At 33.9% G+C, this 72089-nt stretch overlaps 2 protein-coding genes and 2 pseudogenes across 5 annotated transcripts; 2 read left to right on the forward strand and 2 right to left on the reverse strand.

Moving 5' to 3' along the window:
- Nucleotides 1–8191: 8191 nt before the first annotated feature.
- On the reverse strand, nt 8192–18451 carry LOC148573470 (uncharacterized). Its single transcript, XM_088505785.1, has 2 exons — nt 17371–18451; nt 8192–8439 (listed from the first exon to the last, which is right to left on the reverse strand). Exons 1-2 carry the CDS (start codon nt 18449–18451, stop codon nt 8192–8194), a joined length of 1329 nt encoding a protein of 442 aa, XP_088361911.1.
- Nucleotides 18452–42396: 23945 nt separating this feature from the next.
- Nucleotides 42397–46783, forward strand: LOC107625190 (uncharacterized). Of its 3 annotated transcripts, XM_088506289.1 has the most exons (4): nt 42440–42708; nt 42977–43053; nt 45238–45701; nt 46492–46783. In XM_088506289.1, the coding sequence occupies exons 3-4, from the start codon at nt 45345–45347 to the stop codon at nt 46519–46521; spliced, it is 387 nt and encodes a 128-aa protein (XP_088362415.1). In that variant the 5' UTR covers nt 42440–42708; nt 42977–43053; nt 45238–45344; the 3' UTR covers nt 46522–46783. The 3 variants fall into 3 exon arrangements, with proteins under 3 accessions (XP_016183247.1, XP_088362415.1, XP_020971384.1); XM_016327761.3 differs by lacking the exon at nt 42977–43053 and having other exon boundaries at nt 42397–42708; XM_021115725.2 differs by lacking the exon at nt 42440–42708 and having other exon boundaries at nt 42995–43046.
- Nucleotides 46784–46852: 69 nt separating this feature from the next.
- On the forward strand, nt 46853–48727 carry LOC148573471 (copper transport protein ATX1 pseudogene; annotated as a pseudogene). The gene is made up of 3 exons (XR_015905363.1): nt 46853–46948; nt 47317–47392; nt 48427–48727. The product of XR_015905363.1 is annotated as a copper transport protein ATX1 pseudogene (transcript).
- A 10224-nt stretch (nt 48728–58951) lies between these two features.
- Nucleotides 58952–64203, reverse strand: LOC148573472 (uncharacterized; annotated as a pseudogene).
- Nucleotides 64204–72089: the final 7886 nt, after the last annotated feature.

Raw genomic sequence — 72089 nt, forward strand, 5'->3', positions numbered from 1 at the left:
TGTGGCGTGAAGGTGTCAAGTGAAAAGCTTGAGACTGAGCAATTAAAGTCGTGGTCCAAAGCAAAAAGAGTGTGCTTAAGAGCTCTGGACACCTCTAATTGGGGACTTTAGCAAAGCTGAGTCACAATCTGAAAAGGTTCACCCAGTTATGTGTCTGTGGCATTTATGTATCCGGTGGTAATACTGGAAAACAAAATGCTTAGGGTCACGGCCAAGACTCATAAAGTAACTGTGTTCAAGAATCAACATACTGTACTAGGAGAATCAATAACACTATCTGAATTCTGAGTTCCTATAAATGCCAATCATTCTGAACTTCAAAGGATAAAGTGAGATGTCAAAATTGTTCAGAAGCAAAAAGCTAATAGCTTCGTTCATCTAATTGAGACTGATCTTCATAGATGTTTTCAAAATTTATTGTATATTCTCTTCTGTTTATCCTATTTTGTTTTTAGTTGCTTGGGGATAAGCAACAATTTAAGTTTGGTGTTGTGATGAGCGGATAATTTATACGCTTTTTGGCATTGTTTTTAGTATGTTTTAGTTAATTTTTATTATGTTTTAATTAGTTTTTATTCAAAAATCACATTTCTGGACTTTACTGTGAGTTTGTGTATTTTTCTGTGATTTCAGGTATTTTCTGGCTGAAATTGAGGGACCTGAGCAAAAATCTGATTCAGAGGCTGAAAAAGGACTGCAGATGCTGTTGGATTCTGACCTCCCTGCACTCGAAGTGGATTTTCTGGAGCTACAGAAGCCCAATTGGCACGCTCTAAATTGCGTTGAAAAGTAGACATCCTGGGCTTTTCAGCAATATATAATAGTCCATACTTTTCCCGAGATTTGTTGGCTCAAACTAGCGTTTCAAGTCAGCATAAAAATTATAGCGTAAAACGCCCAAACTGGCACCAGAATTGGAGTTAAACGCCCAAACTGGCACCAAAGCTGGCGTTTAACTCCAGGAACAGCCCAAGCACGAAAATGCTTCAATGCTCAGCCCAAGCACACACCAAGTAGATCCCGGAAGTGGATTTCTACATCATTTACTCATTTCTGTAAACCTTAGGCTACTAGTTCTCTATAAATAGGACCTTTTACTATTGTATTTTCATCTTTGATTAGTCTTGTGCTATCTTAGACCTTTATGGGGGCTGGCCATTCGGCCATGCCTAGACCTTCATTACTTTTGTATTTTCAACGATGGAGTTTCTACACCTCATAGATTAAGGTGTGGAGCTCTGCTGTTCTTCATGAATCAATGCAAAGTACTATTGTTTTTCTATTCAATTCACGCTTATTCTTGTTCTAAGATATTCACTCGTACTTTAACCTGATGGATGTGATGATCCATGACATTCATCATCATCCTCCCCTATGAACGCGTGCCTGACAACCACCTCCGTTCTATTTGCGAAAGCTTGAGTATGTATCTCTTAGCCTCCTGATTCATGACGCATGGTTGCCTCTCCTGACAATAGAGCCCTCCATTCCGTGTGATTAGAGTCTTCGTGGTATAGGCTAGAATCAATTGGCAACATTCTTGAGATCCAGAAAGTCTAAACCTTGTCTGTGGTATTCTGGGTAGGATCTGGGATGGGATAACTATGACGAGCTTCAAACTCGCGAGTGTTGGGCGTAGTGACAGACACAAAAGGATCAATGGATCCTATTCCGACATGAGTGAGAACCGACAGATGATTAGCCGTGCGGTGACAGCGCATTTTGGACCATTTTCACTGAGAGGACGGACGGTAGCCATTGACAACGGTGATCCCCCAACATAAGCTTGCCATGGAAAAGAGTATGAATGATTGGATGAAGGCAGGAGGAAAGCAGAGGTTCAGAAGGAACAAAGCATCTCCATACGCTTATCTGAAATTCTACCAATGAATTACATAAGTATTTCTATCTTGTTTTATGTTTTAATTATCTTTTAATTATCAATTCTCCATAACCATTTGAATCCGCCTGACTGAGATTTACAAGATGACCATAGCTTGCTTCAAGCCGACAATCTCCATGGGATCGTCCCTTACTCACGTAAGGTATTACTTGGACGACCCAGAGCACTTGCTGGTCAGCTGCATGGAGTTGTGTGAAAGGTGTGCGATCACGATTTCGTGTACCACCCATACTGTTAATTTGGGAAAAGCACCAATGGGAACTCTCGCTTTTGACTGTGTCACCAAAGCAAGACTCTCCGCTCATTGGTGTGGAGGAACCGGTAGAGACGGTTGCTCGCTAGCCTGATATGCGCCATTGATGGATGACATAGTGGAGTGGCTATGATCAGCATCATTGGTATCAAGAGCTAGGTCTCAAGAATCATGCTTCACAGCTTGGAGGAAAGGTCCAATGACAAATAACATGGGTGCAACCACTGTGGCCTACACTCTAACAGAGGGTCAGTCAAATAACAGGCCTCCCTTATTCAATGAGAAGAACTATGCTTATTGGAAAGAAAAGATGCAGATCTTCATTCAATCAATTGACTCCAAAGGAGGAAGCCGAATGGAATGATGACGACAAAAAGAAGGTGGAGTTGAATGCTAAAGTAATAAACTTGCTACACTGTGCTATCAGCTTTGAGGAATACCGAAAGGTGTCTAGATGCAAGATGGCAGAAGAAATCTGGGAAAAACTCCAAGTTATACACGAGGGCATCAAACAAGTCAAGGAAACAAGGATTGATATGTTGTGAAAAGAGTATGAGATATTCACCATGAAGGATGGGGAAAGCATTGATGAGATGTTTGAGAGATTTTCAATCATCATCAATAGCCTTGATGCTATGGGCTTGACACACACTGAACAAACTCTAGTGAGAAAAGTCCTTAGAAGCCTTACAAAATAGTAGGAAACAAAAGCTACTATCCTAGCCGAGAGTAACAACCCGAGTCCACTAACGTATGATGAGTTGAGAGGGAAACTCTTAGCATATGAAGCCACGCACACTAGCCAAGACACAAAGAAAAAAGGAGTGGCCCTAAAATCAAAAGTTGAGTCTAGGGAGAGTGATTCAAGTGACAATTTTTTAGATGACGAACTTGTCTTTTTTGCTAGGAGATTAAGAAGGCTAATGAGGAGCAAAGGGAAGTACAAATGATCAAGTTCAAAGGAGCAAAAGAAGGATCTTATCAAGGTCACTTGCCATCACTGCAATGAGGTAGGATACTTTAAGTTTAACTGTCCAAAACTCAAGAAAGAGGACAAGGCTAAGAAAGAAAAGAAGAAAGTGCTCATGGCTTCTTGGGAGGATCTAGAGAATGATTCAGATGAGGAAGATGACTCTGAATATGAAGCTCAAGTCTGTTTCATGGCTGGTGATGATCAATTAGAAGAGGTAAATTACTATGACTTACCTCTTGAAGAATTACATGTTATTGTGATGATCTCCCTTACCATTCCAAAAAATTGCTGAAGAAATATAACAAATGCAAATCTGAAAATGAAGTTTTGAAAGCTGAAAATGAGTTTTTAAAAGAAAAAGTAAAGGAGACCAAATGTGCTTTTGATCTTGTTGAAGAAAATAGATTTTTAAAATCTGAAATTGAAAAATTCAAAGGAAAGCACACGGACGCTTCACAAGAATTGATTGCGAAAAATGAAAGATTAAATGAAATGATTAAAGGGTTGAATAATGATTTAGCAAAATTTGCACACAGTTCCAGCAACTTGGACAAATTACTTGCTAATCAAAGACCATTATTTGAAAAATCTGGTTTGGGTTATGTGATAAAGGATGATGCAGTTTTTGAAAAACCATTCACTAAAACCGAAGCATCAAACTCAAAGACAAAACCTTCATTTGAAATTTCTGGTTTGAGTTATTCAATTAAAACTCATGCTAGTTTTGAAAAATTATTTTTTGATAAAAATGCATCATCTTCAAAGACCAAACCATTGTCAAAAAATTTTGGTCATGATTTTTTCACTAACAATGAGGTTTGTTTTGAAAAACCACACTTTAACAAGAGTGCCTCATATTCAAGAACCAAATCTGTTTCAAATAATTCTGGTTTGGGATATGTTGCAAAAACAGGTGCAGTTGCTAAAAATCAATTTTATAAAAGAAAGGCACCTTACTCAACAACCAGAAAATTTCAAACCTTTAATCATTTTTAGCACCAAACATTAAATCAATTTCAACATCATAATATTGATAACTTTCAGTATCATGCAATCAAAAATCATTGTTCTAATTGCAATAAAAATGGTCATTCTTCCCCTTAATGTTTTATTGACAAAAGAATTGTGGAAAATAAAACATACAAGGTTGTTTGTGATTTTAATAAACTTGGACAACCAAGATGGATTAACTTCAAATAATCCAAACTAGTTTGGATACCTAAGGCCACTTAAAAATGATTGCAGATTTGCCTAGCGTCCAAGAGGAAGAAAGATCTATGGTACTTGGACAGCGGATGTTCTAGGCATATGACAAGGAAGTCTACCTTCTTTGTTAGTCTCAACAACTATGCTAGTGGCTTTGTGACTTTTGGGGATGACGGTAAAAGAAAAATAATTGCAATTGGAAAAGTGGGTAAAAATCTTTCTACCTTCATTGATAATGTTTTCTTAGTTGATGGACTAAAACACAATCTTTTGAGCATAAATCAACTCAGTGATCTTGGTTATTTAGTTATTTTCAAAAAATTAGAATGTCAAGTTGTGTGTGAAAAATCAAATGAAGTGTTGTTTGTAGCTAAACAGTGTGATAATGTGTATGGACTCACTCTTGATGAATTAAAGAGTCAAAATGTAGCTTGCTTTCACTTAAAAGATTCTGAAAAGTGGCTATGGCACAAAAGATTGGGCCATGCTAGCATGTTTCAGATTAACAAGCTTGTTAAAAGGGATTTAGTGAAAGGTCTTCATAAAATCAGATTTGACAAAAACATCACTTGTGATGCATGTCAAATGGAAAAACAAACAAAGAGCTCTTTTAAACCAAAGGAATACATTTCTACTAAAAGGCCCCTTGAATTGCTACATATTGATCTCTTTAGTCCAACAAGAACTCAAAGTTTGGGTGGCAAACATTATAGTTTAGTGATTGTGGATGACTATACAAGATTTGGTTGGGTTCTTTTTCTAGCACATAAAAATGATACATTCAGCCTGTGAAGTATTTTGTAAAAGAATTCAAAATGAAAAGGATTTAAAAATTGTCTCTATTAGAAGCAAGGTTCTGAAAACCGAACCAGTCATTGAAGCGCTCTAGCCACTGGTTCAATAATTTATTGGTTCAACTGATTCGAGCATAGTTTTTTATTCCAAGAATTAATTAACAACAGCAAGGTTCATAACAACAAAGTGCATTTATGATTTATATCTCTATCTCTATGCATAAGAGTCTAATCTGAATAATAAATTGATAATGCATTGAATGGTTAGCAACAATATAGTATAATACACATTATTACTTAACATATCTACCTACATAGAGTTATTTATATGTTATCGATATTGAAAATAATATGTCATATTGCACAAACATTTGACTAGCTAGGCCTTGGGCATGTAGAAAAAGATAACATAAATCTAAAGAAGCAATTCATCACCGAAGGCATTAAAAAATTGGTGAGCTTCTGATCTGGGAGGGAATACAGTGTGAATATGTAATAATAGCATAAACTAATAGATTTGCCCAAGTGGCTTAAGTAGTCAGGCAGTAACAACAGCAATTATTCACAGATTAATTAATAATTATTCAACCCTCACAGATTACTCAACAATACTTATTCAACCATTATTGTTATAAAAAAATAAAAAGTACCTAGAAGCTAGAAGTATAGAACAGAACAGAACAGAGCAGAGCAGATCCAGGGAGAGTGGCGCTGGCCAGTGGAACAGAGATGGCGTCGGCCACGGTGGAACTGAGTTCGCGACGGAGACAGGAGGCGATCTCGACGATTGTGCTTCACTGCAACCCACAACAAAGTTCAGCCAATAACAGCAGCAAAATTCAACCAATAACAACAGCAAAATTCACAGATTAATTAACAATTATTTAACCCATAACAAGTTTACAAATTTTTCAACAATAATTAATTAATTATTCAACAATTAAGAAAATCCTAGAAGCTAGAAGCATAAAAGTATAAAATAGAGGGGGAATCGGCGAACAAAACTGACCGGTGCAACCGAGCTAATGCTGGCGACGGTGGAATAGAGGTGCGCGATGGAGACAGGAGGCGAGTCCGGTGATGCTGCTTCCAGAGCTGAAACAGTGACGATGGTGGAGAGCTGCACGATTGCGACTATAATCTTCGAGGCTCCAACTGGCGACAGCGGCGGGAGCAGTTCAGCGGCTAGATGGAAGTGACAGAGACAGCTCGCTGGCGTTGAGAGGAAGGACGAGTGATGAGTCCATATTTGACGATATGTTTTGGCTTGAATTGGATTGATTTCATCACATAAACTCACACTTATTCACCAAAATAGCATACTTTTGTGTTTGATCCCTAAATTGAACCTAAATGTGGAAACATGCGTTTTTGTGTTTAAATTGAGCAATTTATTCTCACTTTTATTCCATTCGATGCCATGATATATTTGTTGAGTGATTTCAAGTCCTAGAGGTAAGAATGGTTTGGTAGAAGTGGAAGAAAGCATGCAAAAAAGGAGAAAAGCATTTCAGCCTGTGCCCACGCACACTTTCTGTGCCTACGCACAAGGGTCAAAATCAGCACCTGTGCCCACGCATAGCCCTGTGACCACGCACAAGTACAGAAATCAGCAAGTGTACCCATGCACAACTTATGCGTACGCACAAGTCCCTCCGTGTGCCTTCATTAAAAAGTTACGTGGCTCGCAAATTTGGGGCTTTCCTGGCCCAATTTTTGGAGTTTCTAAAGCCAAATTGAGTGCTATATGAAGGGGGTGAACATCACATATCAAGAGGAGCTCACTTAGATAGTTTTTAGAACCTAATTTAGGAGTAGGAGTAGTGTAGGGTAGAATGCTCTCTTAGGATTTTTAATTAGGGTTCATTGTAGCATTTTATAGCAAGCTTTGATCTTGGATTTTGCTTTTTTAATTGTAACTACTCTCAATTTCCTCTTTAATTACATCATCTTTATTTTCAATTTCTCTTTGGTTCAATTACTTTGTTTATATATGCAATTTTGGTATCTTGAAGTTTTGATTGATGAATTTCATGTTTTATGCTTTTTATATGCTTGATTGCTTGTTTATAGTTGGTTTTGTGAATATTTTGGTCATAGCTTTTATTTTTCTTTGCATTTACCTATGTTTTGGTTTTATGCCCACCAAGTGTTTGTGAAAATGTCACTTAGTAATTTTGAGTAGATTTTCACACCTTGGCTTGGGATTTGAGTTCCTAGGATACTAGAGTCATAATGTCTGACATTTAGTGGTAATTCTTGGGTAGTTAGTTAACTCTTGTTTCCATTGACGCTAACTTTTTACTAACTAGTTTGGTAAGTTAGCTAGGACTTATGGATTAAGGTCAATTATGCTTGCTTGACCTACTCCTCGATGTTAGGGGTTAACTAAGCGAGATTGACTCATCATAGTTGCCATAGTTGTGGTTATGGCGATGATAGGATTCCTTGAACTCTCATTCCCAAGTCAAGGCTCTTTTATGCATTTTAGCATTTTCAATAAGTTTTTATCCCATCTTCCCTTTTAAGTGCTTTAACTCCAATTTTGATCATTTCTTAGTTCTTTCATCTCTTAGTTCTTTTAATCTTTTGTTCTTTGATTGCACAAAACACCTTTTTTGCTCACAACCGAGAGTGTAACACTTTAATTGCATTCCTAGGGAGAACAACCCGAGGTTTCATTACTGTCGGTTTAGATTTAAATTTAGAAAAACTAAAATTTGATGTTGAGAGTTAGTTGTTGATTTGGCTATACTTGCAACGAAGAGATTCTTATTTGAGATATTCCAAATCAACACTAATTCCAAATCATCAAGTTTTTGGCACAGTTACTGGGGATGCAATTTGTGTTATATCTTAGGTTGTTGTGAATATGTTAATACTGTAAATAGCTTACTTTTTGGTTGTTTGGTTATTTTTATTAATACTTAGGTGTTTGTTTTTCTTGTTTGTTGATGTCTTTTGATTTTATTTTCTACTTTCTTTATGAGATATCACCCTTGTTGCTTGGAGCTTGGTTGTGACTATTTTGTAGGGTATGATGAATTCAAATTGAGATTGTATCAAGGAGTGGGAGAATCGATGGAGGGAGGAGCAATCTCTCCCATACTACAACGAGCCAAATCCTCCCCCAAACCCTCCCTAATGTGCATACCAAATCCAAATATATGAAAGATACCCCATGCACAACCCCCAACCACCAAACCTTCAAGCACCACACCATCCACCTCCATGGAATCAAGATGTCTATACATCTTGCTATCAACCATATGAACCATCACCCCCTTACACACCACCTCAACACCCTCACCTACATAACACACCCTCCAACTACACAATCTTTCTCCCAACCTTTGAACCTTCTCTTCCACCTAATTGTGAAGTTCTCCAACCCTTACCCCAAGAACAACAAGACCTTCAAGCATTCTTCCAAGAGTAAGAAGGGTTCCATAGGAAGCAAGGGGATTCATGGCTACCATAGCCGAAGTGGTGAACCGCTTAGCCTTACTACACTCAAGCAATCAAGATATCCCCCTTAAGAAAGGTGGAAGATCAACTAAGGAGTGTAGTGAGAAGGAGAACGTGGAGTCTCAAGGAGAAGAAGAGGAGTTAAGGCTTGAGTCACAAGAGGAGGAAGGTAAAACAATTGAGCAACAAGAGGAGGGAGGTAAAATAATTGAATCACAAGAGGTAAATGAAGAATTGAGGGAGTTTGATCAAGAAGTGGATTCCATCATCAATGATTTTTTGTCCACCTTGGTCAACCCCCTCAATAATCTTGAAGAACCTTCCCCTTTTGAGTTTGAGAGATATATGGGTGGTGAGGAAGAGGAAAACATCCAAGAAGTGGGAGCTTTCATGTAAGAGCTTACAAGAGTGACACCAATCCAAGGGCAATGTGAGTGGGTGACAATATCCTCCATGAGCTTCATAGGTCCACATCAAATTGCTATCTTGGAAACGGATCATCAACTTAAGATCCTTCTTAGGGTGTTCAACAATGAAGAAATGGGTGTTGGTTGCCAAAGGAGTTCAAAGTATAAGTGGTGCAAGGTCCAATTTGGAGGAGTCCAACATTCAAGTGGGTGCTTCAAAAGTGCTTGGGGAGGTTGTTCATCCAAGGGCACAAGTGAAAATCAACAAGAGGATGATAGAGAAACCAAAGTGTGGGATCTGGGCATACAACTCTACAACCAACAATTTTGGATCCCAATTTCTTGCTTGAGGTTACTTGAGAGCTTAATGTACTTTATTTGGGATCCCGGAGGATTTTCGAAGAGCAAACATGGGTGGTGACTCAAGGATGAGTGGAAGCATAACCCACCATGACACAAGCTTCACTCAAATGTCTAACTTAAGGACTTTAAACCAAAGTGCTAGGTAGGAGACACCCTACCATGGTAATATCCTTCCAACCTTTCTCTTCTTTTAGCTTTTACTTATTGAATTTTGTCTCTTTTGTTAGCTTAGTTTGATAGAATTCTAGGTTTAATTTAGTTGCATTTTGGTTTTTATTAGGTAATCTTAGTGGAATAATGTGCTTTTGGGGTTTTAAAATGATTTGGGGCTTGAAAAAAACTGTTTTGGAAGTCATGTTGGTGCCTTAGAGGCAAATTTTGCAGAAACAGGGCAGTGTGCCCACGCACAACCTGTGTCCATGCACACTTTATCCATATTTTGACATCTGTGCTCATGCACAGACCTGTGCGTACGCACTGGTCACAGAACCCCTTCTGTTGGGAGCATTTACACAAGCTGTGCGCGCGGACCCCCAAATTTTTTGCCCTTGTGTGTACACACAGAACTTGTGCGTACGCACACATGTCTTTTTACCCTTTTTCAAAAAAAAAAAATTCTTCTATGCGTGCGCACAACACTATGCGCACGCACACATTTTGAGACCCTCTCTGCCAGGAGTGCTCGCACACCCGATGCATATGAACGCTCCAATTTTTTTCAAGTCTGCGTACGCATAGGTCGCGATCTGGGCGTCAATCAGAAAGAGTTCCCTATTTTGTCCCTCTCTCTCTCTTTCTCTCTCTCTCTCTCTCTCTCTCTCTCTCTTTCTCTCTCTCTCTCTCTCTCTCCCTCTCTCTCTCTCTCTCTTCTCTTTTCTTCTTCTTCTCCTTCTTTTTCCTTCTTTCATTTTCTTCTCTCTTTCTTCTCTTCTCCGGAAAAGCTCTGCCGCCGTGAGCCTCACAAGGGCTAACACAAGTGCCACTGTTACCTATCTTTTTCTTTTCCATCCTTCAACTTTTCAATTTTCTTGTTTTAATATTCCATGCTTAGTTTATTTGCTTGTTTAATTTTTGTTTTCTTTATTTAACATTGGTAATGTAGGTTAAGTTTTGTTTAATTGTTTGTTTGTTGCATTGCAAGTGTTCAATCTTTGATTCATGGGTTGTTGATGTTTGAATTTTGGCTTGAACTTGTTGAATATGTGCACCGCATACCATGTGTTTGCTTAAATGCCTGAATGAACTTTTTGTTTAATGCATATGTTGTCGCGACCATGTGGGTTAAACTATATCCTTGTTTGGCATTCTAATCAAGAATTGTGCACCTTTGAATGGTTATGATGTTATTTTGGATTGGGATTTCAATAATGTACTTGTTTCTTACTTTGAGTTGCTAGCACCAATTTGATATGAAAATTGACATTTAATTTCTTATTTGGTGCAATTTTGAACAAGTGTATGTTGAATTTAGTGAATAGAATTGAATTGCTTGTTCATCATGGTTATTAAGTCAATATAATCACATAACAAGGTATTTGTTATTTGTTAATGCTTTGCATTTTTTTAGTTGACTTGACTTGATTCTTATCAAGACTTGTTACTTTTTGTAACAAGCACCTTATACATGTGATTATTTCCTTATTCCTAAGGATGAATAAGTAGTTTATTTTCATTAGTGAATTGGTTATTATTTGTTGTGCTATTTTACATTAATTTTGAGCTTTCACTTGCACACCTTCAATATCCAATATTTTCTACATTCAATTCACTCTTCTTGTAATTGCCTAAGCTTGCTTGTCCCTGATTGATGCTCATCTCTTAGTTGCAACTTAGGCCATTTAATTGATGAACTCATGCTTACTTTTTGACGGTGTGGATGCCGTTTTAACCGGCCGTTGTGTGTTCTAACCACGAGCATAATTGGAATACACACATGGCTCATCTTTTTATCAAACCACACCACTATACAAACCTCCTCAATTAAATGCTTGTTTGTTTTCTTTTTGCTCCAAGCATACAATATATTTGCTCCCTCCTTTACCTTTTTGTGCTAATTGCCCTATGATTCCTTATTATACTTTATTCATTCTTTTTGAGGATGAGACATAAAGGCAAGGAGTCGGGAGAGGAGGAGGATGCCGAAGAGGGAGATGCCAAGAATGCATTGAGCTTAGCAAGTTTACTACAACCCGAGCCCCCGCATCCGCCAGCTGAAGGTGGAGGAACTTAGAGACATTCTCCCCGAATTGTCTTCATGCACGGAGGACCGTGCAATCGCTTAAGTGTGGGGGAGGATTCACTATTTTTGGGACATAAACTTTCTTTTCCGAACACTTTGCACTTTCATTTTTGTTTTCTTTTATTATGTTTCTTGTAAATATTTGGAGTGTTTTTTTTATTATTGCATTTTATTTTCTTTTAGTACATATATCTTAGACTATTCATAGTTTATATCTATTGCATTTTGCATCTTTTGCATGGTATATATTTTATAGATAGAATTTGTGATTGGATGATGTGAATAGCATAGTCCCTAGTTTAATTTTGTCCTAATTGTTCATGTTAGTTTTTGGTTGTTGAAAATTAGGAATAGAGCTAGAAAAATTTTGGTGAAAAAACAACAAAAATTTTCAAGAATTTTATTTTAGGGCGTTCTATTGAATTGATTTGGAAAATTATTTTTAAACTTACTTGAATAATTTTTATAGAACATAGAAGAGTGATAGAACAAAATACCTTGTGAGTTTTTGAGCTTATATTGAGTGGTTACACATTATAACCACAAATTTTGTTCATTGTGTGCTATGCTCCTTCTATGATTGTAATCTTGGTTTTGCTTGATTCTTTATTTTCAATATTTGATGTTTAAATGCATTGAGCATGATTGAGGCCATCTTTGTATTTAAGCTCACTTACCCATATGGACCTAACCCTTATATCTACCTTTGTAAGCCAATTTTGAGCTTTTTAATCCCCTTTGTTCTAATTATAACCACATCAAAATCTTAAGCAAAAAGCCATGAGTTACCTTGAATAGAATCTTTGATTAGCTTAGGTTGAGAAGTGTGTTGCATTTAAGTGTGGGGAAAATTTTGGAAAGCATTGGTAGAGACATAAAAGTTTGTTTTGGGTATTTTATTGAAAAACTTTGGAAAATGGGTGCACATTCATGTATCAATTTACTTTAACCATATGCATTTGTCTTAGAAAAATAAAAGAAGAAAAAGAATTTGAAAAAAAAAAGAAGAAGAAATGAAATGAAGAAAAAAAAATAATAATAGGGGACAAAGGTTGCCCCAAAGAAAAGAAAAAAAATGAATAAGAAATGCATATGTGTTTTGAGTAGAAACTAAGGCATGAATGTGTAAGAAAAGAAGTAATGGGTGATTAGAATGCATTTTTGTGGTTTGATTGATGTCAGTTGAGTTGGATACTTAAACTACAAGGATTCAATCTTTTAGTCTACTTAGCCATATATTCATCTTACCCTTACCCCAACCCCATTACAACCTTCTAAAGACCTCATGATACTTGCATTCATGCATCACATGTTTGTTGATTGTTAGATGAAAAGCAAATCCTTGAAAGCATGATTAGAGGAGACTTGAGTGAATTGACCCTAAACACTGAGCATTAAGAGTGTATACACATCCGGTGAGGGTTCGATTACTCAATTCTATATTTCCACCTCTCTTATCATGTATTTTTGCAAGTTGCTTCATTTTGAAACTTGAATCAATTCTTTAGATTTTGATTGCATTGAACTACTTTTTTGTTTAGCCCTATATGTCTATACTCTTGCTTAGGAATTTGATTGTTTGTTTTCACCAAATTCATAGTACACTATAGATAGATAGATATATATATATATAGTATATACATACTTGCATGCATATAGATAGTTGCACTCAATAAGTTGTTTCCCTGTGATCATTCTCCTTATTTGGTTTAGCATGAGGACATGCTATTGTTTAAGTTTGGGAGAATTGATGAGTCCATATTTGATGATATGTTTTGGCTTGAATTGGATGGATTTCATCACATAAACTCACACTTATTCACCAAAATAGCATACTTTTGTGTTTGATCCCTAAATTGAACCTAAATGTGGAAACATGCATTTTTGTGCTTAAATTGAGCAATTTATTCCCACTTTTATTCCATTCGATGTCGTGATATATTTGTTGAGAGATTTTAGGTCCTAGAGGCAAGAATGGTTTGGTAGAAGTGGAAGAAAGCATGCAAAAAGGGAGAAAACATGAAGAAAACAAAGGAGAAAAGCATTTTAGCCTATGCCCACGCACACCTTCTGTGCCTACGCACAAGGGTCAGAATCAGCACCTGTGCCCACGCACAAGTACAAAAATCAGCAAGTGTGCGTATGCACAAGTCCCTACGTGTGACTTCATTAAAAAGTCACGTGGCTCGCGAATTCGGGGCTTTCCTGGCACAAATTTTGGAGTTGCTGAAGCCAAATTAAATGCTATATGAAGGGGTGAACATCACATATCAAGAGGAGCTCACTTAGATAGTTTTTAGAACCTAATTTAGGAGTAAGAGTAGTGTAGGGTAGAATACTCTCTTAGGATTTTTAATTAGGGTTCATTGTAGCATTTTATAGCAAGTTTTTATGTTGGATTTTGCTTCTTTAATTGTAAGTACTCTCAATTTTCTCTTTAATTACATCATCTTTATTTTCAATTTCTCTTTGGTTCAAGTACTTTGTTTATATATGCAATTTTGGTATCTTGAAGTTTTGATTGATGAATTTCATGTTTTATGCTTTTTATATGCTTAATTGCTTGTTTATAGTTGGTTTTGTGAATATTTTGGTCATAGCTTTTATATTTCTTTGCATTTACCTATGTGATGTAGGCGGAAATTGGCGAGTTAAGAATGATTATAAAATATGCGTTGCAAGTATAGTTCTCAACCAACCCAAAATCCGCTTATCAATTTAGAAGGGTGTCACAGAAATTAAAATTAAAATACTGGAAGTATGGATCCCAGGTCGTCTCCCAACGAGTTGCAAAAAAGTGTGCTATTTTATTAATCAGATATTTTCAAAAAGGTTTGAGCTGAATGGTAGAGAATTAAATTAGAGAATTTATATAAATTTAAATAAAAGCCTTGACTGGGAGTTGATTAGCTGGAAGCCCTATTCTTGTTGGAGTACTCTCAAGATTAATTGACAATTGAGGGTATTTATGTTTAGTTGTCCCTTACTAGGTAAGGGAAAGTCAAACGAGTTGGAATGCTGTTTCTATCCACAAGTTCCAATCCGCTCTTGGGAGGATTGGTGTTAGCGACTAGAGAGTAATCCAACAATAAACCCGATTACAATCTTTCTCTTGAGCATCCCAACACAAGGATTCCTTTCAATCAACTCCCCATCAAGTTAGGGAACTACTCGCTCATTGTAAATGTAAAATTCATGACATAAGAAAGGGAATTAAAGAAAGACATGATAAATAGTGATCAAAAGATTAATTGAAAATAAAAATAATTCTTGTATTAATAAATGCTAAAATAATCCAATAGTAAAATTAAGTAAATTAAGGAACATGGAAGAGTAAGAGACAAGTAAAGAGAACGAACTAGAATGTCGAAGTCTTGATGAGGCAATAACTCTTCTCAATATCCCAATGCAAAAACAATGAAAATAACAAATCCTAAAAACTATGAATGTGTAGAGAGAAAACCTAGAGGAGGAGTAAAACTAGATCTAAAAACTAAAAACTATGCGGAATGAATGTTGTTTTTGGTTTCTGCATGTTCTCTGGCTCTAGTCTGCTTTTCTGGGACGAAAACTGGGTCAAAATAAAGCCCGAAATCGCCCCCAGCGATTCTGCAGATTATGCAGATCGCGCATGTCACACGGACGCGTCATTCAGGCGGACGCGTCATTTGGCGTTTCGCTTAGCCACGCGGGCACGTCGTCCATGCAGCCGCGTCACTCGTGCTATTCCATGTCGCGCGGTCGCGTTATCCATGCGGCCGCGTCACTGCGATTTCCTCTCTTCCGCGCGGTCGCGTCATCCATGCGGCCGCGTCACTTCTCACTGGTCATCTCCTCAATTTCTTGTGTTCCTTCCATTTTTGCAAGCTTCCTTTCCAATCTCCAACTCATTCATGCCTTATAAAGCCTGAAACACTTAACGCACATATCACGGCATCGAATGGAATAAAGGAGAAATAAAAGACATAATTAAAAGTCTCTAGGAAGCAAGTTTTCAATCATGCAATAACTTTAGGAAGGAATTATAAATGCATGCTTATTTAATGAATAAGTGGGTAAAGATCATGATAAAATCACACAATTAAACACAATATAAACCATAAAATAGTGGTTTATCAATCTCCCCACACTTAAACATTAGCATGTCCTCATGCTTAGTTGAAGGAGATAAAATAAATGAGTGGGAACATGTAAAACCTGTGCAATGCAAATGCAACCTATATATGTATGAATGCAACTATATGATTTTTTTGTCCACTTGATCAAAAGTAAATAAGCTCTTCAAAACAATTACAAATCAAATTCCACTAACTCAATTCTTATATAGTAAGAACAGATAAAAATACAAGAAGATAGCTCATGAAAGCAGAGAACATAAAAATTCAAGCATGGAACCCTCACTGATGATGTATGTACACTCTAGTCTCTCTAGTGTATAGGGTCATCACTCTATCCTTCTCTAATCATGCTCTCTAATTTTTTTTTTGTTCTTCTCCTAACCAATCAACAACATTTAATATACCAATGCAAACATCATGAGGTCTTTTCAAGGTTGTAATGGGGCCAAGGTAAGGGTAAGGATACATATATGGCTAAGTAAGCTTATAAATTAAATCTTTAATTAACCCAAGCTTTAACATAACCTATATATATTCTATATAACATTAGAATTCATACCTAGAGAAATTTCCTTTCACATTCCATACTCATGTTTCAACTTTTTATTTAAATTTTATCATACATGCGTTGATCTTTGAATGCTTGACTTAGCATTGGGGCAATTTTGTCCCCTTATTTATTTGTTGAATATTTTTGGGTTTTTTTCCATAAACATAGAAACATAAAAATAACATAGCTTATCAATGCACATAGATTTTTAATTCTTACAGTTTCTCATGAGTAGGTATCCAAATTCCCAGTATATTATCATGACACATTTCCCTATTATCTTTTGCTTCCACAATTTCCCATACTTAAATAACACACACAATTCTATCTTAAGCTAACCAAAGATTCAATTTGGGATATATAATTGTTTTTCTGCTTAAGGTTAGTAATGTGGTAAAATATAGAACAAATGGGATTTAAAGGTTCAAAGTGGCTAACAAAGGCAATTGAAAGGGTAGGCTTAATTTGGATAAGTAAACTAAATAAATGATGGCCTCAATCATATGCAAACATATAAATATAATAAACATTGGACATATAGGATGAAACAAAATATAGATTACAATCATAGAGAAGTAAACACACAAGAATAAAATAATTATGGTTAAATAATGTAACCATTCATAAAGGCTCAAATCTCACAGGTTGTGTGTTCTTTAGCTCAAAAATCATGTTCCAAATACAACTTCAAGCAAATTTATCATGAAAATTTTAATTAAAATTAGTGAAATTTTATTCCAAAGATAGGGTCTTAGAAGAAACTTGTTGTCTTTTCAATCAAGCAGAACATGCATGCAACTAATCTATTACTATGCAATTTATCCTATTCTATAAAAGAAAAATCTAACTAAATATCCTAATTTATTGGTGCTAGGGAAGAGAAATTACCTCCGGAAGTCAGGTACTGACCGACCTCCCCACACTTAAGGCTTTGCACCGTCCTCGGTGCCATCTGTCAAGAACAAAGGTGGGCTGGTAGCAGTATCTCCACAGTCGAGACCATCATGGCTCCCTGTGCTGGTAAAAGAAGTGGAGTCCGGAGTGTCTGAGTCCTTGAATTTTCCCATAATCAGCTCCTTGAGGTATGTGAATCGGCGCTTGTTACGGCGCTCTCGCATCTTAGCTTTCTGTTCATGCCGATCCAACTTTTCAAGTATCTGATGGAGCAGTTGGGCTGTTGTAGGTGCTTGTGGTGTTGAAGAAGGAATATCTTCAACTGGTTCAGTAGGTTGGCTGATAGTGGCTGCTGGAAGTCTAAGGTACTTCCCGTTGGGGACATACTGATCATCCCGTGGAAGCATGGCTTTGGTGTCCCCAGCTCTGTAGGAGACTCCGGCGGCTGAGACAAGATCTGAGACCAGGGCGGGAAAAGGTAAGTTGCCCGTGATTTGTACGTGTCTCATGGCATTCCGGATGTGTCTTGGTAGGTTCAGAGGTTGGTCTGTAAGGATGCACCATAGAAGAACGGCCATGTCCGCAGTGAAAGAGGATTCGTGAGTGCTCGGAAAGACGTAATGGGACATGATCTGTGCCCATACGCGAGCCTCCAAGGTAAGTGCTGAAGCCGAAATTCCCTTAGGGCGGGTACGATGGTATCCGTAAATCCATCTGCTGCCAGGTAGTGCGATAACTCTGAGAACAGCGTCCCAGTCGAATTGGTACATCTGGCGCTTGAGTGCGGCTTCTTGAAAGGCATCCAGTCCTTCTGGGGCAGGGGGAAGACCGAGAGCTTTTTGAATGACCTCTTCAGTAATGGGGACTTGCTTCTGACGGACATAGACAGACTGCAGGGTCGGCAGGTGGAAGTTGGAGTAGAACTCGACTACCCAAGAAAGATTGACTTGCCTTGGCTGTCTCTGTAGGAAACCCCATTGTCTTCGGAAAATTTGCGGCTCAACAAAGGTAGCAATATTGGGCGGAAGGAGAAGAAGGTATTCATTGTTGTAACTCCTTTCAGCCAGGATGGGGAACATCTGCTCACAGTAGCGATTGGGAAATCGCGCAGTGTCCCTTACTGGGAAGGCTTTTTCTTTATCATCAACCTTTATAATCCTCTTAATCTTCTTTGTTGAGGGCTTTACCGCAGTTGAAGAGGGTTTTGCCACTAATGCTCTTTTTGTACCTCTTCTTGCTGGTTGTTTGGGGGTAGCTTTCTCCTTTCCTTTCTTGGTGGCCATCCTGAAAAAGGGAAGAGAAAGTAAATTAAATTTAAAGGGGTAAAGCAAGGAAGAGGGTGATGTAAGTGATAATCAATGCACAATAAAGAAGAATGACGTTAACACATGGTCCGGACTGCATGTGAAAAGTTCATCAATGGAAATATAGCAAGTGCATATGGGGACAAATAAATACAAGGGGTTTATTGGCATGCAGGCAAAGGCATGAGTAGCATAGATTAGGCATTCAATGTCCAATTTAAATATGTTATCACTCGTAACTAACTATCACGTTTGTATTGACAATTAATTTCAATGATAAAATAGTAAAGGGAATTTGTGAAAAGCAAGCATTGAATATTAGAGTAGAAAAATGTAGAGAAGTTCATAATGCCATATGGACTTTTTCACAAACACATAGCATGCATGTAGAAGAAGCTCTTGAAAATAAGAATTTGAACATGCAAGTAATCCCTTAAAAAGTAATATATAATTGTCAAACAAATTTACAACTATCCACAAGCATATAATAATAAATAATGACGCACATAAATTGATAACACCAAGTAAAAAGGAAAAAGAAAGAAAAAAAGAAAATATGAATAATGAAGGAAAAAGAAAAGAGAAGAAGATGCCATATAAAAATAAGAAGAATAATAGAAAAGTAAGGAGAGAATGAGAAAAAGAAAAAAACCTTGTTAATGGGGGGTGAGAGAGAAAAAGTGTAAAGAGTGAGAAAGAAGGAAGAAGGAAGAAAAAGAATTAAGGAGGGAAAGAAGAAAATAGGATTTGGGGAGAAAAGGATAAGATAATTGGCAAATCAGGAAAACTGTGCGACGCAAGCGACGCGGTCGCGTGAGGCACACGGTCGCGCGACTTGCGTTGAAACTGATTGACGCGGTCGCATCGGTCACGCAGTCGCGTGACCCATTTTTAGGCTAATGGCGCGAGGGTAGCCTCGCACTCGCACAACTCTCTGTTCAAAATCATATTAGTGCCAAATTTTGGGTGACGCGATCGCCTGGGGCATGCGATCGCGTGAGTGGGCTTTCAGAAGGATATGACGCGGTCGCGTCGCTCACGTGGCCGCGTGGGAAGGATTATGCGTTCAGCACCAATCCAGCACCACTCTCGCACAACTTTCGGTCGTGCACCACTTTGACGTCGAAATCCTGGTCACGCGGCCGCGTGGGGCACGCGGTCGCGTGGGAGGCCATTATTCCCATATGACGCGGTCGCGTGGGGTGATTTGTACCATTGGCACGCCTCCAGCCCTGCTCCTGCGTAACTCTCTGTCCATATTATTATTGTTTCCCATCTCCTTGCGACGCGGACGCGTCGCGTGAATTTTTTTTTTAATTAAAAATATGCAAATGCAGATGCACGAAATGTAGTAATGAAGAAAAGAGTTTTGAATAAGAAAATTAAAAATAAGGAAAAGAACGATCATACCATGGTGGGTTGTCTCCCACCTAGCACTTTGCTTTAACGTCCGTAAGTTGGACGCTCCACTAGCTCAGTCTTCGGCTATGTGGGGATCTTCCAAGAGGAAGATCTCAAGATCCTTGTTTTTCTTCAGCTTCTCGCCATGGTACAGCTTTAAACGATGTCCATTAACTTTGATAAGTTGAGAGCTTGAAGGATGACTTAGGTGATAGACTCCGTACGGTTCGGCCTTCTCTACTCTATATGGACCTTCCCATCTTGATCTCAACTTGCCTGGCATGAGCCTCAATCGAGATTTATAAAGGAGGACTAAGTCCCCAGGTTGGAACTCTTTCCTCTTGATGTGCTGATCATGTACAACCTTCATCTTCTCCTTGTATAGTCTTGAGTTCTCATAAGCTTCTAGGCGAAGGCTCTCCAGTTCCTGAAGTTACAATTTCCTTTCAGCTCTGGCTTTCTCAATTCCCATGTTGCATTCCTTTACTGCCCAAAAGGCTTTGTGCTCTTCTTCAACAGGGAGATGACAAGCTTTTCCATAAACTAAGCGGAAAGGACTCATCCCAATGGGTGTTTTGTATGCTGTTCTGTACGCCCAAAGTGCATCTTGTAGCCTGGTGCTCCAGTCTCTTCTATGAGGTTTGACTATCTTCTGCAAGATACACTTTATCTCTCTATTTGACACCTCGGCTTACCCATTAGTCTGAGGATGGTAGGCTGTTGCAACCTTATGAATTATTCCATGCTTCTTCATTAGTCCTGTTAGTCTCCTGTTACAAAAATGGGTGCCTTGATCGCTCACGATTGCTCGTGGTGATCCAAAGCGACAAATAATATGGTTTCTCACAAAGGGAACAACAGTGTTAGCATCATCATTGCGGGTAGGAATTGCTTCCACCCATTTGGAAACGTAATTCACAGCTAACAATATATAGAAATAACCATTAGAATTTGGAAATGGACCCATGAAGTCAATGCCCCAAACATCAAAAATTTCACAGAAAAGCATAATCTGTTGAGGCATCTCATCCCTCCTGGATATATTACCAAATTTCTGGCATGGAAAACAAGATCTACAAAATTCAGCAGCGTCCCTAAAAAGAGTAGGCCACTAGAATCCACAGTCTAAGATTTTTCTAGCAGTTCTTTGAGGGCCAAAATGTCCTCCACTCTCAGATGAGTGACAGGCCTCTAAGATGGACTGGAATTCTGATTGAGGCACACATCGTCTAATTACCTGGTAAGCGCCACATCTCCATAAATATGGGTCATCCCATATATAATATTTAGACTCGCTTTTCAGCTTGTCTCTTTGATGCTTAGAAAAGTTTGGAGGAAAGGTGCGGCTAACTAGATAATTAGCTACAGGTGCATACCAAGGGACTATCTCAGATACTGCTTGCAGGTTATCAAATGGAAAATTATCAGCTATAGGAGTGGAGTCATCTGTAATGTGCTCAAGGCGACTCAGGTGGTCTGCCACTAAATTCTGGTTTTCACTCCTATCCTTAATTTCTAAATCAAATTCTTGTAATAGCAGTATCCAACGTATAAGCCTTGGTTTGGACTCCTTTTTAGATAATAAATACTTTAGAGCTGCGTGGTCTGAATACACTACTACTTTAGTACCAAGTAAATAGGCTCGGAATTTATCCAGAGCAAAAACAATAGCAAGAAGCTCTTTCTCAGTAGTAGTGTAATTAGACTGAGCGGCATCTAATGTTTTAGACGCATAAGCAATAACAAAAGGATCCTTACCTTCACGCTGAGCAGTGCTGCTCCTACGGCATGGTTGGAAGCATCGCACATTATTTCAAATGGTTGGCTCCAGTCTGGTCCTCTTACAATTGGGGCTTGAGTCAGTGCGGTCTTCAACTTATCAAACGCTTGTTTGCAATTTTCACTGAACTCAAACTCAATATCTTTCTGCAGTAATCTGGATAAGGGAAGTGCTACCTTACTGAAGTCCTTAATGAACCTCCTGTAAAAACCTACATGGCCAAGGAAAGAGCGGACCTCCCTCACAGAAGAGGGGTAAGGTAAACTAGAAATAACATCCACCTTTGCTGGATCTACAGAAATGCCAGTATTAGACACAACATGTCCTAGTACAATCCCTTGTTTGACCATAAAGTGACATTTTTCAAAATTTAATACAAGGTTTGTACTGACACATCTATCTAATACTCTAGATAATCCATCTAAGCAAAGGCTAAAGGAATCTCCATAAACACTAAAATCATCCATAAAAACTTCCATACAGTCCTCAATAAGATCAGAGAAAAGACTCATCATGCACCTTTGGAAAGTAGTTGGTGCATTGCACAAGCCAAAGGACATTCTCTTGTAAGCATAAGTCCCAAAAGGACATGTAAACGTGGTCTTTTCCTAATCCTCAGGAGCTATATGAATCTGGAAATAACCTGTGTAACCATCTAAAAAGCAATAATGTGATTTACCTGACAGGCGATCCAGCATTTGACCAATGAATGGAAGAGGATAGTGATCCTTACGGGTTGCTTGGTTGAGGCGTCTGTAGTCAATGCAGACCCTCCAGGCATTCTGAACTCTGGTTGTCAGGAGCTCTCCATGCTCATTCTTCACTGCAGTGACCAAACTTCTTTGGCACCACTTGTACTGGGCTTACCCATTCACTGTCTAAGATGGGATAGATAATATCTGTCTCTAGTAGTCTGGTCACTTCCTTTTTGACAACCTCTAAGATAGTGGGGTTCAGTCTTCTCTGGGGTTGACGGACAGGTCTTGCTCCTTCTTCTAAAAATATTCTATGCTCACAGACTTGAGGGTTGATGCCTACTATGTCTGCCAAACTCCAACCCATTGCCTTCTTGTGCCTCCTCAGCACACCAAGTAGCTGCTCTTCCTGTTGAGTAGTGAGTTCCCTTGCAATGATAACCGGAAACTTCTGCCCATCTTCCAGGTAAGCATATTTGAGGTGTGGAGGAAGGAGTTTTAATTCTAACTTCTGATCATGTTCAGGCTCTGGGTTGTCTGGAGCTGGTAACAGTGGTAAAGCACTGTCATTGTCCTCTGAGAATGTCCCCACACTTGGACCTTGTCCTGTGTGCTTCTCTTCAAATTCCTCCTTATGGACTTCAGCCACGGTTTCATCTATAATGTCACACTTGAGGATAGAGTGATCCTCCGGTGGGTGCTTCATAACTCCATTCAGATTGAAGATCACTACTCGGCCATCTATTTCAAAAGAGTATGTTCCTGAAAAAGCATCTAATTTAAACTTTGAGGTCTTCAGGAATGGCCTTTCGAGTAGGATTGATGATGGCTTGTCTGAGTCATTTTGGGGTATCTCCAGGATATAAAAATCAATGGGAAATGTGAGCCCTTTAATGCCCACTAATACATCTTCAGCAACTCCAGCCACTGTGATAATGCTTTTGTCTGCTAACACAAAACGAGCTGCCGACCTTTTTAAGGGAGGGAGCCTCAAAATATCATATATAGACAAAGGCATTATACTTACACATGCTCCTAAATCACACATGCAATCATAAAATACTACACCACCAATAGTGCAATTAACCATACAAGGACCTGGGTCACTACACTTTTCAGGTAAACCACCCATTAAAGCAGATATGAAACTTCCTAAAGGAATAGTTTCTAATTCATTAATTTTGTCCTTATGTATACATAAATCTTTTAGAAACTTTGCATATTTAGGTACCTGTTGAATAACATCAAATAGAGGAACAGTTACCTCAACCTTTTTGAATATCTCTACCATTTTTGGATCAGGTTCCAGTTGCTTCCTGGGCTTCCTTGCAAGTTGTGGAAATGGAATAGGAGTGGTGTCTTCTGCAGTGTTTGTGCCTTTTGATGCTTCCTCTTGTGGTTGAACTTCTTCTTTTTCAGTTATGTCATATATGTCTTCTTCCTCTTCAACATCTTCTATTTCCACTACCTCTTCAGCTGAGGCGTGTTCTGATGGATTTGGCTCTTCTTGACTCCTCTCTTGCAGTGTGGTTCCGGACCTCAGGGTGATGGTATTAATACCACCATTGAGATTTGGTAATGGTTGAGAGGGAATTCCACTAGAGCTCAAAGGTTGGTTATTGGAGTTGTTCATTGACCCAATTTGGGAGACAAGAGCCTGCAAAGTAGCGTTCAGACCATTTAGAGTGGAATTAATGTTATTTTCCATGGTCTGTTATCTCCGATCAATAGATTGTAGTAAGTCATCATTGGCAGATAAAGAAGGATAAGTAATTTGAGAGGTTTGCTGTAGGGTATTCTGTGGTTCTTAGGATTGCCTTAGGTGGGGTGCTCTGTAAGGCTGATTCTGATTCTGCTGCCTGTTGTTGTTATTATTCCACCTCTGATATTCCTGATTATCTCTGCCTCCTCTGTTGTTGTTGTCCCTCTAATTCTGGTTAGAATTATCCTACCATCCGTGGTTGTAGTTGCCACCTTGATTGTACCCTTGATTGGGGCGGTCATAGAAGTTATGAGTGGCTGCCATGGTGTTGTCTTCCTGCTGGAGCTGCAGGCATTCATCAGTATAATGGCTGTAATCAGCACAGATTTTGCAAACTCTCTGTGGGACTAACTGTTGGTTTTGCTGTGCTGGAGAAGGTTGAGCTTGCTGAACTTGTTGTTGATTCAATTGCATTTGCTTCAGCAAGTTGGTCATTTCACAGATACTCTGAGTTAGAGCAGTAGTCTCTCTGCTAGAGGATACTTCTGCAACGACTTTTGAACGGCCTTGTTTCTGCCTGTGATTCCTAGTAGATTCAGCTAAGTCACTGATCAATTGCCATGCCTCATCAGTGGTCTTGTACTTTTTCATAGACCCATTGCTAGCACTTTCCAATGTGGTCTTATCTTGGGGCCTCATGCCCTGAGTGACGTAGTCGAGTAACACTATCTTGTCAATCATATGGTGGGGGGCAAGCTTTCAGAAGGTTATTGAAGCGCTCCCAGTACTCATAAAGAGTTTCAGAGTCATCCTGAACAATCATGGAAATGTCTTTCCTCAGTTTATCAGTAACTTCAGCTGGAAATAACTTTTCCAAGAATTCTCTTCTCAGTGTATCCCAGTTAGATACAATTGCTGCTGGTTGAGTGTAGTACCACTCTCTTGCCTTCCCCTCAAGAGAAAACGGGAAAGCTTTCAGTAAAATTGAAGTTTCATCTGCACCATCACGCCTGACAGTAGAACAGGCTGCTTGAGAATCTCTCAGGTGCTTGAAAGGCTCTTGAGCAGGTAAGCCATGAAACTTGGGCATCAAATTGAGCAGTGCGGTCTTTAATTCAAAGTCTGTAGCCACCGCTGGGTGATGCGCTTGAAATGGTTACATTGTAAAATCAGGGGCTCCTTCCTCCTGGATGGTAACTCTTTTGGTTGCTGCCATGTTACCTGTACATAAAACAACCAAATCAGTAGAACGGGGGATGGTTTCTTTCTCAAGTGACATTTCAGATCCGCCCTCAAAGAGGACTAACCGACGCCGAGCTTGCCTTATTCGTGAAATAGTTCTTTCAATCTCAGGATCGAATATTAGCAAGCTTGGATCAGGAAGCGAACGCGTCATCCAACGAAAGAAACAAGCAGCTCATAGTAGTAAAATAAAATAAAATGCAAATAAATAAAATCCAATCAATAACTTTAGCACTCTATTGCAACTCCCCGGCAACGGCGCCAAAAATTGATGGTGGCGGAAATTGGCGAGTTAAGAATGATTATAAAATATGCGTTGCAAGTATAGTTCTCAACCAACCCGAAATCCGCTTATCAATTTAGAAGGGTGTCACAGAAATTAAAATTAAAATACTGGGAGTATGGATCCCAGGTCGTCTCCCAACGAGTTGCAGAAAAGTGTGCTATTTTATTAATCAGATATTTTCAAAAAGGTTTGAGCTGAATGGTAGATAATTAAATTAGAGAATTTATATAAATTTAAATAAAAGCCTTGACTGGGAGTTGATTAGCTGGAAGCCCTATTCTTGTTGGAGTACTCTCAAGATTAATTGACAATTGAGGGTATTTATGTTTAGTTGTCCCTTACTAGGTAAGGGAAAGTCAAACAAGTTGGAATGCTGTTTCTATCCACAAGTTCCAATCCGCTCTTGGGAGGATTGGTGTTAGCGACTAGAGAGCAATCCAACAATAAACCCGATTACAATCTTTCTCTTGAGCATCCCAACACAAGGATTCCTTTCAATCAACTCCCCATCAAGTTAGGGAACTACTTGCTCATTGTAAATGTAAAATTCATGACATAAGAAAGGAAATTAAAGAAAGACATGATAAATAGTGATCAAAAGATTAATTGAAAATAAAAGTAATTCGGCGTTTCGCTTAGCCATGCGGGAACGTCGTCCATGCGGCCGCGTCACTCGTGCTATTCCATGTCGCGCGGTCGCGTTATCCATGCGGCCGCGTCACTGCGATTTCCTCTCTTCCGCGCGGTCCCGTCATCCATGCGGCCGCGTCACTTCTCGCTGGTCATCTCCTCAATTTCTTGTGTTCCTTCCATTTTTACAACCTTCCTTTCCAATCTCCAACTCATTCATGCCTTATAAAGCCTGAAACACTTAACGCACATATCACGGCATCGAATGGAATAAAGGAGAAATAAAATACATAATTAAAAGTCTCTAGGAAGCAAGTTTTCAATCATGCAATATCTTTAGGAAGGAATTATAAATGCATGCTTATTTAATGAATAAGTGGGTAAAGATCATGATAAAACCACACAATTAAACATAATATAAACCATAAAATAGTGGTTTATCACTATGTTTTGGTTTTATGCCCACCAAGTGTTTGTGAAAATGACACTTGGTAATTTTGAGTAGATTTTCACACCTTGGCTTGGGATTTGAGTTCCTAGGATACTAGAGTCATAATGTCCGACATTTAGTGGTAATTCTTGGGTAGTTAATTGACTCTTGTTTCCATTGACGCTAGCTTTTTACTAACTAGTTTGGTAAGTTAGCTAGGACTTATGGATTAAGGTCAATTATGCTTGCTTGACCTACTCCTCTATGTTAGGGGTTAACTAAGCGAGATTGACTCATCATAGTTGCCATAGTTGTGGTTATGGCGATGATAGGATTCCTTGGACTCTCATTCCCAAGTCAAGGCTCTTTTATGCATTTTAGCATTTTCACTAAGTTTTGATCTCATCTTCCCTTTTAAGTGCTTTAACTCCAATTTTGATCATTTCTTAGTTCTTTCATCTCTTAGTTCTTTTAATCTTTTATTTTTTGATTGCACAAAACACTTTTTCTGCTCACAACTGAGAGCGTAACACTTCAATTGCATTCCTAGGAAGAACGACCCGAGGTTTCATTACTCTCAGTTTAGATTTGAATTTGGAAAAACTAAACTTTGATGTTGAGAGTTAGTTGTTGATTTGGCTATACTTGCAACAAAAAGATTCTTATTTTGAGAAATTTCAAATCAACACTAATTCCAAATCATCAACGAGCTCGAGGGTGAGGGAGGGAGAGGGAGTCCTCTGCCATTGTGTCTTGTGTGGAGCAAGGGTTAGTGGGTTACTAAGTTAGGGTTGCTGGGTTAAATGGAAAGGCCAAACGGCGGTGTTTTGGTAAAATTCCAAAAACTGTCCGGATCACGGTTTGGTTCGATTCGACTGATTGGTTCCTTTCCGGTTTGGCGGTTTGACGTCGGTTTTCTAATCTCATGATTTTGTCATTAGTCTGAACCAGAATTTCTATCGGTTCATGGTTTAACCGGTTTGACCAACCGGTTCGAACTGTTTTTCAGAACCTTGATTAAAAGTGATCATGGTAAAGAGTTTGAAAATCAATTTTTCGAATCCTTTTGTGATGAACTTGGAATTTCACATCATTTCTCTTGTCCAAGAACACCACAACAAAATGGTGTTGTTGCGAGAAGGAATCGAAATCTTCAAGAAATGGCAAGGACCATGTTATGTGAAAGTGAAGTTCCTAAGTTTCTTTGGGCTGAAGCCGTGAATACAGCATGCTACATTTTGAATAGAACCATCGTTAGGAAGTTTTTAAAGAAAACTCCTTATGAACTATGAAAAGGAAATCCACCAAATCTAAAATATTTTCATATCTTTGGATGCAAGTGCTTTGTTTTAAATACCAAAAATAATTTAGGAAAATTTGATCCAAAGGCCTATGAATATATTTTTGTTGGTTATTCCACAACTACAAAGCTTATAGAGTCTACCATCAAGATACTAAAATAATTAAGGAATCTATACATGTTACATTTTGTGATTCTAATGCTATTCCAAGTGTTTTAGAAGATTGTGATGCAGGAAATCAAGTGGAAAATAACATGAGTGAAGCCCTTAATCAAGACCAATCTGAATCTGTGCAATCTGCCTCTGTCTCAGCTGATGCAAACAATTCTGCAAGAGACAATTTGATTTTATCTCCTGCAACTGATGAAATTTTCGGGAATGTCAACCAAACTGAACAATCTCACGCTGAATCTGCTCCTAAATCATCAAGACCCCGTGAATGAAAATTTCTAAAGAACTATCCTCAAGAATTCATCATTGGGGATCCCTCTCAAGGTGTCACTACAAGATCCTCAACAAGAAGAGTACCGAAAGAAAACAATTTGGCACTTCTCTCTCAAATTGAACCTCAAACTATCAAAGAGGCTCTAGGTGATCCTTCTTGGGTCAAAGCCATGGAGGAAGAGCTATAGCAATTTGAGAAGAATCAAGTGTGTACTCTTGTACCAGATCCAATTGAAAAGAAAGTGACGGGTACTAAATGGATTTTCAGGAACAAACTGAATGAGGATGGAAGCATAGCAAGGAACAAAGCTAGATTGGTGGCACAAGGATATGATCAAGAGGAAGGGATAGATTTTGATGAATCATTTGCTCCTGTGGCGCGAATGGAAGCTATAAGACTTCTCCTTGCTTATACTGCCTATTGTGGTTTTAAACTTTTTCAAATGGATGTGAAATGTGCATTCTTAAATGGTGTGATTGATAGAGAAGTGTATGTGGCACAGTCCCCTGGTTTTGAAAACAAAGAATTTCCTAATCATGTTTTTAAGCTTTCCAAAGCACTTTATGGTTTAAGGCAAGCTCCTAGAACTTGATATGAAAGGCTTAGTTCTTTTCTTTTGAAAAATGATTTTCAAAGAGGCACCACAGACACTACTTTATTCATTAAGAATTATAATGATTCTTTTATTCTAGTTCAAATTTATGTTGATGACATAATATTTGGTTCAATCGATGATCCCTTTGCACTGATTTTGGAAAACTCATGACTAGTGAATTTGACATGACTATGATGGGGGAACTTAACTTTTTCCTTGGGCTTCAAATTAAATAAACTTCAAATGGTATTTTCATTCATCAAGAGCTAAGGAACTAGTTAAAAAGTTTGGAATAGAGAATGCCAACCCTATGGATACTCCCATGTATCCAAACTCTCGGTTAGAAAAGGGTAAAACTGAGAAAGATGTTGATGAGACCAGGTATAGAGGTATGATAGGTGCTCTCATGTATCTTACATCCTCTAGACCTGATATTGTGCAAAGTGTTAGAATTTGTTCTAGATTCCAATCATAACTTAAAGAATCACATCTTTCTGTAGTAAAAAGAATCATTAGATATGTACATGGCACATCTAACTATGGTTTATGGTATCTTAGGTCTGATAAATTTTCTGTAGTTGATTATTGTGATGCAGATTTTGTTAGAGACAGAGTAGATAGAAGAAGTACATATGGCATATGCTATATTCTGGGAAGATATTTGAATGTATGGTCAAGTAAGAAGCAATCCACAATGGCTCTCTCCACTGCAGAAGTCGAGTACATTGCTGCATCTTCTTGCTGTTCCCAATTGTTGTGGTTGAAAACACAATTAGCTGATTATAAATTGAATGCTAATAATATTCTCTTGTTTTGTGATAACATGAGTGCAATTAATATTTCTAAAAATCCTGTTTTGCACTCTAGAACAAAACACATTGAAGTGAGATTTCACTCAATTAGGGAACATGTTCAAAAAGAAAATATAAGTATTTAATTTGTTAAATTAAAGGAACAATTGGCTGATGTATTTACTAAACCTCTGGCTGAAGACAGGTTTTGTAAATTAAGAACAAGTTTAGGCATTCTAAATTATGATTCCTTGTTTTGATTGTGCTAATGTCTTGTTTGAGAATTTTATTTTGCAGGTCAAAGAGATATTTGTTGGATAAGATATGAGTGATCTGAATTTTGAAGTGTAGAAAAGGACATGGACCATGCTTGAATCTTATTACTCATGTCGTTATTTTTGTTTTTTGAAAATATCTTTTTGGTCCATATGAGTTTTTACCGAGAATTGGTCTTTGTACATCGTGAATTTTTCTTTATTTGATAATTTTTTTTTGTATTGATAGTACTACTTTCTCATAACTATGGTGTTGCTGGATGAAATATGATCTTCATTTCTCTTTCAATTTTTATATTTCAAAATGCAACATTTAGTTTTTATATGCCTCTAACACACTATTTTGCAGGTTCTGTTTTTATTTTATTTTTTCCCACCTTGATGACAAAAGAAGGAGAAAAATGTAATATGGGGCTTGATAAAACATAAGGCTTACTGAGATTATTGGATATTAATCTTGTGTTTGTGAACTAAACTTGGTTGACTTCAAGTCATTTGAACTTTATGTTGTGCGGTGTATTGTTGCTTACATGCTGCCATAGTTTGCAATATGTGCTGGTATGAATTATTATACTTTTGTGCAACCATAGAATTATAGATAAGCATATATGCATTGAATTGTTATGTTGGCATTATTGTTTGTATCCTCAAGTTAAATGATAAGCATACATTAAGGGAGAGCAACCCTTAAGAAAGAGAGGGGGAGCACATCAAGTTAATCTGGATTCATCAAAGGGAAGTCTCTAAACTTTTTCTAATTTAATTCCTTTGATTATTATCTCATATATAATGTTTGTCACCAAGGAGGAGATTTTTGAGTTAAGAATACAATTAATTTAATGATGATGACAAACATTGATTTATTGGGTTAAATATCCAATTGGGTTTAATTATTTTATTTAGTGATGCAGGCCCAAAATAATTGAGTAGTAGCCCAAACCAATGAAATAAAGAAAAGCTTTGTTCAGATGGGAATCTATGTTGTTTTGGATATAGCAACAAGGAGAAAGAGAAGCCCACCAACTGTCCAGATCCATGAAACAAGTGGCTGGCTCCATGAGAAATCAAGGAGGGCTTTAGGTCACAAACTGGTGAATCAAGCCCATGATTCATAACAAGCCCAAGAAGTGATCCAAGTCCATTTAATCAATTTGAATTGGTAGCTAACTAAAGTAATTCAACTCCATTTTGCATCTGAATCATCAATCCAGCGAAATCACATTCTCTCTTTTCTCTCTTCTCTCTTTCACATCACCCACGTGGTTTCTCAAAAGCTAGAAATTAACAGCTAGAATGCTAGATGTCCTTTAGGTATAACAAAGAGAAGAAAAGAGGAAGAAGCTTCTTGAAGAAAAGGTCAAATCAATGAAGCCAAAAGCAAAGGACTCCTCTAGCTTGATCAGAAGATAAAGGTAGATTGTTTCCACTTATATGCATGTTGATAGCTTGATTGAAACCTACCTTCTTCTACACATACCATTTTTGGGCATATGAAAAGAAACTGAATTCATCTTACTTCTGCTGTGAATCAATGGCTACAATTGTTTCTTGGAGACAAAGTACAAATCTGAGGGTTTGGATTTATCAAATCCATTGAAAATCTGTTTTCAAGGAAGGTGTATTACTTGTCTCTGATTTCAAATCCCTATAGGCTAATGGAAGAAAGAAGAAGAAAGACTTTAGCTAGCCCTAGATTCAAGAAGCTGACTTTGTGAAGTAAGCTCTAGGTGTTGAGACAGAGCTTATACAAATAGAAAAATCACTTCAATTTGAAGGCAAGGAGAGAGAACCAGAATCTGAGTTACACTGAGAGCATTCCCAGTGAGAGTTTAACGCTTTGGACTGTGTTTCTACATCAAAGAAACATACCGCCAAAATGAAGAACAATCATAGAGAGTTCTGAAGTTGGTTCATCTAATAGTGTCAAGGCTGTGAATCGTCATCTCCTTCATGGTTTATTGTTCTATTATTCTATTTTAATGTTTATCTTTCTCTGTTTTCTCTTGAGTGGAAAAGGCATAAATGTGAGGCATTTGAAAAAGCCAAATAGAGAGAAAAGACAAAGAGAGGAAATTGGAGAGAAAAGTCAAAGTTGATTTCAAATTTTTATTTGTTTGTATTTCTGTTTTGCATCTTGTATATGATGTATCCCTTGCTAAGTTGGGTAAGCACTTAGTGTATTGAGAGCCTAGGATATTGCCTAGCCAAATCAAGCTTATGTTGAAGTTTGGTTTGTCCTAGATAGGATTATGTTGAGTCCTAGAAAATTGGTGTATGTAAAACTTGAAAGTATAGTGAAAATTCCACCAACGTTGTGGTAGAGACTAGATGTAGGTTGCATTACACAAAGCAACTGAACCAGGATATATGCTGGTGGCATTTTCTTCTTCTCTGCACTATTTTGTCTCTCTGCAATTTATGAGACAAAACTAAATTGTCTCCTGCATAATTCATCACACAGCCAAACAGAAGCAAAGTTTCATTTCCTGGTAAGGGTTAATCAATCAACTTAAAAGAAGGTCATAGATTCAACCCCCCTTCTCTAGGCTATCAAGAACCTTAAGTACTTACGTTATGTGAAGTGTGTTAGTGTTAGCTTGTGTTAATTGTATAAACAATAGTAATACTGAGATAACTTGACTAAGCAAGAAAATCAAGATTTATTGTGTTAAGATTCTGTTTTAGCTATCAACTCTGTTATCAATTAGTTATTGGGCCAGGATTGAGTTCTATATATAGGGTTTATGTGGCCCATTTCATGTACGATATAAAACTTCTTCTATTTCATTGAATAATGATATACACAATACCAATTTCATTGTTAGTTGCAAAATCTCCTCTGCAACGTTCATCTTCAATCTTCATCTTCTTCACTCTTGATCTCTAGTACCTAACATGGTATCAGAGCAAGACTCTGATCCAGAAGTAAATTCACCAGAAATCACATATTCCAAAACCCTAACCATGACTAACAATCTTCCTCTTCTCACAAATAATTCTCAGAAATTCATGCCGATTGGTGACAAGCTTGATGAAGCAAGCTTCTTTACTTGGGAACAACTTGCTTTATTCACAATAGGAGCCAATGATCTTGAAGATCACCTCCAGAAAGAATTGGTCCCCTCCATGTTTGATTCTGAAGCAGATTGTTCATCCAACACAGTTTCAAAGAGCTACAAGCAGTAGAAACAATGTGATAATCTTCTCACTATATGGCTTCTTCAATCCATGGATGAATCTTTCAAAACAAAAATGATTAGTTGAAAATTTGCTTATCAGATGTGGGAAAGAATTCAAGAGCACTTTGTAAAATTTTCGAAAATCAAAATCAAGCAATTGAGGACAGAATTGAAAAGCATCAAGAAAGGAGGAAGTTCAGCTAGTGAGTACCTCAAGAAAATTAGAAAAATTGCTGATTCTTTAGCTGCCATGGGTCATCATTTAACACTTGATGAGCACTTTGAAGCCATTACTGAGGGTTTAAATGAAGAATACAAAGTCTACATCTCGATGATGTCAAAATCAAACTCTCTGAGTCTAATAGATGCTGAAGCATTACTGATCTCTCATGAAAGTATGTTGGAAAAATTCAAGAAACCTGATCTTGGAATCATACAATCAAACTTCACTCAAACCAGCTATCAATTCAACAATAGAGGAAATGGTAGAGGTTTTGCAGCAAGAAGAGGACAAGGAAGAACCTTTAGAGGTGGCAGATCGAATTGGAATTCCACAAATCGTCCTCAATGTCAACTCTGTGAAAGATTTGGACACACTGCAGCTTCATGTTTTCATCGGTTCGACCAGAGTTTCACACAAATTCAAACAACAATTCCAATTCCTCATCCTCAGTAACACCACCACCAAACTCTTTTTACAACCCCAGAGCCTATTTTACAACACCTAAATCTGATGTTGAATCCTCCTGGTTCCCAGATACGGGAGCCTCACATCATATCACTAATGATCAGACCAATCTTTACTCCTCTTCGGATTTTCAAGGGGCAGAACAGATAGTGCTAGGTAATAGTTCTCAAACTCCTATTGCACACATTGGTCATTCCTATCTCATCTCTTTAGATAATAATCACAGATTTATTTTAAAACAATTACTTCATGCACCAGATATCTCTCATAATCTAATCAGTGTGCATCAATTCACAGTTGACAATAATTGCTATTTTGAATTTCATCCTAATGCATGTTATGTAAAATCACAGGGCACCCACTAGATTCTGCTCCAAGGATCACCTAAGCAAGGAGTGTATGAATTTGAGAGGGTTGCTATAACTAAATCATCTAAAATTCAATCCAATCCTCTTACTTTTACTGCTATTTGTACTGATTTTCAGGTCTGGCATCAAAGATTGGGTCATTGTGCCCCTAAAATTGTATCTTCAGTACTTAATTCTTGTAATCTTTCTTCGATTCGTATGAATAAAAATGATATTAATCATTCATCTCTATGCAAGTCTTGTTGTATGTCCAAAATAGCATAGTGATAGGTTGTCGTTGGGTCTTTGCTATCAAACGACATCCCGATGGAACAATTCTCAAATATAAAGCACGACTAGTGGCCAAAGGCTTTCATCAATGAGAAGGAATTGACTATGATCAAGTTTTCAGCCCTGTCATCAAGCCAGCAACTATTCGTATCATTTTAACACTTGTAATTTCTCAATCTTGGCCAATTCAACAATTCAATTTCAACAATGCTTTCCTCAATGGTGACCTTCAAGAAACTGTTTACATGCAACAACCTCCCTCTTTTCCCCAAGGCTCCCCAAATCAGGTTTGCAAACTTCATAAGTCAATTTATGGTTTGAAACAGGCCCCTCGAGCCTGGTTCACTAAATTAGCTTCCACTTTGTCTCGATTTGGCTTTCAAAATACCAGGTCAGATCCTTCTTTGTTCTTACGATTTACTAAAACTTCTACTATGTATGTTTTAGTGTATCTTGATGATATTTTTGTTACTTGTAATAGTAATTCTGAGATTGTTCAACTTATATCACAACTTAATTCCATTTTTGCTTTGAAGGACTTGGGAGAATTCAATTTCTTTTTAGGCATAGAAGCAACAAAAACAACATCAGGATCTTACATATTATCACAATCAAAGTATATTAAAGACCTTTTAGTTAGATCTAAGATGCATGAATCTCATCCTATGCCTACTCCCATGATTACTAGTACTAAACTCTCAGCTCATGGCAGTGATGTATTTGATAATCCAACTCATTACAGATCAATTGTTGGAGCCCTTCAGTATGCCACTCTAACCAGGCCTGACATTGTCTATGCTGTGAATAAGGTTTCTCACTATATGCATAAACCTCTTCTCTCACACTGGAAGTGTGTTAAGAGAATTTTGAGATATTTAGCAGGTACCATTGATCAAGGACTTTTCTTTCAATCTTGTACTGATTTGACTTTGTTTGCCTTTGCAGATTCAGATTGGGGCTCGGACGTTGATGACCGTCGATCCACAACTGGCTTCTGTGTCTATCTTGGCACCAATCTGGTCTCTTGGGCAAGTAGAAAGCAACATTCTGTCAGCAAGTCCAGTGCTGAGGCTGAGTTCAGGAGCATTGCTGCAGCCAAAACAGATCTTCGGTGGATATTGAACTTGTTCACTGAACTTCGACTCCAATGTTCAAACACTCCTGTGATTTACAGTGATAACATGCTCACAGCCAATCCTATCCTCCATAACAAAACCAAACACTTTGACCTTGATCTCTATTCAGTACGGGAGCGAGTAAATCGCAATCAGCTTGTCGTAGTTCACATCCCAGCCACAGACCAAGTTGCAGATCTTTTGACCAAGCCTATGTCCCTTTCCACCTTTGATCGTTTTAAGAACAAACTCAGGGTCTTGTCTAAAACGACCATGAGTTTGAGGGGGGTGTTAAGTGTATAAACAATAGTAATACTGAGATAACTTGACTAAGCAAGAAAATCAAGATTTATTGTATTAAGACTCTGTTTTAGCTATCAACTCTGTTATCAATTAATTATTGGGCCAGGACTAAGTTCTACATATAGGGTTTATGTGGCCCATTTCATGTACAATATTAAACTTCTTCTATTTCATTGAATAATGATATACACAATACCAATTTCCTTGTTAGTTGCAAAATCTCCTCTGCAACGTTCATCTTCAATCTTCATCTTCTTCACTCTTGATCTCTGGTACCTAACAGCTTGGGTCCCGATTGGGTTCTTGGTTCGGGTAGGCCCAAATCCAGAAAATATACAAACTAAAAAAAATTTCACATTGCATTATTTGATCTCTCCTTCACATGTGTTATTTATTTTTTTTTTTCTTTAATTTCAATTAATGCTTTTTTTTCTTTTTACGAATTTAAGAAGTCACATACTCTTTTTTTTCCAAACAAATATCACTTTAGAGTTTAGACAAATATAAATATATTTTAAAAAATAATAATTTAAATATAATTAATATCTAAATATAGTTTTTTAGATATGTCATTTTGTAATAAATAAATAAATAAAACTAAAAGAAGATTATCTAATAATACAACATTCATTATTATTATTATTATTATTATTGAAAGATGCACTAATAATGAGGGTGAACATTTTTTGCTATTTTAAAAACCCAAATTTTGGAGGCCAACATAATGCCTGTTGGGCCTATTATCACATTAGCTTGGCGTACCCTTTCTTCAAGCCAACTTGCTCACTGCAGGAAACTAGCTTTAGACCACCTTTGGACCACGTCCAAAAAAAAAAAAAAAGACCACCTTTGGACAACTACGGCATATAAAACGCTTGTAAATTTGAGAAATGACAGCAGGATTGTATGCCTTCTATACACCTCTTTCGCTGCACGTTCACATGACTTATCTTCTATTCTATCTGAATCACTTGTATATTTTTTAGAGTATTTACCCATTTTATTCCTCAAATAATTTCGAATCAGACACTTTAGTCTCCAACTAAAATTAATTACTCGATTGGTTCCTAACAATTAACTCTGTCAGTCATTTAGATTATTTGCTTTGTCAACTTTAACGGAGGACAAAATAGTCCCTGACAACTCTAACAGGAGACAAAATGGTCCCTAACCTCCTCTGTTCAGAAACGACACTATTTTCTCCCAATTTCTATCATATCTCGCATAGCACTAACAGTCTAATACTGTAACTTCAAGTTACACAATGCACACTCTGCAACTTTAATGTTCACAAGAAAAAAATCATCAACTTGTTCTCAATTAATTTTTACTCAGGAAACTAATGACTATATCTCTCAAGTACTTGTCGTCTTTGATGGATCCCATGAATCTAGAAAGCAAGTCTAATTCGTTAAGGCCCGTCGTCATCGTTGCCATCTCCCTCCTCCTCTGCCTTATCATTTCCATGACCACATTATTGTCCACCACTCCGATCACTTCCTTCAGATTCTTCTCTGAACCAATGTTCAGTAATCACTTCAGTTTTCATATGAGCGGCAACGATAACATTGCCCATTGTACTGATAGCTTGGATGCAGGGTCGAAGCTGTCTGCCAACTTGGACTCCGAAAAAGAAGGAATGAAGCACTCGGGGTCTATTTCAAACGAGAATTTGCATATGATGTCGAAGGAGAATCTTCTCATGATGTCCTAATATCCAACAATCCATATTGCTTGCTGGAGAGTGGAGAAAGGCATGCCCTTGGAGTAGTTGTGGAACTTAGTCTTGAGGATGTGGTAGACGTTGTTGGGGTTGGAGGTGATGTTGTTATCGAGGATGTGAAAGTGGATGCTTTTGGTGGGTGAAGTGCGGAGGAGGTGGGTGTACCAGTCACAGAGATTTAGGAAGTGTGTAGTTCATGACATATTGAGGTAGGTGTGACACGTGTGGCAGTTACACCATGGCTTGATTTTAGAGATGAAGAGGAGGAAGAAAAAGATGGAAAAGAAGACGGTAAAGGTGAAGAAGGAGAGTATGAATGATAGGGTTATGCGAGATATGATGAAAATTGGAGAAGAACAGTATCATTTTTAAATAAAGTGGTCAAGAATTATTTTGTTCCCTGTTAGAGTTGTCAGGGATCATTTTGTCTCCTATTCTGTTAGAGTTGTCAGGGACTATTTTGTCTTCCGTTAGAGTTGACGAAACCAAGGACCTAAGTGAGTGACGGAATTAATTATTAGGGACCAATCGAGTAATTAATTCTAATTGAAAACTAAAGTGTCTAATCCAAAATTTTTTGAGGATCAAAATAGATAAATACTATTTTTTTTTATTAAATTTGAATGTCTCGTAACAAAGGTACTTTGAAATTTTCAAAAAAGTACCTCACATACGCTTTATATATATATATATTAAGAATAAAAGTGTTTAGGAGTACCAGAGAGAAAAGGGGCACACAGTGTAGGGGTTTACACGGTTCGGTCCGGTCCGAAGATCCGGCCTGATCCCAAATACTTTATGAGCTAATTTAGTGTGATTTCATCGGGTTTAGAGTCGGATAAGGGTCTCAAAAATAGATTCGGTCATTATTTCGGGTCGAGCCTGGGCCATAGCTCGGGTCACCCGAATTCGGCCCGGTGGCCCGGTCATTATACACAATTAATATTTTATGTTATTAGTGATGGATGATGGCTATTCTTATGTGGAATTTAAATATTGTAAACCTTAATATTTTGTGTTATTAGTCATTATAAGATTATAAGTTAATGTTTTATGTTTAAAATGCATAAGACTTTAGATTAATGTATAATATTGTATTATTTGTATTAATTTAAATATTTGGTATTTTTAGACAATATTAGTATTGATTATGGTTATGCTTTAATTTTAGAGAAGGGTTAGTTCTTGTTATATTTTTTTAAGAGAATTTTACTATGTGAATTGTGAAATAATGATTGGAAATTAGGTGATTTTTACATGTTAAAGACCCGATTTTTACCCGATTTTCATCCGGCCCGAAAGTGCATAAGTTTCATCGAATTTAGAATCGGGTTAAGGTCTAAAAATTAAGCCCGATCTATATTTCGAGCCGAATTTAAGTTAAACCAAATCTAATGTGACCCGATCCATATACACCCCCTAACACACAGTAACAACATAACCACGAAAAGGATAAACATATAATGTGCCATGTCTGGATCGGTACTGGAATTTCCATATGTTGAAATTCAATTTATAGAAGCGTGTTCCTATTTCAAGATTTCAAATAATGCAACTTGCTCATAATTGTAATTTAGAAAATTGAGTTATTCATGTTATCCTTGCTCTATACTAATTTAAAAATATTATTTATATATTAAATTAATCATTAAAATTAGATATCAATATATTTGTGTATAAATATATGTATAATTTTTTTATTTTTAATATATATTTATATTTTAATATATATTTTATACTAATCACTAATTTTAACGATTAATTTTAATATACATATAGCATGGTTCATATTTGATGTAAATATAATTTATTTTTTATTTTTTATTTTAAAGAGACAATATATTACAATATTCTGACATCCCATAATAGTATAAAAAACATTTTAAAGGTTAACAAACAAAAAGATAAAACAGAAGTAAAGATATTAATTAACACAATATATAGAACCCACATCTAAATAAATTATTAATGTATAGAGCCGTATTTAAAATGACCGAATTAAAACTATATTTTTTTAATATAAAAACCAATTTATTAGAAACCATGTTTTTCAGTTTTAGTTTGGTTTAAAATCAAACGGTGTCTTTTTTTTTTTAAATCGCTCATATATACAAGATAACATACATAAAAATAAACTTATAATTTTTAAAAATTTATCTTGTATTCACTGTTGCATTAGAGAAAAAGAATAATAAATATAGTATGCTCGAGAAATAGAATAAATACTTATAATTTGAGTTATTTGTTGTGAAGAGAGAATGAGTATATTAAAAAAAATGTACTCTCTAGTTTATTTTATTTATTTAATTTGATAGATTTTGGATTATTTTTTAAGATTTGGCCATTGTTAATGATACGTAAACTAGTATTTTATATATTAAAATTTGATTTTTTTATATAAATAAATTTAAACTAATACACCATATTATAAATTGATAAACTAATTTACTATGTAGGAAAGTAGTTTGATACGGTTTTTAAATCATTTAAAATGATTTAGTTTAGTTTTAATTTAGTTTATAAAAAAATTGAACTATAAACAAATTTTTCTAAGCATATGTAGTATTGATGTATCAGTATTTTATTTAATTAAGAATTAAATTTAAGGATTTTTAACTAATATCAATTAATTTTAAAAATTTTAAATTTTAAATAAAATTATTATGTATACATTAATAAATCACTAAATTAATCCTAATGTATTTTATAAATAAATGTAATGTTTTACTTATTTTTAATATATTTTAATATATAAATGACTGATTTGGTAATAGATTTTTTTTATGTATACGGACATAACATGATTAATTTAAAATTTTAAATTCTAATACTAAATTTTAAATTTTAAAAAGATATTTTAAAAATTATTTTTTTTTGTATTTGTTCTTTAACTAATAATTATTATTACTTTAAAAAGTCTTATATATATAACACTTTAAAAAGTCTTATATATATATATATATATATATATATATATATATATATATATATATATATATATACGGCAAAGTATATTTTTTGTTCCTAAAGTTTGGTAAAAGTTTTAAAAATACCTATAAGTTTTATTTTGTTTCAATTTTGTCCTAAAAGTTTTCGATTTGTATCAAATATACTCTCGATGGCTAAATTTTCAAAAAATTTATGACCAATCTAACAAAAATGCATGAAAATTATGCTTGATTTGCTTTTGTTGAGAGATTGTTTTTATGAAATTGTTGTTGAATCAGTCTTAAATTGTTTGAAAAATTAGCGGTCAAGAGTATATTTGATACAAATCGAAAACTTTTGAGACAAAATTGAAACAAAATAAAATTTAGGGATATTTTTAAAACTTTTGTCAAACTTCAGGGACAAAAAGTATACCTTACCCTATATATATATAATTAAATAATTTGTTGAGTAAAGATGATGGTTTTGAAAATCGGATCGAACCAGTTCAACTGGAACTGGCGATGAAAACGGTCCGGTCCACTGTTTATAACCGTTTGATGACGAACCGCTCAAAAATTGCTGAATCAGCCGGTTCTAAATAAACGACACTGTTTTGTAGGACCGTCAAAATGGGCCAAACACATCAAGGCAGCCCGTTAACCCATTTAAATGGGCGAACTTTGCCTCTAAAATTAAGCCTGTTTAAATTTCGGGTTAAACGGGATGAGTCCGATTAACAAAAAAAATGACAGGTTAAACAGGCTAGTCCGCGGGTTAAATGGGCGACTCGTTTATTTTTTTATTATATTTTTTAAAAAATAGCACTTTTAGCTAATATTTCTTTGATACAATCTGAAAATTTGACCCATCAACCAAGAAAATACTGTTTATTTAAGATTTTTAATCTAAAAGTGATAAGTTTTTGTTAAAATATTTTTAAGAAATAAAATAAAAAAATAAACGAATTAACCTATTTATCCCATCGGACAGACCATAAGGTTGTTGCCTTGGCCAGAATTACCGCCAAGGACTTACAGGTTTACAGGAATCGAAGCAATGCCTTTAGGTCTCTCCGAAATTGCCTGTGTTGGGAACCACCGGTAGGCAATAGTTTTAAAGTTAATTGTGATGCAAGCTTGTATATGGATTCAAATTTAGCGGGATTTGGGTGTATTATTAGAGATTCTAAGGGAGATTGGATCTCGGGCTGCTCTGGAAGCATTCCCCTTTGGTCTATAATCAGATGTGAATTATTTGCTGCTTGGAGGGGGCTGATTTTAGCTTGGAATTGCGGTTTGAGGGATATTATATGTGAAACAGATTGCCTTGACATTCTGCCCATCATGCATGAGCTTACAAGTGGGTATCCATCTGAAGTAACAGATTTGGTTCACAAGATTCAGGAGCTTTTATCTCGTCCTTGGCTTGTTCACGTTGAATGGGTGTCCCGAGAAGCAAATAGAGCTGCGGATTGGATGGCTAAATATGGTGCCAAGAGTAACTCTAATCATGTTATTTGGTCTGAGCCTAATGTTGATCTCCAACGAATCATCCGCTCGGATTTAGAATAGTTTTTGCTTTGTTTCTTTCCTTATTTAGTCACCAAAAAAATCCCATCGGACTAATCATAAATAATGCGAACTAAAAAATTATATTTCACAAATAAAACAGACTTAAACCAGCCAACCTATTTAATCCATAGGCTAAAAAGACCGAACTACCCCATTTGATACTGTTTTGTGTTTTTTTTATTAAAAAAAAAGAAAACCAACCCGTCAGCAACTCAACACCCCCTTCCCCCAACACTCCCTCATTTGTGAACTCAACCCCCCCCCCCCATCCTCTTTTCTGAACCAAAACCCTAGCCCAAGGTTCCCCCTCACAGTGTCTGCCGCAGTGCCGCCGCCGTCCGTGTTGTCGGCGCCTCCGCTTCTTTCTCTTCCCCCTATCCGGAACTCAGGCCCTCTATTGTAGCTCGGCGCGTCGTCCCCATCTTCCTGGTTTCTCTGTTCGAGGCTTGGAGCAGCTCGCCGTCGGGTCGCCGCTTGCGTCGTCTCGCCGGCTGCCGTCCGTGTCTCCGTCGAAGGTTAGTGGCCCCTACTTTCACTTCTTCGGTTCTTCTTCTTCCTTTTATGCTCTGGTTACTGATGGCTCTGTTTACTGATGGCTGAATGCTCGATTCTTCTTCCTCGTTTTAATTTCTGAAATTTTTGTTGAAATTTTCTTGTAATGTTTTGTAATCTTTGTTGCTGTTTTGTAATGTTTGTTGCTGTTTTGTAATTGCTGGTTGCTGTTACTGTTTTGTAATGTTTGCTGCTGAATGTTGATTGTTCTTGATTCTTGGTTCTATTTAGTCTCTTCTGCTGTTGGTAATGGTTGCTGGTTGCTGGTTGCTGGTTGCTGGTTGCTGGTTGCTGGTTGCAGGTTTCAGGTTTACTGTGATTACTGGTTACTGCTGTTACTGTTTTGTAATGTTTTGTAATCTTTGTTGCTGTTTTGTAATGTTTGTTGCTGTTTTGTAATTGCTGGTTGCTGTTACTGTTTTGTAATGTTTGCTGCTGAATGTTGATTGTTCTTGATTCTTGGTTCTGTTTAGTCTCTTCTGCTGTTGGTAATGGTGTTTTTGATTGGGGTTATCCATTGAGTGTTCAGGAAAGACATCTTAGATTTCTTGCTATAGTGGCACTTATATTCAATACTAAGAAGAGAAGATGTGATTACTGCAGTTTGACTTGAGAAATAGCTAATAGTTGTTTGGACTACCAGTGATCAAGGAGCAACATCTGTTGAAATTAGTTTTGCACTCGTGCAGTTTGCATATTAGTATTCTTTTTTTGTATTAAAACTATTGATCTAATTACATTGACTCTCACATCATTAAAATTTATGTTATCTATCTACTCTGAAGTAACAATATATGCCAAAACAGGGCATATTTTCTGGTAGTGACGGACCCAGAAAAATTGATTGGTGAGGGCAAAAATATATAAAGATAAAATTTAGATAAAAATATATTTATAGTTTGAAATGAAAACTATATATATATATATATATATATATATATATATATATATATATTAAAAAATTAGAAATATACATCAATACATACATATATATATGGACATAAATTAATTAACTCGTAAACAATATATTAATTTAAATTATGATGAAAAGATAATTTATAATTATTCTCTCTTTATTTTTAACAAAACTAAATGTTATTTTTATATATGTATTCTTAAATAATTATTTAATTATTTATTATTTCTTACTTAATTATGATGTTTATTTCTTATAATATTTACAGTACAAATAAATTTTTTAACTAAAATAAATATTATAGAAAAGATCATTTTAATAAAAAATATTAATATATAAATAGTATGTTTTTAGTGTTAACTAATATTTAAAAAATATTACTAATAACTAAAGTTACATTTAATTTTAAAATTAAGTTTCAACATGATTATTAACTAATTTGCTAGTGTAGTGACGTTAATTATAATTATTTGTTGATTAATTTATTTATTTTTTATTTTAAAAAAAAAACATAATCTAATAAAAAGACAAATATATACAACTATATATATGTATTAATTACTTTATAAAATATTTGTGGGGGCAAGTGTCCCCTCTCTCCACCACTTCGGTCCATCCCTGCTTTCTGGTGTCAGTGAACATTACCAGGCAAGGATGGAACTGTGATAATCTTTTTATCTTTCAGTCTGTGTTTTCTAGCTTAGCAGTTGCATTGTCTGTTGACTGTCCGTTGATTTTAATATGAACATGCTGCTACTGTTTATAGTAATGCTGTTTGATACCCTATGATGCTCTCATCCTAACCTACAAATGCTGATGAATTGACCTATATATTTCTTATGTGGATTTTTTTCTTGAATTATTTTCTGGGGTTTGATTCCTTTTATGAGTATCTACTTAAAGCTCATATCCTTTTTGGGAAGGAGGATTTTTTGGAGAATTTTCATTCTGCTTATGTTGTTGTGGAGAATTATTTCAGACATGGTTCTTAAGTTGTTTGGCTGGGACGTGATAATTGATCATTATTTTTTATGTTTATTTTTTTTCTGAGTGGTTAATTGTAAAGACAATCTTTAAGATTTCAGACTATGTTGATTATTAATTTGGAAGATAACATTTTAGGTAGTGTTTTAAATTTGGAAGATAATTTAAGATTTATATTAGACTATAATTATATTTTAGGATGTTTATGTTTTTTATTATTTTATTCTAAAACGATTTTTTCGGTTGAATCACGGTTAGACTGGTTGAACCAGTGAACCAGAAATTAGAACGGTTCGATGACCGGTCCAGTTCTCAGAACCTTGGTAAAGATAAGTTAATATGAATTTTATAAGAGTGATTTTTAAATTGTAATAACTAGAAAGATAATTGTTGGTAGTGAAAAAGAAACAAACAAGGGTGATATAACATAATTTAATTGTTGGTGGTGTGAGCTGGCCCAACCCAAACAAAAAGATATATTTTAAAGGTTAACAAACAAAGAGTTTAGTGTACTCTCTAGTTTATTTTACTTATTTATTTATAAAAAAAAACTACAGAGAAACTCAGGCTAACTCGTTATTTTTTTTCCCAGTCGTCTGCAAAAAACTTCGTCTTGCAATTTGTGGTGTTTCCATCACATCAGAGAACCTCTCGGGCACGGTTGTGGCGTTTTGCTCTCAGTCACCTCCGAGTGGGAAAATGTTGAAGTTCCTATCAAAAGTGAAGATCGAGTACAATGCACTGGACCCGCAAATAGCATCGTGTATGGAGTTCATGGCACAGTGCAACTCACGCAAGGCGAGGGAATCAAACCCTGCGTGCCAGGTGGAGGTGAAGCGCCGAACTGACGAACACCCGCCGCAGATCACGGTGACCTTTGTCAATGGCGTCGAGCAAGCCTTCGATGCGACCTCAACCCCTGCACAGAGCATAAGGACCATGATTCTTGAAAAAGGCCAAACCCTAGAGACCGAGCAGATGTTCCGAGAAGCTGGTGAGTCATGGCCCGTCATCATCCCCAAAGAAGAGCTATCTCAACCCGCACCTGGCATCAAGGTTTGTTTTTTCTAGCTTTATCAATTTTGTTTACTTGCGATTATGCTTGGTGCGTTCCTTTCAAGCTTAATTCTCTGCTTATTATTCCATTGCGCATCATTTTCTGTTATTTTCTGGATGGTGATTGGTGCTGCATTATTGCTTTTACTTTAGGAATTTAGAATGGTATGGAAACGGAAAACTGCTCTTACATCTATCTGGGATAGTAATTTTGATTTTCAAATTTAAACATCTCTGGATTGCATTTTTCAATCTCAAATATGAGTAGTAGATGTCGCATTTAATCTCTTTGTCGCATGATGAGTATAGCTTTTCTCATAGGAGCAACGATGAGTTTGGTGGTTTTCCTGTTCTTCATGCCTGATATCCTACTTTAATTTGATCTTGCCTGTAATCAATTTTAATGCAAAATTGCACGTTTTTATTAGGGTGTTTGAAAGGTATTTTTTGCTTGTATTGTTATATAGAACAAGGAAGATACATTACATTTCTGAGATAAATTGAAGCTCCTAAGTATGCACTACGGATCCATTGATTTTACAGCCATGGTACATGTCATATGTTGCTGGAAACAGCAAAGAAGAAACCATCTGTATTGATTACCTGTATGTTCCCAAGTTTCGCCATAAGATGCACATAATTTCTTCCCCTAATATATATAATAATGCTATATAATAATCCATATTAGTTGTCTTACAATTATGTTTCAATACCATTCCTTCCCTTTGAGTATGTGATCTATACCTATTCTATTAATTTTCATTTTCTCTTGTGTGCCCGTTCTTTTCAGCCAAAGAAAGCAGAGGAGAAGAAGCAATAGCCGTGTATTTTTTGAGCCTACCAACGGCCAGGAAATGTGCCAATTTTCTCACGCATTCTCTCATTTCTTTTTGGTGGGGAGAGTACATGACATGAGACCACGGCTGTTCTGTGCTTTGCTGTAATTTAGGGTTGAATTATTGATATTGATTAAACAAATATGCATGACTCGTTTAATAATTGTTGTTTCTGAATAGCAGAATTTTGAAACCGTAATAATTTCATGCTAGAATTTGGTGTGGTGCTGTCAGCTCTTAAACCTAGTTATATTTTATGACAAAAAGCTGTCAAATGATACCAGATTATTGATCCAAATACAAACTGTGCGAGAGATGGTCTTTGCTGATCTTTGGAATTGGGGTTCCAGTAACTACTGTAATTCAGAGGGGCAAACTGGTGGCATAGCATGGCTTGCATCTCTTGGTGTGGTTTTTTCTTGGTCCGGCTAATAGAATTTTCAATTTTTATTACAGTAGATCTATGTAGCGAAAAAAAGCTCTTGAAAGTCTCTAGCACTTGTAACGCCTAATAGATAGAAGAGTTATCTCGGTAACAAAACCTTATGCTCTTTTTTTTTTAAGATAGGCATGCAATAATGGAGAATTATTCTTTGTATGAAATATTAGATAGAAACACAGGTGGTTTTTTAATGTAGATTGTGGTGCTATTGTGCAGAGAAGAGGCGTTTGAGTTGGGCCATTAAATTCTGAGTTATTTGTTGTGAAGAGAGAATGAGTACATAAAAAAAGTATACTCTCTAATGTAATTCTGAATATTTTCGCCTTATGAATTGTAGACCGCGGTCCTCAAAGTTGGTATAACATGTGAAGGATGTGTTGGAGCAGTGAAGAGGGTTTTGGGGAAATTGGATGGTAAATTTCATCCCTTGGATTCAAAATGTCATTATCATGTTTTCAGATAACTTGAAAAGTGGTTTAGTAGTTTAATGATTTAATGTCTTACTGTAGCCACTTTAGTTAGTAGCTCTTTGCTTATTTGTGAATTTCAATCAATCTTATACGGTTTCCAATCTGGGTGAGCTATTCTGTTTTTGAAACTTCCTTCCTGGTCGTTATTTCCTTCCCTTTTCTTTGTAACTTGCTTCAATGCTGTGTTCTATGTGGTATACGGCATTATTTGACATGAGGTTAGTAGAATATTGAGGTCGTTTACTCTTATGAATGCTCTTCTATCTTAAAAGTTGCTTCTCTTGCTTATTGGACTGTGTCCTGTCATCAAAGAAACCATATGCACCAATATACTATATTACTATTAACTTCTCTAACATACCAAATTTTACTAATTTAGTTATAATATTCTTGTTTCCAATCTTTACTCTTAATTTTATGTTATGGGAACTTCTTGCTCTATTACAACTGTAATCTCTTAATTTCGAAGTTCTTAGAGATTGCGAGTTCACTATACTTAATTATTTAGAGTGTTTTGTCTATTAAGAGAAAATGTATCTTTGTGTATCTTCACCTAAATAGTTTTGTTTTGAGTCTGGTTGTTTCTAATTTAGATATCCAATATGTTATGTATTTTCGAAATTGGCTATAATCATTTAATGCTGCATGCTTGTATTTGCGGGTGTGGATCGAAGGAAATAATCAAGTCCTTAAAGCCAACTAATTTCTCCATGACTTTTATTCCATGATAGCAACTGAGCTGAGACAGAATCTTAATATTGTTTGAAGTGGTTGCAAAGATAATTCTATATGCGAAATGTTTTATGTATTCATATAGCCTCGTGCACTGATGCAACATACATCTTTCCACCATTAGATGGGGTGTGGTGCTCATCTCACGTAGATCCCACACTCCATTTAATGGAGGACGGGTCTATGTTGTCTCGATATATTCGTCTTGCAAAGTCGAACTATAATAATACTGCTGATATTTGCAGGTGTGGAATCATATGACGTTGACTTGAAAGAACAGAAGGTGGTAGTGAAAGGAAACTTTGAACCAGAAAAGGTTCTGCAAACCGTTTCCAAGACTGGGAAGAAGACTACTCTCTGGGATGCTGAAAAACCAGCTCAGTAACTGTTGCCTAAAATAATTTGGTTCTGTAGACATTGTTCTGTGAATCAGATACTACTTTATGGATCTTGCAAGAACTATATAACATGTATTCTATTTTTATCTGTGTAATCTGTAATAAAATCTTGGTACAAAACTATTATTTACAGTTGTGAATTGTGATATTTTATTAGTGTTATTTTATTGAGATATTTAATTTCCCTTGTTCGCTCGTCCTTGTTCATACTCTGTCCCATCATTTTCTTTCCCTGCATTTTAACCCAACTCTTTATCCACTTATCTTTAGAAATTAGAACCGAGCCAATACAAACGACAAGAAACTCTTCATAAAAGCATGGCAGATTAAGCATGAAGTGAGTAGTTTAGATGGCTCACACGGTATGCCAATGAATTGACATGCTTCGTGAAAGCATTCACGCCACAGAGGCCAAGAGCAATATGAATTTCAAAGATTTGTATATTCCCCAAAGGTCAAAACATCCACTTAAAAAATGAAAGAAGGCGAATGTTACCTACCCTCTCTAAAGTAACATGTAAATTACTTTTTTTGATGCGTCACATTTTAATTTGATGTTTATTTTAATACATTTGTTATATATTTATTAAAATATTAATTTAAAATTTTTTTATATTAACTAAATTCTAAACTAAAATATTGATGTGACAAATTAAAAATAAAAACACAAATTAGTATCACCGTAAAAATTTTCAATTTGAAAAGTTTATCGTGTCAAATAGATATTTAAATTTAAAAATTTATTCTATACAATTTGGTTTCGAATTATATGAAAAAAAAAGGAAGAAATTGAAACACTTTATATTTTGTTTTTTAAAAATTAATGTAGCTAATTTTTACAATTATTTCTTATGAAGGTCTGAATTTTTATTTAATTTTTGTTAGAAATTAGAGATTTTGTATGAAAAATAAAAGAATAATATATAACATTATTTTTCAAATATTTTGTTAAATTTTCAACAAATTTTAATGACCCGAAAAATCAATTTCTTATTTTTTATTTTATTATATAAATTAGTCATCTAACAAATTCTACTAAAAATTTAAAATAAATAAATACCAATTAAAATATGACACATCAGAGAGGGTAACTTACATGTTATTTTAGAAAATGTAGAGTAGCATTTATCTTTTATTTTATAATATTTAACCTTTTTTGTGACTATATAATATTTAACTAATTTAATTAAAAATAGAGGATTATATAATTATATTATTAAATATTAGATTGTACACAAAATTATTAGAATATATATAGAAAACAAAAAAAATTAAAAGATATAAGGTTACATTTATATATGGGTTATGGTATATAATGTGGTTATATTTTAAAGGTGATATTGGGTGGCAATGGGTAGGATAGATATAGAGTTTGAATTCAACTTTAACTCAATTTGCGGGTTAAATTTGTTATTAAAACTCAATCTTATCCTATATGTAGATTGAGAACAACCCAATTCTAACTCTACACGACTACACACAGTCAACCCGTAGGTATCTAATTCTACTCACAAGTTTTTACAAATGTGCAATGTTATTATATAACATAATGGGCATGTAAATTAAAAATTCAATACAAACAACGCAATCGTCCCATAAATAACATAATTATCAAATGTTGAATTTTACATAAAAGTCTTTATTTAAATAAAAAATACAAACAAAAATAAAATGTTGTGATATAATATTGTATTTATATAAAGAAAAGTATTAAATTATCAATTGATGATATTGACTCAATGTTAAAAGTGTTTTACACTAAGTGAGAGGTTCTTAATTCAACATTTACCAAAAACATATTTTTATTATATACATATATAAGGTGCGGATTGGTCGAGTAAGATTGAGACCTAACCCACACCTTACCCGACCCGTTGCTCACGTAGCCTATGTCTAAGACATTATTTTTTTTTTATTTTTAGCTACACTTTCAAGTGTGGTTGAAGGGTAATTTTCTAATAATGCAATATCTTAGAAGTTTAGGTATATAAATAATGGCCGTTATAATTTAATAACCTCTTAGATATATTTATTATTATTATGGTTTCTACATCATCTCGACATAAATATTATAGAATAATGATTAAATAATATTATTTTTTATTCTTTATTTATTATATATTTTTAAATAATATTTTATTTTTTTGGTTAATAAAAATATTATAAGACCTTGATATTTGAAAAAGTTTAAAAGCATTCGAAAGGATTGTTTTAGAATTTTTAAAAAAAAAATCAACGACTATTTTAAAATTTTTTAAATATTTTAGGGATTATTTTGTACTTCACTCTGAAAATTAATTTGTTCAGCTCACATACGTAAATACTTAATGGTTACAGTGTGAGTTAACGTTTTACATCAACAATCATTATTAATGACTAATGAAAAAAGATTGAATTTTAGAAAGAGCTAAAAAACCTGTATATATAAAAATGTAGTGTAAAAGTTAGAAGATGATAAATGAACAGAGTCACTGTGCTCTATGAAGATGACATGATGATGCAGAAAGGAAAATTGCTTGCCAAGAATGCAGCTTCACAGTAATATGACAATGGCTTTTTAATTGATTACAAATGTAATTACCTGTGTCATGCATGTGATAAAATTGAAATTATAATTTTAAGTTATTTTATTAAAATTAATTTGAATTATAATAATTTGACTAATAAAAAAGTAATGAGTTATGTATTGTTTGTTTTTTTTAATTTAGTGTTAATTGTATTAACTCTAAAATAGTTATTAACCGGTTTTAGTAATATATTTTTTTTCAATAAATTAGACATATATATTGAATGTGACCATAAATAATCTAGTAATACCTAAATCCACCAATAATTGTTATATGTATAAGAACATATCAAAATCAACTGAAAATGAACAACAAATTATTAGAAAATTTTAATGCAGAAAATTCTCCAATAAACAATAAATAATTTAAACCCACTAAATAACAACTCAACACTATCCTTTAATGCCTGAAAAATATATACCTGAAACAACATTATATCAATGTTAGTATACAAAATTATATTATTAACGTAATTATAAAATTGTTTATCAGGAGAATAAAATAATACAAATTTTTATGATAATTCTAATATTCTCAAGTTATAAATGTACAATAAAAATGCATTATTCATTAACACCTAGAATTTGTCAATTTTAAATTGATAGTAATAAATTTTAATAAATTAATAAATTTAATTAAGAGATTTCGTTATTACCTTTTCATTATAACCTCTCAAAAACTTCTCTATATACCACATTTGTCGTGCAGTTATCTTCCAAGTATCCGTGATCTTGTAACAGCACTCGCAAACAATCTTTACTCGTTACTCTTACCTTTATTTTCTAAACTTTTTTATTACATAATCTACCATAGGTAATACTATTGATAGAATCATAGGCTATTAGGTATGAAAAATAATAAACAGAAAATGAACTATGTCTAAGGTATGAATTTTCTAGACGATAAATAATTGTTACAATTCACTATTACTCCTTATATATATACACACACACACTCATTGTACACTATAATAATTAGCCAATATTTTTAATGGAGATACTTGCTACAATTAGGTAAAAATTATACCATTATCTTTTATTAACCTTTATGATTAATTCAATAGAGATACTTGCTCAGTATATATGTTATCTACATTAATTATGTGCCAATATTTTTAGGAAAGAACTAAAAGAAGAGATATATACATATATATAATATTGTTGCTCTATAGGAAGCAGATATAAATTGCTACGCTCTTTTTATTATATTATACAACTTAAAGTTATAGTATCATGTTATTATTAATTATAGATACTTGCTACAATTATATCAAATTTAATTATGACTCTAAATAAATAAAATAGATAACAATCAATATTATTTTTTACCTTTTTACATTCAATATTTATTGTAAATATAAAAAATAAAATAACTAATGAATAAAAATATGAGTAAAAAATAAAACATAAGAATTAAAATTCAATTTGTTAACCAATTAATCTTGTGTCCATACATTATTATTATTATTATTCACTAATTAAAGTAGAAGATAAAGAACTATATAATTAACGAACCATTATTAGAATGAGTGAGAATTATAACATGAATTATTGTGGATACAACTATCTACTAATAAAATTATTTCACATGAAAATTAGAACTATATCAATTAATATAATTAGAATGAATAAAAATATCGATAATTGATAATTAGTTTAATAATGCATTGAATATTGATTTGATATAATTATAATAAAGATATTTTCGTAAAATAATATAATTATACAATATTCATGAGCTAATTGTAATATAATTAAAATAAATTCATTTGAAAAAAAATCATATGTAATCTTCATAAATTACAGTAATTTCTTTATTTATATATACATATGTATTAATTTTGTTAAATAATTCTAAATATTTCTTTATTTATACATAAAAATATTTAAATCACATATATTAAATATTTATATATATATATATATATATATATATATATATATATATATTATTCTATAATGCGTGCAGTAACCTTTTATGTTTGATATCGATATATAGTCTCCAATCCTAGCCCCATTTATACGAAATTGTATACAATTTTTTTTAATAGAGCAATTTTAATTTTTAATAGAGATACTTGCTACAATTAAATAAAAATTATGTTGTTATCTTTTATTAACTTTTATAATTAATTCAATGGACATAATTGGTCAGTATATATGTTATATATCTACATTAATTATGTGCCAATATTTTTAGGAAATGGCTAAAAGAAGAGATATATAAATATATATAATATTATTGCTATATAGGAAGCAAATATAAATTGCTACGTTCTTTTTTATTATATTATACAACTTAAAGTTATAGTATCATATTACTATTAATTATAGATACTTGCTACAATTATATCAAATTTAATTATAAATCTAAATAAATAAAATAGATAATAATCAATATTATTTTTTTTACATTCAATATTTACTGTAAATATAAAAAACCATATCATTAACGAACCATTATTAGGATGGGTGAGATGTAATACCCGGTCTAACTGAAATTAATTAAATAATAAGTTAAATAGGAGCGAATATGGTTGGAAGATTTGGCAATTGGAATTTGATAATTTAAATATAATATTTGGATTCAGTGAATTTTTTCGAGTCGGAAAACATAGTTTTCTGCGTAAAAGCGCGCAGTAGAATTTTGACCGGCAATACCGCCTAAGCTCTGTCTGGTACTACAGCTGAGGAAATTGATTATGAGTAAATAAGATTAAGAAATGAGGAATTATAATTAGGGGAGGTAGAAATTTTTAAAGTGCGATTTAGAGTACTAATCTTAAAGGGTTTTGGCCCAAAATTGGGCCAACGGACAAAAATAAGTGAACCGGACCTAAGTGGGCTCAAGACCCAACATATATAAATATTAGTTATGAGCATTTCAGCTCATTTTACCTTAAAAGGAAGGGTTGGGGCGCTGATTTGGGAAGAGAGAAGAGAAGGGAGAAAACCTAACTCTCTTTGATCTTCAAACCACCATAACTTGAGCTACGGAGTTCCGATTGACGAGCTGTTTGCGGTCACGGGTCACTCTTCTCATCCTCTACAATTCTATCTAAATTTTGTGACGAGTATTCCATTCATCTCTGCCCAGTTTTTGAAATTTCCCACTGTTACACATTTTTGGGTAGTTAGTGTTGAAATCTTGTGATTTTGGGTGTTTAGGGATACTTCAACATGGATTCTAAGCGGGTTCTATCCCTACTTCATATGGACTGAGGTAAGAAGTGCTCAAACCCTTGTGATTTGTCATTTTTATGAGCCCTAGGTTGATGTATGTATGTGATATTGGTTATGTTAGTGTATTTGGTGATGTTGGTGCACAATTGGGAGATTGGTATTGCTTGAGGAGCTTTGGTGAGGCTTGGAGCTAAGGTTGGTGAAGACTTCCAAAGAAGAGGCTCAATTGGTTTGGCTACAAGAGGTACGGTTTAAGTTTCATTTAAGTACCGTGTGGTGTGATGAGAATTCCTAGGCTAGATGCCCCTAGGATTAAGTTTGGATTGTGTAAATGGTTGGTGCTAATATGCATAGTTGGTATGTAATGTGAATTAATGATTGGGTTGAGAATTGTGTGGCCTTGTATGCTTGGTGTATTGAAAATTTGATATATTGGGTAATGAGTATTGATTTGTGGTTTATGCATTTAAATTGTGAAATTAGACCGGAGGCCGTGAATTTTAGGCCGGAGGCCGGAAAGAGGTAAGGAAGGTAAGTTGACGTGTGCATTGTATGATGACACAAGTGATTGGATAAATTTCAGATAATGAATATATGAATGATTGGGTTGGTTATTGAATAATAAGGTTTGAGGAGTTGAAGTGTGAAATTTGGTAATTTTGGGTGAAATTATGTAGATGAGGTATGTTTGGTTTTGGTTGAGATATATTATGTGGTCATATATGTGATTATGATTATTGATGCCTTGATGGCATGATGATGCATGAGAGATATGTATGTTGTGATATATGCTTGAGGAATGATTAAGGTTGATTTGTGGGTGAAACCACGTGATAGTGAGTATGATATTGATTATGTATAATGATGGTTGATTGGAAATAGTATTGTTGGAAATTGGGATGAGGAAGGATGTATGACATGTTAATGTGTTTGTAATTTAGCCATTTGTTTGAAATGGGTAAAAATGGTTATATGGCGGTTTTGTAAATTGTGGTAAGGTGTTAATGTATGAGTTGAGGAGGCTTGATGTTGATTTTGGTATATTTTGATTGATTTCAAAAAGGGAAGAAATTGGCATGTTTTGGTTGATTTTGAAAAGAGTTGAAAATGGCTTGTTTTGAAAATGGCACTTTGTGGTTTTGTGTGAAAACATGATTTTTGGGCATGCTTTGACAGGACATAACTTGGACTGCAAATTTTTATTTTGTGCCAAACTTGTTTAGAAGTGAAATTGGATCCGGGATGTCCATGCCGTTCAAAGAACGGGCGAAAAACGATTTAAAATGAGAAAGTTATGTCCGTCGGGAGATTGGGGGTTGAATCTGTGAATTCTGCAGCTTTTAACTTAGGAAATTTTTAGCAGAATGACCTTCCACGCGTAGGCGCACTTGGCGCGTACGCGTCGTTCTTCAAGAAGGCACCATCCACGCGTGCGCGTGGTATGCGCGGGCGCGTCGATGTGCTGCACCAAATGCCCAGCCATTTTTCCGAGAGTTGTGCCAGTTTTGTGCCTGGGACGCAAGTGCACCCACGCGTACGCGTGGCTGACGCATACGCGCCGTTTGGCTATTTTTCAATCCGTGCGTCCGCGTGTATGATGCTTGCGCGTCGATGAGTTTTGTGGCCATCCACGCGTGCGCGTGGAGTGCGCGTACGCGTGGCCCTGTTTTCATGCCAAAGTTGATTTTTGAGTTTTAAAAGCCAAATCTCATGCTTCTAAGCCTCCGATCTCACCCCTTATGTATTAAATCATTATGATATGCCTAGCAATGAGAAAGGAGCTAGGGGATGTGGTAACTTGCGAGTGAAGCAAGGGGAAAAGTTATGATCAATGATGATCAAAGATGATTATATGAGACATGGAGGATGACGGTGGAAGTACCGTGTATGCCATGAGCCGAAGGGCTATATTTATTGATAAATGGCTGGTTCTTGATTGAACCATGAGCCGGATGGCTGAGTTATTGCCGGGTTACGGCTAAGCCATTATTGGTTATGGCTGAGTATAAAAGCATATATGATTAATGAATGAATGTGTTAAATGGATAATAATGGAAAATATTGAAATGTGATGTGTGACCCCGGGTAGTAGGCAGTGGCGTTGTCCACTTGCTCCGGGTATGAGACGGGAAATGATGTTTATGATAAATGAGTTTACTTATGGAGTTTTGAATAAATGTGTATTTGTGATACCTGGGTAGTAGTAAGGGTGGTGGTTCATCCCGCTTGCTCCAAGTTAATGTTTGAGATTTGATAACAATGATGATTGCTTTTAAACTGAACGAATATATGTTTTGAGATCCTGGGCAGTAGCAAGGGTTGTGGTTCGTCCTACTTGCTCCAGGTCAGAGATTGTGACGCCTGGATAGTAGCGGCAGTAGTGGTGAATCCACTCGCTTCAGGTTGAGCTTTTAAACACCCGCCTGGGTAGTAGCCGCAGTAGTGGTTATTTCACTGGCTCTGGGTTGAGCGGGCAGTAGCAAGGGAGTTGTAGCTCAAACCTACTTGCTCCGCAAGGGGTGTTTCTGTCCAATGGTTAGCTACCAGGACATGTCGGGTTGGCTATATAACCGACAGATGATATCATCAGCCATAGGGCAGGCATTCATCATTTGCATATGTTTGAATTGTTTGGGTTTTGCCTATTTGTTTTGGATTTCTACATCACATATGCTATGTTACTTGATTATGTGCTACTTGTTCTACTTGTACCTTATTTGTGTATTACTTGCCTGTATTGCTTGTGTTTGTACAACTGGGAGGCCCTCATGCTGGTGTCGGTGGATGTTGAGGGCTGTTCTTGTTGAGATGAATCGATAATGCGATTGCATGATGATGATGATCATTGAATGAGATAATTTGAACTCCCTGGGTAGACGCAGTGATGTGGTTTCACTAGCTCCAGGTGAAGGTATGATGTATTGATATAGAATTGTTGAAGTAGAACAACTGGTGATGGTTTTGCTTATGATTCTGAGTCTGATTCGTGAAAGAGTCAGCGAGTTGGGAAACATGTGAAACATGAATTAGATTTAGCACTCCCTTATGACAGTTGCCTATTCATGGATTAGCGAGAACCTAGAATGGATAATTGGTGAAGGAGTTTAGGATGCTTAGTGAGTTTTTATTGCAGTGCATTGTATTTATTTGGCACTTTTACCGTACTGAGAACCCATGTGCCCGTGGTTCTCATTCCGTATATATTTCTTGTTTTTCATATACAGGTCCAGGTGCTCAGAAGTGAGTTGTGGGTCGTCTGAGAGACGGCGAAGATCTTTATTTTCTCTACTTTGTGTTTTGCTTAGAATCTCTCCACCTTTGTTTTGAAAAGATTATATTATGTATTGAACTCTTTTGAATTTGCCTATAGAGGCTCTCATGTTTCCTTCGGGAGAGATTAGGATATACTGTTGTCAACCACTTTCACAATGTACCCTAGCCGGCCTAAACTTCGCGGGTCGCGACTAGTGGCTATTTACTTATGTTATATGTATCAATCTGTTATCTACCTCTTAATCTCCTCTACGCCTTGTCCATATATCGCTTTCGGCTTCACGGTTTATCTTTTGTTGTCGAAACGTGAGTGATACGTCTTCGCGATTTTATTTCTACTCTTTTCAGGCTTCTCGATTAATACTCCTTTCGAAATTACCTACTTTTATATATTAAAAATTCACCTGAGAGTCGTACCACCGTAATATCATTGACTTATGACTCGAGCATAAGGATTTGAATATTAGGGTGTTACATGAGAATTATAGCATGAATTATTATGAATACAACTATCTACTAATAAAATTGTGGATAGAATTAATTATTGTAGATATAACTATCTACTAATAAAATTATTGCACATAAATGAGAATTATAACTATATCAATTAATATAATTAGAATGAATAAAAATATTAATGATTGATAATTAGTTTAATAATGCATTGAATATTGATTTGATATAATTATAATAAAGATATTTTTTATAATAATATAATTATACATTATTCATGAGCTAATTATAATATAATTAGAATATTAAAAAAAAATTATGTGTAATCTTCATAAATTACAGTAGTTTCTTTATATATATATATATATATATATATATATATATATATATATATATACACACACTAGTGTTAAACCCGTGCGATACACGAGCTTATATTTAAATTTGACATATTAAATTAAAAATAATATTTTATAATCATAAATTTTTTGAGTTTAGTATAACACGATTATCGTCATTATATAATAAACGTACTGAATATGTTATTTTATCTTTATTCAACGTAAAAAGCAAATAGAAGAGTTTGAAGTCTACAATATTCTTGAACCATAAAGAGGGAGACATGAAAAAAAATAAGAACATATATAACTGTAATAATAGCATGTCAATTTTACACTAAATTTTATATCAAAAGGCTAATAAAAATTTATCGACAACCTAGTATTTTACTAACTTCATTAGAAAAGCAATTGGCATATGATGTTGTGCTCCTTGTTACACATTTCATCTCAAATCTGAAAACAAAGTTATAGATAAATTAGTTATATCTACAGTAAATATTTATATAAAAGTGTAAATCATAACATGCTATTAAAATGAAAATAATATTATTCTTACCTAAATATTATTAAAAACTTCTTTGAACACGACATTTGTTGTTGACGACTTTGGATTGCCGTCTTCGTCTAGAATTAAAACCTTGAGGCCCAGGGGCGGAGCCAGGTAGGAGGAAAGGGGGCAATAGCCCCCTAATTTTAATTTTTTACATGTAAATTATATGTAAATTTCAGTTTAGCCCCTTAAAATTTTTATTTTAGTCTTATTTTATTGTGTAAATATTGTTTGCCCCCCTCTAATATTTCATCTAGCTCTGCCCCTAATGAGGTCACTGCGACTCTTAACTCTTGACAAAGTAACATAAAGTTGTCCATGAGTGAACACTGATTTTGACAAGTAAAGTCCTACATGTGATAATAATTGACCCTGACTCTTGTTAATGGTCATTGCAAAGCATACTATTAATAGAAATTGTCTCCATTGAAACTTAAATGGCAATTCTGAATCTGAAGGGATCAAGTTCATTCTTGGAATGTACACTTTATCTCCAATATTTCTACCGATCACTATCGTTGCTCCAATTACATTGCTGCCAAGTTCGTTAATTATTAATCTTGTCCCGTTGCATAAACCTGAAGTCTGGTCTATGTTTTACAGTAGCATTACAGCGATTCCTGGTTTCAAAGTCAACTTGTGATTGGATAGTCCCGAACATTTGATGTCATTTAGGAACTCTGGTGTGAACCACTCTTGTTGTACATCTTCATTCTCATCAGCTTGACATGTTGTGTCAAAACTCAAATACTCCTTTTCCATCCCTGGAAAGATTGTCAAGACAAAATCATTTACCTTTTTGACACTCTCAAGTGTGGGTTCAAGAATTGCTCTACTCTAAAAATACCTGTAATCTGACATGTTTTGCAACAAATTTGGATATGCAAAGTCTACCAAATGAGAGAGAGGGTCATCAGTAGTTGTAATCAATAGATTATCTGAAATTTCAATTTTTGATTCATCACTAACAACAGAACCAATATTTCCATTTCCAACGTCAAGTATCCAAATAGCAAATCTCTTTATTTCACCTTCATCTTGATCTGAAGAAGACATTAGAAGTTTCATGATTAAGAATATAGGAATTAGTATTAGAATTTCAAATTTCAAATTTTTAAAGAGTTTCCTAATTAGTTAGTGCAAATTTTAAATTTTTAAATAAAATTTTGTAATTAAACATTCGTTGTTCATTAGGAATATAGGAATTTGTTAATTTAAAAATAATTTTTATTATTTTTGTCATAAATAGTATCAATCCTATTATTTGTCGATAAAAATAAATAAAATTAAATACAATCTAAAAATTAATAACCTTATAAATTACGTAAATTTAGAAAAAATATTTAAAAAGATAAAAAATGAAAGTACTTCTATTGTGGAGAAACAATCTAAAATATATCAATGTAAATTGAGTAAAGAGAAAATTTATAAATGTGGCAAGTAAAAAAATTTAAATTTAAAAATCGAAACGGTTAAAGAGTCACTTAATTATGAATTAGTATTAGCATTTTAAATTTCAAAATTTTAAATAGAGTTTCTTAATTAGCTAGTACAAATTTTAAATTTTTAAATAGAATTTTTTTAAATTAATTCAATTTTTTCGAAACAACATTAGAAACAGAATTCAGTATAAAATAATGTCAAATTAAAATTTTCTTTTAAATAGTATAAATAACCTCACATTTTAATAAGACTAATAATTCTATTTACTTTAATATAATCTTTTGTAATTAGCATAGTAGCTTATAAATTATATAAAGTTTTAAAAAATATTCTCAAACCCAATTGCTTACTTAAAAATTCAAAAAAAAAAGTTTATTTGATTTAAATTTAAAATTTTAAATATAATACTTTAATTAAAAATTATAATTAGATTTTTTTTAAAATAAGTACACATTAAAAATTAATAACTAACTTAATTGTATCAACAATAATTCATATGAAAAATTTATAATTTTATGACATTAAATACTAAATTATAAATTAACAGAATATCACTAAATTATAAATTAACAGAATATCAACGGTGTGAATCGAATTAAAAATAAAACCACAAGTAATAACCAAATAACTTCAATTTATATTTAAAAAAATTCTAAATTCCAAACATAAAAATTGAAAAGAACCAAAAGAAAAATAACAACTCAAGAAAAGACAATGTTTTCACAAAAATAAACATATGCTTTAAAATGGATTCCAAAACATGTGCATCCAAATTCTCAAGTTTCATTCTCAATCTTGATCTTCTTGCAAGTTGAGGTATCTCCTTACACCTTCGAATCTTCCAACTCCAAGGATAGTCACTTGATTGGTGTAATAACATTTTACAACACTTCGGATTCATCATTGTCCGCAACTTCATTGGAGAATTCAAGCAACAAATTCTGTACAAAATACTACGTTAAATTAAAGACTTCCTTCTCGCCTTTGATTTTATCTCAATAATATTTTTTGAATAAAATAAAGATCCAACTTTGAGAAAACAAACAAAAAAAAAATTATTTTTTGAACAAATATCTTAGCACATTCTACTTTCTCCTCTTCAATGATTGAGGATGCCTTTGAAGTTGGAAATAAACCACCGGTATAATCAACATCCTAAAATTATAATTAGTTATTAATTATTATTTATAAATTAGATACTATTAATGACCAAAGAAGAGAAAAATAAACTAATTTTTAATAGAAAGTACATTTTTAACTGTACTCACAATTTGAATAGGGTGAGTCTTTTTGAATTTATTTATGAGGTCCACATTATCAGTCATCTTCTTAACTTTATAAGAAGGTGAAAAATGTGGATTATCAGATATTTGAACTTCAATGATGAAGAGGAAGGTTTTATCAATTAGGTTGTGCAAAAGTGTAAGTGTATTCAATAGATCTCCTTTCTGCAGAGTATTACATAATATATTAATAATAAATAATATAAAAATTACCATAAAAAATATCTTCACTAATATTTTTAGAAATAAATATTGGTTAGAACTTACCAATAGGAGTGGATCAAGTATCTCTACACAGCTCTTTTCCAAAACTTGTTTTGCCTCCTTGTTAAAGACTACGAAACATGCACAGTCAGAGTCATCAATGACACCAAGCTTTATTCAGTACTTGCTTAATAAAAAAAAGTATAAAAAAAAGGTTAAACATAGACTTATTCAATATCTAATCCATTGTGATTAGACTTTAAATTAAAAAAATAAATAAATAACCTTGAAGTTATGAATAAAAGGAGACGGCCACAACTTGAACATTTAAAAGTTTTTGTAAAAGCATATATGGACCTGTTGCATTCACATTGGTCGTACCACCAGTCTGGAATATCTATAATATGACTTATAGTAGTAAAGACAACACAAGCATTCTGGAAAAAAAATTTAATGATTTAAATTTCTTGTATTTGGTGAGTTTTTAAATCCAAAAGATATATCTAAATAAATAAGATGAATAAACAAAAATAATCAATGTACAACAGATTTAAATTAATTTTTTTCTCAACTTTTTTACAGAAAAAAAAATTACCATATCTAATTCTTTTAACTGCTCAATAATTTTGCCTTAATAAATTTTTAAGTATGCAGCCTCATTTGGAATTGCGTCGATATTATCCCTAAGTTCTTCAAATTTTACAAAGCTAGATAAATAAAGCAAAAAAAAACTACATTAGATAACACACATAATTAATATTAAACTAAAGAATTAAAAAAGAATATATATCCACCTATTTTTAAATTGGATGACATTTGCTTCTTCAAGATTGAAGAACATCTTTGTGCCATACATAGAATTCTGTAAAACAATTTTTTCTGAAAAATTTAATTTAATACAAAATGAGTAAAAGCTCACATAAAAAATAAGTAAAAGCTCACATATAAAAATTCACATAATTATGGATAAATATTATCGTTATATAATTTCACTCTAACAAATTGTAAGACGACAACAACTCCATATTTATTGTCGGATCCCAAAAAAACACTTAATTCATGTGCATAGTTGCCAAAAAGTGCACACTCCATTATTTTTCTATGTCAAATAGAATGTTTAATGTTAAATATATTTTTTATAACAAAATAAACAAAAAATAATTACAACTAAAAAAGTAACTACCAATAAAATAATATCAAATTATATATATATATATTTTATATTTTAAAATTTAAAAATTAACAATAAAATTAAAACGTCAAACACAATTTAAAAAAATTAATAATTAGTTTATTAATTATTTTAAATTCATAAAAAACTAACTATGGAAAAAATGCTTTCTATTAAAAATCTTTTTAAAAAAAGATTTAAACACTTTCTTTCAAAATCAATCCGAACTCATTTTTTTAAAAAGATTTAAATACTATTAATTAAAAAACGTTGCCTTTTTTTTTAAAAACGTTGCCTTTGAATAAAAATGTTTGTTACCTATTAATAATATTAATAAAAATATTCATGATAAAATAAGTTAAAATAGCAATTTAAAAAGATGAGAATATCAAAATTTTTGGATTTATAAAAATAAATATATGATTATCCATCATCAATCTCTAATTCAATAATAGTGTACTTGGTAGATTTGTCATCCTTTTCAAAGGTCCTTTCTCTTCCAATTCCAGCAAGATATCCAACAACATCTGAAATAATTTAAAATAAAAAAAATTGTTGTCAATAAGTTTGTTAAAAAAAAATATAGCCGAAATTATCAATAAAATAAATAAATTTATAAATAAATTATACTTTTTCTAAAACAATAAACTTACTTACTAAGTAGGTGTAATCGTACTCAAGAGCATTGAGAGTATTAAAACTTTACAAAATTAAATCCATATCGTGGAATACTTGACGATTCTGGAAGTTTGAGCACATCGGTACGTTGGTTTAAATTAACCACATACTCATGATGTGTAGTCTTGAAGTTACCCTCATTGAGTCCAACACCAAAATATCTTATTTGATAAGATATTTCTTCCTTTAACAAATTGATAAACAAAAAGCCCTCTTAACCGAGGCGTGTATTTTTCCTCCCTAGAATTGATAAACAAAAATCAAAGAATAATTAGTTGAAGATAAAGAAACAAATTTAAAATAAAGTATAAAATTATTAGTAGAAAACTCACGTCTTCATCGAGCCAAACCATCTCAATTGAGTATGGCAATGAAGAATTTTCGTAATTTGATAGTGTCCATAACCTTATCACTCGTATACGTACACACAAATTGTCGATTGTATGATTGATTTCTGCGATTTTGTGAATACCAGCCATTGGAATAAGTAGAGAAACTTTAGATTTTGGATGTATGTAAAGAAAGGGTTTAATGTACTTTAAATTGTTGTGCTATACATATCTCATAACTTATACTTTTATAGTTGACTCATAACTAAAATTTTTTAAATTTGATTTACTTTAATTTAAATTTAAATTAAATTTATAGATAAAGTAAATAAATATATTAACAATTTTAAAAATTCTAAATTAACGTAAATATATTTAAATTTACATATGTAGCTGCAATTTTTAAAAAAAAATTTACAAAAATTTAAAAAATAATGTTAAAAAGAATTAATAAATTTTTAAAAAATAGTGCTAAATTTAAAAAAATAACAACTTAAATAAATAAATTTAAAATTTAAAAAATAACAACCTAAATATAACAACCCAAACAAATAATTTAAAATGTAAAAATAACAACTTAAGCAAATAATAATTTATAAATATAAATCTAAAAATTTCTAGTGATGACATCTAAACAAATAAACTTCCAGACTCAACGTATGAGCACCACGTCAGCATATAAGTTCTTCATTTGTATTATTGAAAAAATCTACAAAAATTTAAAAAATAATGCTAAAAAGAATCAACAAATTTTTAAAAAATAGTGTTAAAATTTAAAAAATAACAACCTAAATAAAATAATTTAAAATTTAAAAAATAACAATCTAAGTATAACAATCCAAACAAATAATTTAAAATTTGAAATAACAACCTAAGCAAATAAACTCCCAGACTCAACGTATGAGTGTCACGTCAGCATATGAGCTCCCCATTTGTATTACTAAAAAAATCTACAAAAATTTAAAAAATAATGCTAAAAAGAATCAACAAATTTTTAAAAAATAGTGTTAAAATTTAAAAATAACAACCTAAATAAAATAATTTAAAATTTAAAAAATAACAACCTAAGTATAACAACCCAAACAAATAATTTAAAATTTGAAAATAACAAATAATAATTTATAATTTATAAATATAAATTTAAAAATTTCTAATGACGACATCTAATCAAATAAACTCCCAGACTCAACGTATGAGCGCCACGTCAACATATGAGCTCATACATAAACTATATACAATTTTTTTAATAGAGCAATTTTAATTTTTTGTTTTATTTTCTTTCACGCATATTTTTTTTCTTTAAATAGTGATATTTTAATTTTTTTTGTTTGTTTTAAGTACACTTTTATTAAGAATTGCATTACAAATCTAAAATACAAAAAGAGAAGAAAAGGTAATACATATATCCAAGAAAAAAAATAAACGTAAATATCAGAAAAAAAAAATCTTATATTAAAACATTTAAAAATAACATATACAATAAAAATAGTCGTAATATATAAATTGAGCAACAATTTAAATTTAAATTAATGTAAAACGAATTTAATCAAATACCAATATTAGAACTAAATTACTTAAATAATATTTAATCTATTCTAGTCCTTAGACACTATAGATTAGAGTCATTTTCGTAACGACAACCAACTGAAACATCATAAGTTTGGACATTTAGAATTCGTGCAAATTAAGACCATCCTCTTGTTAAATAAGCTTCATCATCTGCTATCCATACAATATGGCAGGATATAGAATTGTCAGACTAAGAAACTAAACTGACCTTTATTCCCCTCAATGGCATTGCATTGATGCAAAAGAAGGCCGGTAATTTCTAAAATAAATCACAATATGTTATAAAATTATTTTAATAATGAAAAACTTAAAATAAGAAAATTTAAATGTATTACCAATTGTTGAAATTGTATATCCGTATTTGACACGAATTTAGCAAAACTGAACTTAAATTGAGGGAATTCAATCTCATTATGTGCTCCACTTCGAAGATTTCTGGGAAGACGTAGAAAGCATGGAGGGGATGGAACTTGAACTTGGCCTGCAAAGCTTCGTGGAAACAGTTCCTCAATAAAAAATCGAGCTCCTCCCAAGAAAACTAATTTTACCCCCACATTCCATTAGGTTGGTCATAATATGTGAGTAAATTCAACCATCCTTCGGAAAAATAGAGTTTACTGCCTCTTCTTTGAACGCTTACATCCATATAGTTAGAACCCGAATCAGTGACTACAACTCGATGAAATATTTCATGGATGTGATGCATTGTAAAATATTACAGCAAAAGACAATCGCACTGGAACATTAGACCAAAAGAATAAGTTGGAGTAAGAACAATAATTAAATTATCCAAAAAATAATATAATAAAATGAGTATATAAAAAATACTATACAAAATTATAAATTGTATCTTAAAAGGATCAACTTTGATGAAAAATGAATAATACTTTTTATGAAGTAGTAAAAGAAGAATAATAAATTTAAAGAAAATGAGTTGACTCTCAGATCTAGACTCATGTACCACAAAAAAACTCTATATATAGTCTTTATTTAAAAAAATAAATACATAAATTAGTTATTATTAAGGTATTTTTTTTATTATTTATGTTAGTTATACACCATATATTTGTTTTGTTAAAATTATATGATTTTATCATATCATATCCTGATTAGAATAATTGTTTTTTTTTATCATGAATAGAGTAACTGGGGTCAATTTCATATCGTTATCATACCATATTATTATTATTATTATTATTATTATTATTATTATTATTATTATTATAAATGAATCACCATTAAGGTAATAACTTGCTATTAATTAATAAAATTATTGGATAATGAATAAGAATTAGAACTGTATCAATATAATTAAAATAATTAAAAATATTTTCGAGTGATAATTAGTTTAATAATACATTAAATATTGATTTTATATAATTATAATAAAGATATTTTCTTAAATTAGTATAATTATGCATTATTCATTAAATACTAATTGTAATATTGTAATATAATTATAATAAAGATATTTTTTAAAATAAATTTATTTAGAGAAATATAAATTGATTATTAATAACGGATGTCATTAACATATAATTATCATATCATATTATTATTATTATTATTATTATTATTATTATTAAAATGATTAAAAATATTTCGAATTGATAATTGATAAGTAGTTTAATAATGCATTAAATATTAATTTTATATAACTATAATAAAAATATTTTCTTAAATTAGTATAATTATGCATTATTACTTAAATGCTAATTATAGTATAATTATAATAAAGATATTTTTATAAAATAAACTTGAAAATAGTGCATTCATTTTGGCAGAAAAATAGATTCATGAGGAATTGACATCTCACTTTCATTAGTTAGGAAAAAACCCAGTTTTAGTATATTAAATGGATAGATTATTGCTAATGATTTTAAATTTTTAACCAGAAATAATCATTACAAATTAAGATATTAATCTTTCGGGTCGTTTTCATTTTTTGTCCATATTTTTCATTGTTGGAAGTGAGTTTTAGACAAAGAATATTCTGTTAAGATAAGTATATGATGTGGATGACCATTAATATGGGTGGCTGAAGTTTTTAAGGAAAAAAACTAAAATACAAAATATTTTCTCTCTCTATGTGCAATATATAAAGTTCCTCTTTCACTTTTCTTTCATATACTACAGCATATAATACTAATAATATATTAATCATTCTTATTATATTGAAATCGTAGTGAATATTATTACTAAATTTATCTAATTATATTTTTTATTTTATATTACCTCTTCCTTATTTATTTTATATTTATTTTATAACACGTTATCAGCACGAGACTCTGATCAAATTTTAGGAAGACTCAGGTAACAAATTTTTATTATGTCGAAACTCTCTCATCTTGAATTTAATGCTCTCTGGAAACAATTATTTATCATGGATACTAGATGTTAAAATCCATCTTGATTCAATAGATCTTGGAGATACCATTAAGGTTGAAAATAATGTATCCCAGTAGGGTAAAGCTAAGGCCATGATTTTTCTTCGTCGTCATCTTGACGAAGGATTGAAAAATGAATATCTCACATTAAAAGATCTTGCAGATCTGTGGAAAGACTTTGAAGAAAGGTATAATCATCAAAAGATGGTGATACTTCCTCAAGCCCGATATGAATGGACGCACTTGCGTCTACATGATTTAAATCCATAAATGAATATAATTCGACAATGTTTCGAATCACCTCACGAATGAAATTATGTGGGGAAAAGATATCTGATAATGATATGTTAGAGAAAACCTTCTCAACCTTTCATGTCTCGAATGTGCTCCTGCAGCAGCAGTATCGAGAAAAAGGATTTAAAAAATATTCTGAGTTAATTTCTTGCCTTCTTGTTGTTGAACGCAACAATGAGTTGCTCTTAAAAAATTATGAAGCGCACCCAGCTGGCACCGCCCCATTTCCTGAAGTAAATGCGGTAAATTACCCCAGAAGAGGTAAATGGAAAGGTTTTAATAACAAGAAAAAATATAGAAGGAAAAGGAATTATGTTCAAAAGAAAGGATCTCACCAGAAGTGGGATAAAGAAAGAAATATTGGGCAAAATAAATTAACAGAGGATAAGTGTTTCCGTTGTGGTGGAAAGGGCCATTGGTCACGTACCTGTCGTACCCCAAAGCACATAGTCGATCTTTACCAGGCATCTTTGAAAAAGGATGACAAAGAAAAGGAAACAAATTTTGTTTCAAATGATGCTGAAAATTCCACTACTCATTATGATGTATCTGATTTCTTTGAGGATCGTGAAGGAAATATTGGTCATTTGATCAATGATGGAATAGTTTAATATGTGAGATTGTTAAGTATTCATCTAAATGAATAATTATTCAGTTTTATTTTCTATGTTTTAAATTTTAAATATGATGTATATAAATAATGAAATATTAATGGTTATGAATTTTGAAATCGTTAAATGTGTCAAGTTTTAAAATAAAATTTTAGTATATGACATTATTTTTATGAACAGTGTTTCTTAGAAAAATAATTTCGATCAAGTATTCAATTTAACTGTGCATACTACTCATTTTATTATTATTATTTGTCTTTGAAGAAAATGGCAAGGATATATAATGAAGATGTATGCCTTGCGGATAGTGCAACTTCGCACACCATTCTCAAAAGTGATATATATTTTACCCATCTTATGCCAAAAGAAGAATGTGTTAATACTATTATTGGCTCGGGCAATGTGATAGAAGGCTCCAGAAGAGCTATAATTTTGTTTCCTGGAGGAACAAAATTTATAATAAATAATACACTATTATCTACCAAGTCTCTGAGAAACTTATTGAGTTTCAAAGATATTCGCCGAAATGGATATCATATTGAAACAATGAATGAGGAAAATCATGAGTATTTATGTATCATAACTCATGATTTAAATAAGAGAGTTATATTAGAAAAATTACCCTCACTTTCATCTGGGTTATGTTATACCAAGATTAGTGCAATTAAATCACATGCCACTGTAAACCAGAAATTTACTAGCCCAAATGAATTCATAACTTGGCATGATAGATTGGGTCATCCGGGAACAACCAGGATGAGGAGAATTATTAAAAACTCTCATGGACATTCACTAAAGAACCAGAAGATTCTTAAAACTAGTGAATTTTGTTGTGCTGCATGTTCTCAAGGAAAGTTAATTTTAAGGCCATCACCAGTAAAGATTGGATTTGACTCCCCTGAATTCCTAGAAAGGATTCAAGGTGATATATGTGGACCTATTCATCCACCATGTGGATCTTTTAGATATTTTATGGCCCTGATAGACGCATCTTCGAGATGGTCACATGTGTGCTTGTTGTCTTCTCGCAACCTTGCGTTTGCGAGATTACTAACTCAAATTATTCGATTAAAAGCACAATTTCTAGAAAATCCAATCAAAGCAATTCGTCTTGATAATGCTGGTGAATTTACTTCCCAAGCTTTTGACGCTTATTGTATGGCTAATGGAATAAGTGTTGAACATCCAGTAGCTTATGTTCACACACAAAATGGGTTAGCAGAATCACTTATTAAGCACCTCCAATTAATTGCTAGACCCTTACTTATGAGAACAAATCTCCCAACCTCGGTTTGGGGGCATGCTATTTTACATGCCGCACCACTTATTTGTTTGAGGCCAACGAGTTACCATCAATTCTCTCCTATGCAATTAGCTTTTGGCCAGCAGCCAAATGTTTCCCACTTAAGAATATTTGGGTGTGCGATATATGTTCCCATTACACCACCTAATCGCACCAAAATGGGACCCCAAAGAAAATTGGGGATATATGTTGAATATGATTCTCCTTCTATAGTGAGGTATCTTGAGATACAAACCGGAGATGTATTTAAAGCCTGGTTTGCGGATTGTTATTTTGATGAATCAAAATTTCCAACATTAGGGGAAGAGAATAAGCTTCCTGAAAAGGAACTTAATTGGAATGCATCATCGTTGATGCATTTAGATCCTCGATCAGGGCAATGTGAACTAGAAGTTCAAAAGATTATACATTTGCAAAGAATAGAAAATGAATTGCATGATGCATTTTCCGATACAAAGAGGATAACCAAATCTTATATACCAGTGAAAAATGCCCCAATTCGAATTGATGTCCCAGTAAGACAAGTAGCCACTGAAGCAAATTCATGCCAGAAGTGTGACAGGCCTGTCGATTCCAAAGACAAAAATTTTCGAAAAAGAAAAGAGGTAAATACTATTCCTGTTGGAAAAGACATAGTAGAGACACTTGTAGTTGTCCAAAATTTTGATATAGTTTTAACGCCAGAAGACGTTCAGGTACCTGAAAATTGTGAAAATAACGAGATCTCGATAAATTATGTCTTTACAGGAGAGAAATGGGACCGAAATAAGACAATTGTCAATGAAATATTTGCACATAATGTGGCATTGAATATCATGCATGAAAATAAGGATCTTGAGACAAGATCAGTCGAAGAATGTCGACAAAGAAATGATTGACCGAAATGGGAAGAAGCCATGAAGGCTGAATTAGAATTACTTGCAAAACATGAAGTCTTTGGACCTGTAGTCCGTACACCAGAAGATGTAAAACCTGTTGGATACCGATGGGTATTTGTGAGAAAACGAAATGAGAAAAATGAAGTTGTGCGCTATAAAGCCCGACTTGTGGCACAAGGTTTTTCACAAAGGCCCGGTATAGATTATGAAGAAACGTATTCCCCTGTAGTGGATGCGATAACATTGCGTTATTTGGTCAGTTTATCTGCATATCATAAACTACATATGCATTTAATGGATGTGGTAACAGCCTATTTATACGGCTCATTAGATCGGGATATCTATATGAAAGTCCCTGAAGGACTAAAGATATCTAAACCATCCAATGAATATTCACAGGGGTTATACTCAGTCAAATTGCAAAGATCTTTATATGGTCTAAAGCAATCTGGACGAATATGGTATAATCGTCTTACTGAGTATCTGGCCAAAAACGGATTCAAGAATGATGATATCTGCCCCTGTGTTTTTATAAAGAAAACCGCATCTGGATTCATTATAATTGCTGTTTACGTTGATGATTTAAATATCATTGGAACTCCAAAAGAGATTCCAACAATTATAAAAATTCTAAAAGAAGAGTTTGAGATGAAAGATCTTGGAAAAACTAAATTTTGTCTCGGCCTGCAGATCGAGCATATAAAAAATGGGATTTTTATTCATCAAACAACATACACAGAAAAGATCTTGAAAAGATTTTATATGGATAAATCACACCCCTTGAGTACCCCAATGATCGTAAGATCTTTGGATGTGGTAAATGATTAATTCCGTCCTAAAGAAGAGAATGAAGATATCCTTGGTCTTGAAATACCATATCTTAGTGCCATTGGAGCGCTAATGTATCTTGCTAATAATACACGACCCGATATATCATTTGCTGTGAATTTACTAGCAAGATATAGTTCCTCTCCAACTAGAAGATATTGGAGTG

Source organism: Arachis ipaensis, chromosome B2, assembly GCF_059453495.1.
Source record: "Arachis ipaensis isolate K30076 ecotype BB chromosome B2, ASM5945349v1, whole genome shotgun sequence".
Lineage (NCBI taxonomy): Eukaryota > Viridiplantae > Streptophyta > Magnoliopsida > Fabales > Fabaceae > Arachis > Arachis ipaensis.

Bases quoted from the DNA above. Each gene is read 5' to 3' on its own strand.
- LOC148573470 (XM_088505785.1), bottom strand. From the start codon at position 18,451: ATGGCCACCAAGAAAGGAAAGGAGAAAGCTACCCCCAAACAACCAGCA. The intron at 8,440-17,370 runs GCCGATTCACAT...TGTGTTATGTAG, and splicing joins GCGAGAGCGCCGTAACAAGC to GTGAGGGTGTTGAGGTGGTG.
- LOC107625190 (XM_021115725.2), top strand. From the start codon at position 42,995: ATGGTTGCTGGTTGCTGGTTGCTGGTTGCTGGTTGCTGGTTGCTGGTT. The intron at 43,047-45,237 runs GTTTCAGGTTTA...TTTTTTTCCCAG, and splicing joins TTGCTGGTTGCTGGTTGCAG to TCGTCTGCAAAAAACTTCGT. The intron at 45,702-46,491 runs GTTTGTTTTTTC...CGTTCTTTTCAG, and splicing joins AACCCGCACCTGGCATCAAG to CCAAAGAAAGCAGAGGAGAA.